The sequence below is a fragment of the Lycium ferocissimum genome, chromosome 8, assembly GCF_029784015.1.
Source record: "Lycium ferocissimum isolate CSIRO_LF1 chromosome 8, AGI_CSIRO_Lferr_CH_V1, whole genome shotgun sequence".
NCBI classification, from domain to species: Eukaryota; Viridiplantae; Streptophyta; class Magnoliopsida; order Solanales; family Solanaceae; genus Lycium; species Lycium ferocissimum.
In genome coordinates this window covers 14,322,208-14,394,296 of record NC_081349.1, presented here as the reverse complement: position 1 = coordinate 14,394,296, position 72,089 = coordinate 14,322,208, and the positions used below count along the sequence as shown (strand labels likewise).

Sequence of the window (72,089 nt, the reverse complement as noted above, 5' to 3'; positions counted from 1 at the left end):
AAAAAGAAAGTGAGAAACCTATTTGAGAACAAAAATTTGCTTACAATTCACATGGGTATGTACCATTAACACATTGAACCTAGTGGAGACCCAAAATAAGATTTAGAATTTGCCCTTGTTTTTTGATTTATTTATACAAATACCCTTCATCGTTCCTATGACTCATACCTAGTATATTCTATGTTACAGCAGTACAGTGATGGATTCAGAATTTTAAGCTCATGGGTGTTTAATTGATAATCGTTCTTTATGTAGGTCTTCCCTGGCTATGAATTGCGATAAGTCTAGTTGGGTCATTTCATTTGCACAACTAGTGTTCCACCCCCGCCCCCCTCCTTCCCCCCCTCCCCCGGTATTGTCACTGTTGGTACTCGACCTTGTCGACCTGCTAGAGAGGAAAGCTACAACTTTTCAAGTGAAAGGGTCGTCACTTTGCTTTTTGAGAAAGAAGAAGCAATACTTCTGCACAAACAAATTAACTAACTAACCAAATTCCAAATAAGACTGTTATTTTACTGAGGATTCAATCCTCTGACATGATCTTTTAGCACCCACTCTGTCCAAGGTATAAGGAAAATGCACCAAAAAATCAATTAATATATGGGTGCTCAAGGAACAATTAGTATCAGACAACTTATATAAATCATAGACTCATTGGTAAACAATGGGTGCTTCAGCACCCGTACTTGTGTACGTCGGTCACCCCTGAAAAAGTTTGCAACGTTCTTCTTATTCTCTTTTTTCTTTGTATCCATGTAATCTTTAAAAATGTTACTGCCCTTGTTAGCTCTTATATTTCTCATGCTTAAGGCACACTGACCAATATAGAAAGGGAAGAAATACTAAAGGATGATTACCGGTTAAACTGGGAACATCCACACACCAATATATTACCAATAAATGCAATGCAATTTACACAAGTCTGTGTTTCATAAGTTGAAAAAATCATAAAATATGTAACTGTCATTGTTAATGCATTCCAGGAACGAAGCTAACTATTGGATCCTATTTTTATGAAGCATCTGAACATCTAGAAATTGTGAATAACAAAAGGACTAATAAATTCATAACATTCTGCTTGTATGCAATTTCTTCGTGACTTCAAAGCATTTTTCTGCTTAAACTACTACTATCACTCCCGGTCCCAATTCATATGACACTCTTTTCTCTTTAGTTAATCCAAAAAAGAATGACATCTTTTTATATTTAGTAACGAATTCAACTCTAAATTTATCTTTTTACTCTTAATGAAATGTTTTATAGCCACACAAATTTATATGATTTATTTTAGACCACAAGTTTAAAAAACGTTTCTATGTTTCTTAAATTTCGTGTTCAGTCAAACACCCTCGTACAAAATGAAACGGAGAGAATATATATATTTTGTTTGGCTGATTCAATAGGAAAGATTCATGTGACAGAGTGAAATGTGAATTGAGAAATAAAGATTTCTAAGGGAAAAGAGTAATAGGTTGATTTGTGGAAATAGTCCCGAGAGAAATTTAAAAGGAAAACAAAAAACATACTTCCTCTGTCCCAATTTATTTGGCCACTTTTCATTTTACACTCTTATTAAGAATACTCTTATCTCTCTTTAATTAATGACACTCTAATCAATATTGATTAGTTAAAAGAACAACTAATGTTAAGGTACAATGAGAATGATTTAATTAATTCTATCTTAATTTAGTAAATGGACAAGTAATTTGAGACAAATATTTTTAGCAATGTGACCAAGTTATATGGGACGGAGGGAGTATGACATAGAATATAAAGAAATCATAATTGAAAAAGAACAAACTGAAAAAAAAAAAAATAATAAAGGGAAGAGGAAGAAGAAGACAAGAGGGAGGAAAAGAGCAGCATAGACGAGTGGAAGAAGGAGGCCAAAAAGAGAGTGAGAAACTTAGATAAGAACAAAAATTTGTTTACAATTAACACGTAAGTTGTACCATTAACACGTGAAACCTAGTGAAGACCCAAAATAGGATTTAATTCGCCCTCACTTTTCGATTTATTTACACAAATACCTTCTTCGTCCCCATGGCTCATATATAGTTATTAAAAACGAGTTGAATTTGCATTTCATGACAAAATAACATGATGAAATAAACAGAAATAGAAAAAAATCGATTTTATGTTAGTTTGATCTGGTGCACATGTTTACCTAGTCAACATAGTTGGTTTTATAAATTATTTTAGGTTACTTAAAATACCAGTACAAATCTAACAGTAAAGAAACCTATCATTGTTCACTTTTTGAGTTAAAAAACATTTCAAATGAGACCGCAAATAATACCTAGTCACATTACCCTTTTGCACGTTTTCTAAGGAATCATAAATAAAAAGGGTATATTTATTACTTTTTTCGTCTCATATTAGTTGTTCACATTAATATAAATATTCATTCTAAAATACTTGTCCATTTATAAAATCAAGATAGAGTTAATTAAGTTTTTCCTACTTTGCCCTTAATATTAATTGTGTTTTAAAGTAATCAATATTGATTAGAGTGTAATTATTTGGAGAGGGATAACGGTAATGTAGTAACAATAAATTTTTATTTATGAATTATTAAAGAGCGTGTAAAGGGAAAAGTGGACAAGTAATATGAGACGGAGGGAGTATCTTACCTTTGTTTCTCTCAAATAAATTGCACTCTAATTAAGATTGGTTATTTTCAAAAAACACTTAATATTAAGGGTAAAATAGAATAAAAATAATTAATGTTTATAAAATGATAAGTATTTTGAGATAAATATTTTTAGAAACATTGACAATTAATATGGGATGGAAAGAGTAAATGAAAAGTAGACCAAATTGAGAATTGCTTTGACCTTTCTACTTCGACTTGTCTCATGTGTAGGGGTGTACGAAGCAAATCGACAAACCGCATCAAATCGATAATCCGAACCAAACTGAGAAAAAAACCCGACTAATGGTTTGGTTTGACTTGATTTGATTTTAAAAAGAAAAAACTGAACACCATTGGTTTGGTTTGGTTTTAACTAAAAAAAAAGTCAAACTGAATCAACCCAACCTGACATTACATTTATAAAATCTCAAATATATTTTATACATAAAAATATTTATTTATAATGTAATTTATAAATGTTTCTTTAACTTTTTCATAGTTTTTTTTATCTTTTAACGTATTATTTCAAGTTTGGAATTAAAATTTTTAATGGTCCAATAAGTTTTTATAGCCCAATGATATTAGTAACTCAAATAAAACTCAACAAAAATCAAATCAATACTAATGTTAACAAAAGTAATTCATATCTAACACTGGAATGACAATAATGTTGATATCTATTCTTTAGTTTTATATTAGTTTAGAAAGTGAAAATGCATAACTTTATTTTATTTTTTATTTAATATCTAGTCATGTAATTAATACTTATTAGTTGTACTTATTTTAGCATGACTTACTACTTTTAGATTATGATCATTTTCTTCATGCCTTATAAATTGGCCGTATTTATTGTAACATGACTTAGTACTTTTAGATTATGATCATTTTATTTATGCAATTTCATTAATTTTTTTCATTGAATATTTTAGTACAATGTCATCTCTCATCTCACGTTTTGTGTTATTTTCTTAATAAATATCTTAATTAAATAGTCGTATCTTACTAGGACTAAAGAAATATTTGAAGTACAAGTTATATGTTTTGTATGAAGACTTTACCGGGGAAAAACCCGAAAAACCCAAGCAATCCGAAAAAACCGAGAAAACCCGAGGTTGAAAAACCCGACTTTTGTTGGTTTGGTTTGGTTTATAAATTTAAAAACCCGATGCAATTGGTTTGATTTGATCTTTAAAAAACCTGAACCAACCCGGTTTATGTACACCCCTACTCATGTGTATGTTTCGCTATTCATGCTTTGGCCTTTCTAATTTGACCATTGCTGGGCAATTTTTATCTTCTTTTCCTTTTCCTTGTTTGGAGTGCAACTTTGTTTGTCCTAATTGGGGTTAAACAGTAGTATGGCTGTGAAAGTGGTCTGCTCTAAACTTGAAATTGCTGGTATCTTTAGAAAGAAATTGTCCTTTCCTATTTGTTCCACCAAACACAACCCAACGTGCAAATGCTCAAAAAAAGAAGGCCAAAGTCATAAGCGATCCCCTAAACTTGTCCACATATTCCTCATGGCCACCTAAACTGACGTTTGTACCTATTGAACACCTAAATAACTATAAATTTAAACCACTTAGACACCTTTTTAACAATCAGTGAAAAATATAAGTGTGTTTAGTTCACTCGCGTATGATGTGGCAAAATTGACAAATTTAATTATGACTCGTGGCATCTGGCCTCAAAATAATTATTAGAAAATGTTAACTAATTAAAAAAAATAGTTAAACAAAGAAAGGACTGGACCCACACGCCAACCCAAACAATCACCCCCTTTATTCTCCTTCCTCGTCAATCCACCACCACAATCCGCCGTTCCCCCACCCCCAGCAGCCATCCCCTACCCCCGCCAACAATTATTCCCCTTTTCTTCCCTCGTTTAGGTCCACCAATGCTTTTTCAAGACCCACCCCTCTTTTCTTATCCCTTTCTTTCCCCTCTCCTTAGGATCCCTTTTTTCTTTCTTCACTGTCGAACTCCGCCGGCGGCCACCGCGTACCACCACTAAAATTTTGGCCCTACAATCTTTAAAGTTCTTGCTAAATATAAGTCAATCAATGAAAGGTGAGAATGCACACTTAACAAAAAAGAGAGTGGTAGCAGTGGTGAGCATTTTTCCGGTAGACAAGATGGTGATGGTGCTTTTCGGATTTAGAAAAGATAAAGAAAATGGTGATTAAAAGAAACATCTAATTCACAAATTATTTTTATATAAAGAAACAAAAACAAAAGAACAAAAAAAGAAATAATTGAAGAACATAAGCTAAAGTGGAGAAGATGAAGAGGTTTGGGGTTGGGGGGGGGGGGGAGGTGACTGATGCAGGGGTTAACTAAAAAGTCATATTTTAAAAGAGGTAAGTTTTTAACCAAAAAAAAAAGAAAATTAGTATTTAAGAGTAGTTAACGCGCCCACGGAAAGTGTGCTTCACTTTTTTTGCCATGTCAGCAAAAAGTATTTATGTAGTACAAATTCGAAGTGATTTAGGTGTTCAGTAGGTATAAGGTGTGGTTCATGTGTCTATGCGGAATCTGTTGACAAGTTTAGGGAGCTGTCTATGACTTTGGCCAAAAAAGAATATCATTAGTACTTTGCTCATCTTGATTTGGTAACCGTAAGTTAAACAACCAGATTGATCTTTGTACATTTAAAAGCAACAAACCATCTACTTGATAGTACATTTCATGCATTATATATTCTTTATAGTATTATGTCACGTCCTTAGTCTTCAACTAAGCGCACGTGCGACACTTGACAACTCGCTCACGTTCTTGCACAACTTGCTCACGATCTTGCTATGCCAAGTCAGCCTAGTTTACTACACTCAAGATCGCTAAGGGAATAGTAATTGAGAAAGACAAGAGAAATTTGCTAGAAGGAAGCTTTTTATTATAGAAGACTTAATTGATTTTGCTTGATGGTTTTTTTACAAATGAATGACCCTCTATTTATACTACTCACCTAGGGACTAGTATGCAAATAATAATTAATGTATAAGTCCCTACTTATTTACAAAGAAGTCCCTACTCTAGAATTATCCATTAGGCTAGAATGTTCTAAGGTCTTCCTAAGAAATCTTCTAGGAAGTCCATAAATATCTAGAGCATCTCCACATGAATCTCCATGGCTCTAGAATAATCCAACACATGCTAGATTTTTTTTTTCCATGTAAGCATCCACATGGCAAAAATAGCTCCAAATGGCACTTAGGTGGCATGATGACGTGGCGGGTCATCACACTCTCCCCCACCTGATGTTGCGACGACCGCGGCGCATTGCTGCAACATAAACTCTCGAATCTTGTCTTTAAATTGCCACAAGTCTTCATAACGCTCCCATGTGGCCTCTTCCGGTGGTTACCCCTTCCAGTGGACGAGGAACATGGCGGTGGCTTTCTGCCCTTGTCTTCGGCTGGCCTGGTAATCAATGATAGCTTCAATCTCCCCATCGTGTGAGGTGGTGACGGTAATCGGTGCATGACTTGACCCTTTCCCGGTTCATGCTCCAACTCAATCTTGTGATCCAGCTTACGCCCAAGAGGCAAGCTCTTGGGTAGCTCTTCGGAAATACCATCTTTGTTTTCTTCGAGCAAATTATCTGTCCAAGGCGGCGGTGTCTCTTGGGTACCATTATTTTCCTTCAAACTTGTAATGGTTGCCATGAATGTTGCTCCTCTTTCTTGAGCCCTCGACCCCGCATAGCCGAAAGTTGTGCATGGCACGTTCATGCGACATAGTTATTGTAGGCACTATGCAAGCGCCTTCTCGCTCCATGACCAAGAGACGTTGGAGGTAGGGATCGATCATCGCGTGGCAATGTCTAAAGAATTCTTGCCCCAGAACAATGTCAAAGATATCCATAGTAGTGGCGGTAAAATTTGTCGTACCTTTCCAGTCGCCCAATTTGACACTAACGCCATTAGCTACACCACGAGCATTTTCTGGCTTAGCATTCACGGTCTTGACGAGGGCGTTAATTGGAGCAAGCTTCAACTCTAGTCTCTTCGCTGCAGCCTCGGTCACAAAATTGTGAGTCGCTCCAGTGTCCACTAATGCACGAGCGAGCTTGTTGTTTATGGTGAGATCCACGTATTGATTTTTATTCTCGTCGGGTTGGATAGGTTGCTTCTTGACAGCGCCACATATGCTTATCATACCTAACTGTGCGGTGCCTGAACCCTCTCCTTGCGTACGTTCCTTTCGTTCACGGACCATTGCGTTGAGGCTCTTCAAGTCGGGGCGATTTACGGCCGTGTGGTCCTCCATATATGTAGCATCCCTTCTTCTCGATCTGCGCCTTCTTCTCGGCATAGCCCTGACGACCACTTGACTTTTTGTCGTCGAACTTGTTGGCATTTTGAGTCCTAGAGTAGTGTTGTTGAGAGTCCTTGTTCTTACCACGGTCTCCCCCACCTTTGGTATTGCCACCCCTTGACTCATTACCTTTGCCTTTGTCGTGTTTGTCATGCTTGAAATCCATTAAAGACTCGGCCTCCACTATGGCTTGGTCTATATCCCTGACTTGCCGGCGTTGCAACTCTTGCTTAGCCAGTTCTGCAACCCGTCCATGAAGTGAAATAACAAGTCATCGGTCGTGAGGTTGGGAATTTGAAGCATAAGGGTGGTGAACTCCTTGACATAGTCGCGAATGCTCCCCGTCCGCTTCAACTCTCTAAGTTTGCGCCTTGCCTCGTACAAGACATTATTTGGGAAGAAGCGTCGCTTGAACTCATTCTTGAACCGATCCCACGTGTTGATTGTGCATAGACCTCTGTCAGCATCGACGACCTTTTTTCTCCACCAAAGCATGGCAGTCTCTGTTAGGTACAACACAGTGGTGTTGATCTTGGCCTCATCGTTCCTCACTTTGCCATGCCTGAAATAGTTCTCCAAGTGCCAAAGAAAGTTCTCCACCTCTTGTGCATCACGAACCCTTTCGAACAACGGTGGCTTGGGAGCCTCGATCTTAGCGTCCCTCGTCACAACAACATTGTTGGTCGCCTCGGTCACGCCAACATTGACTTTTCTTCGAGTGCCACTATCTTTGCCTTCATGGCATCGATAGTACTCAACGCCTCCACGAGTCCGCACTTTCTAAGGCGGTGATGGTTCGTTTTACCTCAATCTCGACCGCATACGCCCCTCCAAGTCATTTCGGATGTTTTCAATTTCTTCAAGAGTATGCCCCTCAAGAATGCTAAGAGTGCCCTCCACCTTGCCCAAACGTTGGCCAAATATGTCGATGGCGTCCATCCCCACATTAACCTTCATAACCCACTCTTTACCGAGCGAGACGTCCTCGGACGGGACCTCCACGTCATCCTCGCTCCCTCGGTGGTAGATGGTTCTTGGGATGTAAGCTCTTCTTTGGCACTGACCTGCGCGCACCTCCCGGCTCTTGTTGGCGTCATTCCTCTTTCGTTATGGCCCTTCTTGCCGGCGGCATCCGGATAACGTTGGCTTGGGTTTTAGCGAGCGTTGATTTCTCCGTCGTTTGCCATTCCCTCGGTCGTAACCTTCGCTCGATACCACGTTGTCACGTCCTTAGTCTTGACTAAGCGCGCGTGCGGCAACGACAACTCGCTCACGTTCTTTTGACTTGCTCACGATCTTGCTATGCCAAGTCGACTAGTTTACTACACTCAAGATCGCTAAGGGAATAGTAATTGAGAAAGACAAAGAGAATTTGCTAAAGAGCTTTTTATTATAGAAGACTTAATTGATTTTCTTTGATGTTTTTTTACAAATGAATGACCTCATTTATCTACTCACGCAGGGACTAGTATGCAAATAATAATTAATATATAAGTCCCTACTTATTTACAAAGAAGTCCTCTCTAGAATTATCCATTAGGTAGAATGTTCTAAGGTCTTTCTAAGAAATCTTACAGGAAGTCCATAAATATCTAGAGCATCTCCACATGAATCTCCATGGCTCTAGAATAATCCAACACATGCTAGACTTTTTTTTTTCCATGTAAGCATCCACATGGCAAAAATAGCTCCAAATGGCACTTAGATGGCATGATGACGTGGCGGGTCATCACAATTAAGTGCGTAATATTAAAGGCGTTAAATTGCAAATTTCGTACAAAAATTAAATTAAGCGACGTCTACTTTCTGCCCTTGAGAATTCTACTTTCTGTCCTTGAGAATTTTTCATTCTTTTTTCGGTATTTTTTTTTCACTTTATTTGAAAATTTGCATTTTGCCATGAAAATTCCAAATACAACTTAAAGTTGTAATTAAAACAACCAAATATTTTTTGCAAAAACTATAACTAAACACAACTCCAACTTCAGAAATTTCAAATAAAGTGAAAAATATTTGGTTTTTACGGCCAAACGCCTACTAAATGTCAGCAAACTTTTGGGAAATGGGAAAGTAGTTCATACATCATTTAGAAGGAAAAAAAGAATTGCTTCACCATATGCTGTTGCAACGGACAACATTACTCGACAATATTTATACTATTAACTACATAAGAATTGAGAAATGTTGAGGATCACAATAGCAAAAACTTAACCTGAACCAAAGAAAACTAGATGCTGTAACAAATCCTAAAATCAACTTGCATTAAACATAGTTTGGGACCAGAAAGCTGAATGCATGAATACTGAAAACCTTGATAAGAAGACAATGATTTTTCTCATTATTAGATTCTCAAAAGGCAAACTAACTGCTACATGAAAAACTTGTTACCAAGGGATATGGCATTGGTGCGATAAAAAAGACTAGTTCGAATAAATTTAATTAAAAAAAAAAAAAAGAGATTCCCCTCGTCTTCTGTTTCACTAACTTGTGTTTTCTAATTCTCATCTGCCTTGACAGTAAGCAACTTCATCTTGGTAGCAAATTCGGTCACGACATACTAAGCAAAAGAAGTTGTAAGGGTTTCCTTAAAGCAATAGCAAAGTCTAGAAATTAGTTTGTCTAAGCAAGATCACCCCATCTTACTTTATATCGTGCTGCAAGGTAATGTGCTCCAATAGGTCCTCGACTTCCATAAGGGTAGCTTTCGGGAACTATTTTCTTATGCTCAAGTTCTTTCAACACTGGTGTGAAAAGAGACCAAGCAGCATCCAGCTCATCACTGCGGATGAATAGCCTACGTTCACCTTCTATGGCATCAAGAAGTAACCGCTCATATGCATCAGGGATCTCCTTCGAGTATCTGCACATAAACAACAAATCAGTCTTCAGAGTTCAAGAAAATTAGGGTGACAAGAGCATATTGAGTCAAGAAGCAAAAATTTACACTAAAGCAATGCATCAGAATTTTCTGAAATAATCGGAAGATTTAAGCCTTAAAACATGAACCCAAAAAATGCATAGACTTCACCATAGTTTTGATCTCTGTCAATTACTTGCCAATTCACAAAAAAAATGCATTAATTCTCATGATGTGAGACATGGACGTGATGCAGTTGATTTATGTGATCCAAATTTAGATGTTTAAGGAAACTTTCATCTAGCTTGGAATTGAGGAGTAGTAGTTGTTGGTGTTGTTGTAATGTAGCTTCATCTAAATGAATAGCAGAAGCACCTGAAGGAAAACTTACAGAGTTTTTATAGTCATAGGCTTTTCTTCTTTAGGGTAACAAAAATTAGCTTGCATCTTGTATGTCAAACAACTCGATAAGAATTTTCTAATTGCCTCATTTTCTATATATTTAAATTATTCCCTAAATTAAAATAACAGTGACAGATATGAAATGACGCATCACATATTTGTCAACAGTACCTTGCGGAGTAAAGAAGATTAAGGTTACTGGCATCCAGTCTCATTCCTAGACCAGGAACTTTGTTATTGATCTTTAGGTATATAGCTTCATCTGGCTGAACACGGATAACAAGCTCGTTCGTCGCCTGGTCAAGATCCGAGCCAAAGTTCTTATTGTATAAATTTCCTGGCACATGCCTGAATTGTACTCTTATTTCCGCACTAGCAAAGGAAAAGCAAAGAGGAATGAAGGGGCAAGTAAAAAATAAGGAAAGAATAAGTAAAAGGAAATACGTATTTCTCTGATAGTTTCACTAACCTCCTGGTATGTAAAGCTTTCCCGGCTTTCATCAGGAAAGGCACCCCATCCCATCTTGCATTATCTATGAAAAGAGCAGCTGCAGCAAAAGTTGGGGTTAGACTGTCCTTTGGTACGGTCTTGTCGTCGGTATAACCGGGATAGGTTGTTCCTCCTTTTGAATGACTTTTGTACTGCCCAACGACAACATCGTGTAGTTGTAAAGGTCTCATAGAACGCAGAACTTTTACCTGGCATGTAATACGAATTAGATATGGAACTAGAAAACAACAAATTCCTTTAGGCAGAATACCTAAAGATCCCCCTAAACTCGACACTTTTTATTCAAATCCCCCTTAAACTATACCTGGTCCGAATTAACCCCCTGTACTTGGCTTTTTTATAATCGTTACCCCCTCAAACACTAACTGGTCCTAATTACCACCCCGTACTTGTCTTTTCTATAATCTAATAAGTGATTTCAAATGACGTTTGGAGCGTGAGAGTGTAAAATAAGAGTCACATCATATTAATCTGATGTGTAAAAAAAATATAAAATACCATTTCCTTATATTTTTAAGCATTCCAACAGCTGTTCCTTATCTCCTTCTGTATATCTTCTCTATTTCCGTTAAAATATAGCTACCAATTTTTCCTTCTTTTCCCATTTTTTTGAGGGGATAAAGATTAATGAAAAGCCAAGTATAGGGGGGTAATTACGACAAACAATTATAAAAAAGCCAAGTACAGGGGGTAACTAGGACCAGGTTTAGTTTAAGGGGGAACTGAACAAAACACACCAAATTTAGGGGGGTCTTTAGGTATTCTGTCATTCATTTATTTAAAATAACTCGGTCATAAAGGAATAAATAAAACCTTTTCATTTCTGATATCTTCTGCATCCAAACTGACAGGTGTTTCCATGGCAAAGAGAGCCAGAATTTGAAGCAGATGGTTTTGCATAATGTCTCTAATTATCCCATAATGATCAAAATAACTGGAGACACAAATAAAAGTAAACAAAATTGGTTCTGATATCTAGTTCTACACCACCTAAATTCCAACTTTCAGAAAGAGAATTACCCTCCCCGTCCTTCAGTGCCAAAATCTTCAGAGAAAATAAACTGCACGTTCCTTATATACTGCCTTGACCATAAGGGTTCAAATATCAGGTTGGAGAAACGAAGGACAGAAAGGTTTTCCACAAGCTCCTTCCCTAAATAGTGATCAATCCTGTTGATGCAAAACAGAAATGAGGATAAAACATACCAGTTAAATAATAGTGCTCTTCCTTCCGTGGGTCAAAAGCAATTCAACTTTAAATAACTGCACCTGAAAATTTGATCTTCATTCAGGTACTGCTTAAGCGCTCGTGTCAATGCAGCAGAGGATTCACAATCACGACCAAACGGCTTCTCTACGATGACTCTTGTCCAGCCTTGAGCAGATGAAGCAGAGAGGCTTGCACATCGTACAGCATTTATAAAAATATTTGGAGGAATGGATAAGTAGAATAGCCGATTTGAAAACCTTCCAGCCTACAAAAGTAATCATGGTCAACATTAAGAGAATAGCAAGTAAATAGAAAATTATATTAAACTTCATCACTCATTAGAATTATGGAAACTGCAACAGAGAGATGGATTTGGTTGAAGATCTTGACAGAAATTAACAATCACTAAGGGTGTTCGGTATGAAGGAAAATGTTTTCCATGGAAAAAGTTTTACTAGAAAATGTTCTCTGGGAAAACAAGTAGGTTTCTTATTTTCTAGTGTTTGGTAGGTAAGCAAAATATTATTATCCCAGGAGCATTTCTATGTAATCTAGCAAAGCACTATGTGGGTGGCATGGGGTGGGGACTGGGAGTTCGGGGGTGGCGGGGGGTGGGATGGTCAAGGGGTGGGGGTTGGGATGTTGGGTGGGTGGGGAGGAGACAATGTACTTGGAATATCACTTATAGAACGTGTTTTCCCTACTTCCGTTAGGGAAGTCATTTTCCTCATTTTTAAGGAACTTGTTTTCTAGAAAAAATGTTTTGCAAAACATTTTGACAGACCAAACATTAGAAAATTAGCAAAAAGTTCCTCCATACCAAACACACTCTAAGCTCTTGCATTTGCCAGGAAAGGGAGGAGAGACATGATAGGATGATATCATAACTTATAGCGACAAGCTCAACCAAGCAAAATCATAATGCTGACATATATACAGAGAGGATGATTTTTTATTGAATGGTAGCGCCCATTTTCTCAAGTTTAAAGTTCCCTCTTTGTCATATCTGCAGGGTTTTCACGAGTGGGGTAGGGTGTTTTAATATGAATTAGCAAGATGGATTCAGTTTGCAAGCTCTTATAATGCCAACCAAATAACAAAAAACTGCACATTGCCGTTATGAATAAGACCAGCAGAGGCTTTACTTTAAGAAAAACAAACTCAATTATCCGAAAAGATAAAGATCAGAAAACTCAGGAATATCAACCCTAATTACCTCATGTTCCTTCAGCTTTTTATCAAGCTCTGCAAAGTTTTCCTGGGAATCATATTGGCCACTATGGTAGAAACACCTTTCTAGAAACTGTTCCATCTTTTCACCACAATTTTCACTGAATAACAAAGTTAAGCACAATTATATCAATCCTAGTCACTTTGATTTAACTATTACTCGAAATAAAACAACTACGCCTCAATCCCAAACAAGTTGGGATTGGATCTAAGGCCAACATTACATTGCTCGAAAGAAAACATGATGAAAAAAGAAATGTCCTCTATGCAAAACAAAAAAAACTGGAATTATGTATGTTACTGATCAAAACGAATTGCACCTCTTATCTATCCTGCAAGTAAGGGTTTTGCTGACCATGTTCCTGAGTTCGGCATCAGTCATCTTACTCCGGGCATAGCCAAAAATAGTGAAATGCTGCATTAACAAAAGGTGTAGTTTTATTAGACCCATTCGACCAAAAGTAATGAAGGATATAAAACTTTTAAAATCAACAGTAACCTCAACGAAACTGGATAAATATGGGACACACCTCGGGTAGGCAACCCTCATAATAAAGTGCAAAAAGTGCAGGAAATATCTTTTTCTTGGCAAGATCTCCTGAAGCACCAACAACAGTAATACTGACAGTTGATTTATCTTTGTTGACATCAAAATCAAATGTATCTTTCTGCTCCTTTGGAGGTGTGACTGACAAAATTCCATCTTTTAATTTCTTCAAAGGAGTTTCACTTTCGATTTTGCTAGGCGGAGTTGCTACAGCACCTATAGAACATTAAAAACTCAACATAAGAAACCAACAGAGAGAAATATATATGTTCCATAGTAGTTCTTCTAAGAACAATAGTAGCATAAAAGGGTTTACAGTAACACACTTTCAAGAACAATAATAAGCAACAGAATTTTACTATTTCCAAAAAAAATGAAACAAACTCAAAATTTATGATGTGAACTCAATAATCAATCCTATAACTCTTTCTCTCTTTTTCCATTTTGTTTTAGAACAAGATTCCAACCACTCCACTAACAAGGAATAAATTGGGACAAATTTTAGCATGGTCAACTTATAAAATCCAGACAATTAATCAAATTTAGCATTTGTATAAATCAGGAAAAGAAGAAACATGAAAAAAGACTCAAACTTTATTATATAAACTCAATAAAGAATCCTAAAACTCTTCCATCTTTTTTACCCTTTTGTTTGAGAACAAAAAAATCATGCAACTTTACTAAAGAATGAATAAATTGAAAACAAAATTTAGCATTGGTCAACACATGAAATCAAAACAACTACTCAAATTTACCATTTGTTACCATCAGGAACAAAACAAAACAAATAACTTCCTCATCTTCTAGATAATTCAATTAAAGACTAGCTTAAATATAAACTAGTAACAAAGATAAGGGGGCCAAAAAAAAAAAAAAACGAACCATCTTGCATGCGAGCAGCATTACAAAAGGGTGTCTGATTAATTTGCAAAGCAATCTTCTGTGAACCAAACTTTCTTGAATTTATCGAAGAAATTCCTAACTTGTTATTACAATTGGAGTAACACTGTGCGGAAAGAGAAGAATAAAGGGTCACCATTTTCTTGAAAAATCTGTGTCTACAAATATTTGTATATGTATCTAGTCTAGATATAAAATTGAGAAATGGGGGTTTGGTAGGGAAAAAAAGAAGAAGATAGATATAAAAAAGGGGGTTATGGTGTAAGAAGATTTCGGATTTGTCGATGGGGGTTAGTCTCTTGAGATCTCCGAAAGGGTGTTTGGTTTTGCAAAACCAAATTTAGTTTAATTTTTTTGGTCAAGTGGAGAGGGAATGCTAGTATGGTGTCATTGATTAATCTACTAGTAGTATACCCTATTATTGTTTATTAAGATATTTTATTGCATTTATCATCCTGGATGTTTGTATGAAGTTTTCATCTAACCTCTAACTTTGGTTATGTTTACAATTTGTCACTCCTGTAGACTTGAGTCCTGTTTCCTTTTTTTCACATGCATTCTCTTAGACAATGTTCGATTCTGTTATAATTAAGGTCTTAACATAAAAGTATATAGAGAATGATACGCAATTTTGCAATACACGTTTCCACTGTGGACTATGGTTCTTAATTTTGTGCTTCAAAATATTTATATCGACTTTCTTTATGTTTTCTAATAAGAGGAAATACTAAAAGTTTATACTCATAGTAATATGCAATATCATTCTATTTTTCTCTTTAAAAGTTCTTTTTAATCCAGTTTGTTTGTTTGGAAGAGTAAAATGTAACATTAAATATATTTTCTCAAACTTAGTGGAAGCAAATGCTATTTTATTTGATTTGAACAATTAAACTGTGTATTTCTAACAAATTACAAATAAATTTTTATATTCAAATCTATTTTTAATAGTTACGCATAGATAAGTGTAACAAGTTCTTTTTTCAAACAAATGGGGTATATTTGAAATAGTCTGAAAATTTAGTCAAGGGTTTAACCACTAGAATAGATTCCAAAAGATTCAACCAAAAAGGCGCAAAGTGCATCATGTGAGGTCAATTGATGGGGACAAAGAAGTGAATTGACAATGGAAGAAGTATGTGGACTGTTTTAAGAAATTGCAAACATGAGGGGATGTTAATAAGTTATTTTCAAGATTAGATGGGCCAATAAAAACAAATTGTAATAAGTCAAGTTTGTATTACAAAATTGGCTCTTAGGGAAGTGACAAAGCTACCATAGAATCTTTGGCCTTTCCTGTAAGTTTATTCCTTCTCGGCTTTTTTTTGCCCTTGCCACTTGCCAGGCAGCAATGAACTCTTAGGGGCTGTTTGGTTTGGGTTAGAGGAGAAATAATTCCCACATAAAATTCAGCATTATATTATATCATGTACGGTTCGTTTTGAAGAAATTTAATCTCTACATAAAAATAGCATTAAGTTATACAATGTTTGGTTGTTACTTTTTATTTTTCTCATAAATAATATGACATGCATAAGTTATGCATGAATTTATGTATTATTTTATATGAGGCAGCATGTAGAATGAGAACATGAATAATAGCAATACATGTGTTAACATCCTAAAATGACAATAAGCCTCATAATACTAAGATACTTTTAAAATTTATTTAAAGAAAAATAAATATCTAAAATCATTATACATTAGTTTGTAATATATCAATTATTCAACAAAACATATTTATGGTTAACTAATCCCTATATTACTAATTTCTGTATTACTAATTTTTTCATAACAAACATACATTTTTAATCCCTGCATTCCCAATTTTTACATAACTTGTCTCCGAACTAAACGAGCCCTTAGACTTATACCTTGAAGGCAAAGATGCTTTCTCGAAATTGGTATGTTGAATTAAATAATTTGATTGCAAGGATTAAAATTTGGGGAGCTCAGACTATATCATGAATCAAATAATTTAATTCATACATTACTAATCACCGCATTACCAACTCGTGCATCACTTGTCTACTTCAAATCTCCCAATTTAAAAAATAGACTAAAACTTGTATAAAATTGGATAATATTAATTAAGTAGATTACAGTTTATATACGAATACTATAGTATGCCAAAACTATTTTATAAAACTATTTTCAAAATACTCTTTTGTTTTTAAAAAACCTTTTTGGGTGGATTTACATAGAGTTTTACCTAGGCTAAGAGCCTTCGGGTATTAGTCTAGATGTTCAAGTCCGACACTCATGCTCAATTTTGAGCAAAACTATACTTCGACGATTTCTTAAAAAATGTATTTTTTGCATGTAAATGACACCCCCTTATTGCGGAAATCCAAACTTAAGCAATTTTTGTCAAAAAATAATTTGTAATCATAAGGCACACTATTCGAACCCGTAGGTAAACCGCGATTGAGCGGATCTTTAATACCGAGGTGCCTAACACTTTCCCCGGGGAATCACCAGAACCCTTACCCAGACTTTGGTAGATTAGGTTTTTTTTTTTAAATAATTATTTTAAATGAACCCTTTTCCAACTGGTTTTCCTAATTTCCAAAAAATTAGGTGGCGAGTCTAAAATGTATCCTTTAAAGCACCATTAAGTGGTTGGCGGGTTTTTCCGACTTTCCCGGTACAATTCACAATCGTACTTCCCCAGGACACCTCCCTCCTTTTATAAGGTATGTGCGAGCCGGTTAAACTTAGAATTCCCAACGCCCTAAGAATTTCTTCGATTTAGTGGATAGGCAGTTTGGTAAATAAGTGAAGATAGTTAGAAGTGATAACGGAACTGAGTTCACTTGTATGAAGAATTACTTCTTCGAACATGAAATTCTTTTCCAAATGTCTTGCATTGGAACACCTCAACAAAATGGAAAAGTCGAAAGAACACACTGTCACATTCTCAATGTAGCATGAGCATTGCGATTTCAGGGTCACCGTCCGATCAAATTTTGAGAGAATGTATTTTGACTATGAGATATTTGATCAATAGAACACCGTCTTTGATTTTGAACAGGAAAACCCCTTACGAAATTTTATATGGGAAGGCGCCTTGGTATGATCACTTAAGGGTGATAGGGTCTTTGTGCTATGCGCACACTAAGGGAAGAACAAAGGACAATTTTGAGAGCCGAAAATGTAGGTATGTTTTCTTAGAATACCCCTACGGAAAGAAAGGTCGGAGATTCTTTGACTTGGAGAAAAACAGATATTTGGTGAACTTCTATGAGACTAAGTTCCCGTTTGTTGTAGGAACGAGTAACCTGGTAGCCAGCATAGAAGTAATCCCAAACAAATGAGAGTCTACGAAAAAAAGTCTTCGAAACGTAGACGAAACAATATTAAAAGAAACTACCTTACCATAGAAGAAGACCGGATAAACAAGGTAGGTACGGACAAAATCCGGAGAAACAAAGTCAGGCCACTGGTTACCGGACCTACGAACCATCCAGATTTAGACTGGACATAAACCGATCTAGATAGAGAAAATATAGGGGAATTGCAGACAGAAAGGATCTGGATAGCTGAAATACACCCAGAGGAGCAATGGGTCAGGGTAAACGTCAGAAGCATGAATCGATTCGGTTACGTGACTATGTCACTGAAACATTCCGGAAACAAACTCCATCAGCTCGTCCACCTGATCCTCAGCAACCCTCAAGTGCGTCTTATTCTCTAGCTCACTTTATATCCCGTGATAATTTTTCTTCGAAACACCAAAGGTTTCTTGCAACAGTTACCACCGAAAATGATGCAAAAACCTTCTCAGAGGCAATGAAAAAGGAACATTGATGGAAAGCCATACAATAAGAGATCCAAGCATTGGAGGATAATGGAACATGGACTCTACAATTTTTCCACCGGATAAGAAAGCACCAGGCTGTAGATGGGTGTACAAGATCAAGTATAACTCTGACGGTACCATCGAGCGATATAAAGCTCGTTTGGTCATCTTCGAAAATAAACAGGAAGAAGGAATTGACTATAATAAAACTTTTGCTCCGCTTGCTAAGGTAGTAACGGTTCGGACCTTCCTAGCAGTTGCGGTACGCCCGAAATTGGTAGTTGCATCAGATGAATGTTCATAATGCTTTCTTACACAGTGACCTTATGGAGGAAGTATATATGAAATTACCACCAGACTTTCATATTCCTAGTCAGGGAAAAGTGTGTCGACTTCGAAAATCTTTGTATGGATTGAAGCAAGCTCCACGGTGCTGGTTTACGAAATTGTTAAGCCCTTCACTGAAATATAGGTTTAAACAGTCATATTCGGACTACTCTCTGTTCACTAAGCACCAGGGAAGTATGCAGCTCAACACCTTAGTCTATGTGGATGATTTGATTATCTCCAGAAATGACCATAATGCCATTTAACTGTTCAAAGTCTATCTCCGCACATGTTTTCACATGAAGGATTTGGGCCCCTTGGAGTTGAAGTTGCACGCGGGCCGACTAGGTTTTTTCTCTGTCAATAGAAATATGCCTTGGATAAAATTTCTAAGACTGGATTATTGGGAGCTAAACCCATCAACACTCCCATGGAATAGAATCATGGTTTGGCATTGGCCGGAGGAGCAAATTTGGGAGATCCAGAACAATATAGATGTTTGGTCGGAAGATTGATATACCTCAGCTTTACACAACTAGAGTTATCATATTGCATTTATGTTTTGTCCCAGTTCATGCAGCAACCGAAGGAAGAACACCAGAACACGAATCTTCGTGTGGTGCGTTATTTGAAGAAGAACCCAGGACAAGGCATAGTGATGAAAAAATATTGTGATCTCCGGTTGTATGGATGGTGTGATTCTGACTGGGCGGGATGTCTGTTGACCCAGAAATCACTCAACCGGATGGTTTATCTCACTCAGGAATTCACCTGCTTCTTGGAAAATCAAGAAGCAGAATATTGTTTGCCGCTCGTCAACGGAGGCTAAATATGGATCGATGGCAATAACCGTCTGTGAATTGAAATGGTTAAAGGGAATTTTGCAAGTTTGGGCATTGAACAAAAGTTTGCGGTGAAAATGTATTGTGATAGTCAAGCAGCTTCGAGATCCGGTGTTTCATGAACGAACTAAACACATTGAAGTGGACTGTCACTATGTCTGGGACACAATCCAATCCGGTTCAATATTCCCCAGTCATGTGTCAACCAGTGAGCAGTTGGCCGATGTGTTTATAAAGGTGTTTACAAAGGATTTGGAAAAATCGCTGCATGAATATTTACTTGGTAAGTTAGGCATTCGAGACCCTCATGCTCCAACTTGGGGGGGGGGGGGGGTATTGAGACCGGATATACGATGATGCGTGACCGGACCAATGAGTCCGGTCAAGTCGATTGACAAACGAAGACACGTGACAGAAGACCTTATTCTAGTTTAATTGTAATAGTTTAGTCTATTTATGGCACAATAATAATTATGGTAAATATAGGATTTGTAGTCCTATTAGGATAGGGTTACCTTATTAATTTAGGGTTTAAGGAGATGACTTACTTGTTTATAAGGAGGTCATTATGATTACAAGAAAATAGAAAGAATTCTCTCATTATTCTTATCTCTCATAATTCTCGTCCCTGCCTTGATTTTAACATATGTATTTAAAATTTTGTAGTTGCGTGGCCTTGTTTCTATTCTTTTTCCTCTTGGTTTGCTATCCATTGTGACTCTAAGTAAAATATACTAAATGGAAGCTTACTGATGCACAACTATCTTCCAAACTTATTTTACAGTTCAATTAAATCTAAACAATTTGTGTATCTCAAATTGTCAACATTGGAGTAGTTTGGTTTTAGTGTAGTTAGATCCCTAAATAATTTGTGTTACTATACTTGTATAGGAGATGTATGGTGGTAGCTAGACACAGCACATTTTAAGTGACAAAAAGGGTTTGCTTCGACTGAATATCGTGTTCTATAAATCAACAACTTAAACTATACAAGGTTACAAAGATTTCAAGAGCTAGCTAGGTTGCATACATTACAACAATCTTATTTTCTTCAAGCGAACATTTTCTATTCACTCTTGCTATAAAGTCTTCAACGCTTCAATAGGCAATAAAGCTCTTTCATCTCCACTCTTTCCTCCTTTGCCACATAAATCACATTATCCATTGTTTGGTTTGCTTCTTCCTTCCTTAATTATTCATGGATAAATGTGTTTTCCATAACTAATAGTAATATTCTCTCAATTTTCTTCTTCGTTGATGGTCCCTTTAGTTCTCCATTTAGGATGGTCCCTTTGTTATTGTTGTTGTTGCTACTTACTGTGAACAAGCACATAGGATTACTGAAAAGTGAACAAAATTTGAAAAAGAAAATAAACAAAAAGGCTCTTAAAAGATTGGAACCAAAGAAGAACGTTGTAGTAGCAAATTAGTAAACAATAAATCAAGGCTTTGAGAGAGATTAGGTTGTTAATAAGCTGAATCCTACTATAGCTTCTCATGGTTTCTAGCTAGATGAGAAGATAAAGAATCAAAACCTTATGAAACCACAATGATGGCTTAGCACGAAGATGGAGCGGGACTCTTATTTATAGTGTCACGACTCATCGAAATGAGAAACGCCAATAATTAAAGGATGCTCCTTTCTTTTCATTTTATATGAAATTATTTGACTGAACACGAAGTATAAGAAATATCAAAAAATCTTTTGAACTTGTGGCAGTAAATGTTGTACAATCTGTGCTCAAAGCAATAACAGTTGTTAGTAGAAGTAGAACAATGTTGAAAGCAGAAACTAATATCTCAATAAACTGAGAAAAGAAAGTGATGAAAATAGTAAACTAGAAACTAAAAACAAAAAAAATATTCAGAAAATAAATATCCGAGTCCACAGAATTCACTGTGTGTCCTTAAGGAATTTAATCCCCTCAAGTACCCGAGGTTAAGGATTACTTCCTCCGAGGATAAAACGGATAAACCTGTCAAAGATGTAGCGGTACCTCAAACGCCTTTGACTTCACGCAAACTCAAAGATGGCAATGAATCACACAAGACACAGACTCAGTTTTTGTTTTGTAAGAAATATGCAGATGGCAGAATTTCAAAAATTTCAGTGGTTGAAAAATGAGGCATTGCCTCCGTATTTATAGCTTGTGAAATACCTATTCACAACAGGTATGGTGTCTGCTCAGAAAGGCCACGGGAAAAAAATAACTATTTTTTAGCGCGGAAAAAATTCTAGAAATAGAAAATGAATAAAATAAATTTGGTCTAAAAAGATTATCAATCAATCAAATCATTTGACCGAATCCGAAGCCGAAGTCGAAGCCGGGCGATGATGACGGCCCGAGGGGAGTCCCTCTTCTCAACTCTTTAAGAGCTAGAAGAAGTGCTTCTATATATAAGCACACAAATGTTACTTTCTACCACCAATGTGGGAGAAAGAGCACTTAGAAAAGTTACTTCTCCAAATTTCAATTTTCCCTCCATTTCTCATTCACAGCCACTTAGCTAGCTTATTCATTAGCTAGCTTCAACAATCCCCCACATGAATCGGGAATGGCTATATGACGAAAAACATGCATGCATAAAAAACTGTGTGATCTGTAAGCAAGGATTAATTGCATCTCGATAAGTAGGTTTCCCTTTGAACTTTCCGTAGTGAACATATGTCGGATGTGCTCAGTCAATCGGTAGATTTGATATCCTTGAATCTTCGAACTTTGGTGTATACCTAGACAACCACATGTCACATAATTAACCCTTTAACCGTCTTTGGTTCTCCTTTGTTGTGTTCTTTTCAGCCATAAACACCGCCTGGTTTCATGAGTGCGTAGAGCATAGGCCTTTACCTAACATACTCCTTGAAGCGGCTTACACTTCACACTTACATAGGTGATTCCTAAACATGTTATTCCGTAGATACACTATCTGGTCATACCTGCCAAACTTAGAAACCATTAAAAAGCTTAAGCTTTATTACCTTGTTAAAAAGCCTTAATGCTTTATCCTTGTTTTTGAACATTGTCTTCATCATGAGAATAGGTTGAGTTATTTGACAATGTTGAACTGTCATTCATAACTTTATTTGATCTCTTTGAACCTAGCTCTTGGAATCTCCAGTCTACTAGGTAGAGTTACCATCATAATGATTTGTCCTAGGCCTTAAACCCATTCCCTTAGATGATGTTTCAACCGCCTCTCTAGTTAGGCCTTTTGTAAGTGGATCCGACACGTTATCTCTTGACTTTACATAGTCAATTGTGATAACTCCATTAGAGAGTAGTTGTCGAATGGTATTGTGTCTCCGTCGTATGTGACAAGATTTACTGATATACATAACGCTCCCTGCCCTTCCTATTGCTGCTTGGCTATCACAGTGTATGCATATATATGCCACAGGTTTGGGCCAAAAAAGAATATCTTCTAAGAAATTCCGGAGTCATTCAGCTTCTTCTCCGGCTTTGTCTAAAGCTATGAACTCAGACTCCATTGTTAAGCGAGCAATACATGTCAGTTTGGATGACTTCCAAGACACCACTCCTCCACCAATCGTGAATACATATCCACTAGTGGATTTGGATTCTGTTGATCCGGTGATCCAATTTGCAGCACTGTATCCTTCAATAACTGCGGGATATTTATTATAATACAAGGCAAAGTTTTGGGTATGTTTTAAATATCCAAGAACTCGTTTCATTGCCATCCAATGCGTTTGATTGGGATTACTCGTGTACCGACTTAGTTTACTTATAGCACAAGCTATATCTGGTCGCGTACAGTTCATGATGTACATTAAACTTCCCAATACCCTAGCATAGTCCAATTGACACTCACTTTCACCTTTGTTCTTTGCAAGAGCAAGGTTTACATCAATTGGAGTTTTTGCAGTTTTGAAATCTAAATACTTGAACTTCTCAAGTAATCTTTCAATGTAATGAGACTGACACTGAGCTAGACCTTGAGGAGTCTTGTGGATCTTAATTCCTAAATTTAAATCGGCAACTCCTAAGTCTTTCATATCAGATTTGCCAGCTAGCATACGCTTGGTAGCATTTATGTCGGTAATGTCTTTACTCATTATCAACATGTCATCAACATACAAACAAACAATGACTATATGATTCGGAGTGTCCTTAATATAAACACATTTATCACACTCATTAATCTTGAATCAATTGGCCAACACTGTTTGATCAAATTTTGCATGCCATTGTTTGTGTTGACACCCAATTTTGTCCTACTTTTCCTCTAATCGATTTTCTTGTGCTTCCTAGTAATTAATAATCTATTTGTTTACCCATCATTGTAATTGTTACCGTTTTTACTACTGCTATTTATATTGGTAGTACCATTATTATTACTCTTATTATTATATGCGCACCCGCGAAATTCTTTCAATTTACCCAAGTTAGGAGAGTTGGCATATGCGGGGGGTGTCCAAATTTTCGTGTGACCGCGTAGCCTTCTCACTCAAGTAGTCCGTTCGGGAACCTTATGTCTAGTGAGCCCACTCTTAATCTACCTAGCGTAGAGCGAAAACCAAAACCTTGTAAGGACATGCATCATTTTAAACCTAGGAGGCTTAATACCCTTGGTGTATTGAGTTCATTAGTTAACCTTACCAAATGTCCAAATGAGTCTATGACTCTAAGTGACACTATTCACAATTTATGTGCATTATTTGACGGACAAATGTAAAGAATATGTGGACCTAGTATTCTATAGCTAAATATTTTAGGAAAACTAACATTTTGTTGCAAGTTATTGTCACACCCTAATTTCTGTTAGGGCGTGATGGGCACCCGACCCTTATTTAGGGCCGAGCGAACCCGCTGACTCACATAATACTCATAATCACGCTGGCTTTCAAATCATGACACAAACACATAACGAAAGTTTTTGGAAGAATAATATGTTTTTTTTTTATCTTTCTCGAATCAAGGAAAATCTGTAACATATAGAAACATATAGAACTTATAATACAATGCGTAATAACACATCGGCTTACATAGCCGCTTACATAACCGACATCTTATACCCACGACACTGTCTGCAAAGTCTCTAACAGAACTCCAGATACCATAACATAATGTCCTGACTCGGCAGCACTCCGGAGAAAATGGAGCTCGCCAATCCCGCTGGAACATCTTCTACTAATATCTTCAGCTCATCTGGGTGTACCTGCGCGGCATGAAACGCAGCCCCCGAAGAAAGGGGGTCAGTACGGAATATGTACTGAGTATGTAAAGCATGAAATACAGTAAGCGGGATCATACTGAAGTAAAGAGTACAGAAAAACATAAGACTTGCCTTTGAAAACATATACCATGCATGTCAATGTCATAAAATCATCGGAAAAACATATAGCGTGTCCCGGCCCTCTAACGAGGGACTCAGTGAGTAAAATCATGATATACATATATAAAGTATACATATAACGTGCCCCGGCCCTCTAAAAAGGGACGCGGTAAAGAAAATCATATCATCATCATGCATGCACACACACACACACACACACACACACACACACATATATATATATATATATATACCGTACCCGGCCCTCTAGTGAGGGACTCTGTGAATAGCGTGTCCCGACCCTCTAGTGAGGGACTCGGTGAATAATGCAGTGGAGTTGCACGAATGCGTGTCCCGGCCGGTCTCGCTGAAAGACATATTGAGCTTCGCACGAGCGAGTAGTGAGAAACCATATGCACATAAATCATCATAACAGACTCAATGGATAAGTAGGTAGTCGACGCTTGAGAGCTAAAACGATAATCATGTTAAGTTCTTTTCAAAAAGAGATTGTATCAAATCCATTCTAACTACTTTGTCGTTAAAGCTGCATTAAAGTAAATTTAAGGAATCGCAAGCACATATCAAGTCGATCCGAGCCCGCTCGTAAAATTTACGGGCCTTACCTATCATGGAACCTCATACGAACATATCGAAGCGATCCGAGCCTTTCGGTAGAGTTACGATCGTTCGTAGTTACGGAATCATTTAAGAACAAAACTCTTTTGAAAGCAAAACTTTTATGCAACTTTTGAAACTTAATCATATAAAAGACATAACGACCATAATTCAACTATATTAAGAATACGAATGTCAGGAAACAGTACAAACTATAAACATGCTCGGACCGCAAGAATAGAGTTACCTCAGGGCTCGTGTCATAACTTACTTTCAACTAAGACCTGCCAAAGAAAGAAAAGTTGAGCTTTACATACCTTGTTCGCTTCCTAAGCTAATCCGAACTTACGTCTCGACTTCTCAAAGTCTACAACAACATCATTAGGCATCGAACATTAGTCATAAGCATCGAAGAATCCAATTCTAAGTTAGCACTTGATCTACGAAATTTGGAAAGATTTCCCCTATAAATACGACATCCCCGAGAATTCAACTCGGCCAAATCTTCAACAACAATACCAACAACCATATAAACAACATCAATCATTAATTCAAAACGCATTCTAGCATTAATAACTCCTTTCTACATAATTCGACGACATTCTTTTATATTCATTTCAACTACATACTTTCAAGCTAACATGAACAGTCTTAAGTTCAAGTACCAATCCAAGATCATTCAATTAAGATTCAAGAACATTTCAAACAATCCGCTCAATGATCAAACAAGCCAATCCAATACATGTTTCTCACCCGAAACCATTCCAATTTAACAAGAACATTACCAACCCCGTTCCTTCTTCCACATTCATAAATTATGTCAACAATACATACATTTACAACTTCATTTTCATAAATTCAAGAAACCATATGAAGATCACATTATCTTCCAATTCAGCCCACACAATTATAACCTTAACTTGGATCATTAAAACTTCATTTTACATCATAGAATTCATAACGACGACAACCAAAATACTACATCACATTAGTCCCACATGCCTACACCAAATCAGCCCATTTTCGGCCACAACAACAACATACAAATTCCATGGTTTTCATCTATTTCTACACATTACAACAACACCCAAACATGCTAAATACAATTAGTGCATCTCTCCTACACAACAACACACACACACGGCCAAGTCCAACACATGCACGGCTCATCTTCAACACACATAATTTCATGAATTCCATTCATTTCTACATATCACAACATGCACAACCACCTATTAAACATGTAAAGATGATTAAATCTTACCTTCTCCATTCATGTTCTTCACACGGCCAAGGTTGGTGAATTGCGACAACGAGCGGTTTCCTTGTTCCAACAACTACTCCACGTTAACGAGGGTCTTCCAATTGGTAGAAAAACTAGAAGAAAAGAATTTTCCATGATCAAAATTGAGGGGCAAGTTTCGGCCAGCCCTTGGCCGTTTTCTCCTTCTTCTTTTTTTCCATGTTTCTTGAAATTTCTAGGAGATGAAATGGTGAAGATGACTTAATAAGTCATCTAATATTACCTATATACCTCATACATGTGGCCTATGGCCCACAAGTCATGTGGATGGCCACATGGTCATTTTTTTCATGAATTAAAATTTCCAAAACTTCACTTTTGGCCCCAAATTTTCATGAAATGTCTAACTTTTCATAATTCATCTTTTGGTCCCAAATTTTCCTTAATATTCCATGCCAATAAATCATAGGCAACTTATGCCTTAAAACAATATCGAGGGTTAAGGATCTCTACCTCGTATCCCGAAATCGTCTTGTCCTTAACTTGTCCTAGTTAGCTCGGATTATCCCGACGTACGAAATACGGGATATAACAGTTATTGTGGAGAATCCAATTAATGACGAAGGTTTGAAGACAACCAAAGGAAATTAGTGGAGATGAAGTATTAGATATCTTAGATTAACTCTGAATTGTATTATTAAATGGCATGTAATAAATTTTTATTATTCTTGTAAATTAGTTTTAGGAAGAGTTATGGAATGATACATAAAAGACATGTTTGTCCTTCAAATGTTCGTTAGGCCTACCTCTGGCATAAAGAGGTCCCTTGCATTATAGAACGCGATGTATTATGTGCAATAATGTGTTTATGTGCAATAACATGTCCTTACCGTATAATGACTCATTTTCTTTTTCTTTTCTTATTTTATCTTTTTTCTTTTAAACTTATTTTCAAAACAAAAGGTTGACTTGTGCTAAATGGGAACTGGCGGAGCATCCATATTTCACACGATCTAAATCCAAGAAATCAGACTCTGCCTCATCACTAATCACCTAGTTAACTAAAAAGACTCATTCTAAAATGGAGCAAAGTTTGATCAATGCAACCACTTCATCTGAGCCATCTCTTAGTTTACCGATCACGAGTGATCCCACCTCCTCTAGTGAACCAGAAACACATTTGGAGACCATTGCTCATCTGGAGCAACGAGTTGCTGAACTAAGTCGCATGGTACTTCAAAACCGACCATTTTCTCAAACTCCACCACATATGACTCCATCTCCTGGGCTTCGTCAGACTTTGCCTATGCGACCTCCATTCCAAAATTTGGATGAACTTAACCAAGCAAACTATTTTACCACTTCTCAACCAGTTCATTCCGAACCCCTCGCCCACCCAGTTACTCAAAATGCTCCTCTTTTGTTTACAGCCGCTTCTTCAAAGGCTCAGTACATACCGCTGGCACATGATGTTACCAATGCGCATCAAGTTCCGCCGGTATATACTTATGCCACAGCTCCACCCATGACACAAACCCAAGGACTATGTCGCCCAGATGTTGATCATTATGTCGAGGTCGAAAAGGAGGAAAGGGCAGTTAATGATGAAATGATAAATAGGAAGTTCAAAAGTTTGGAAGATGCTATGAGAAGTCTGTACGGACTCGACACTAACCAGAGTGTGAGATATGAAGAGTTATGTGCATTTCCTGAGGTAGAGTTGCCACTTGGCTACAATATTCCAAAATTTGAAAAGTTTGATGGGTCGGGAAACCCTTTCTTCCATTTGAAAGTCTATTGTGAAAAGTTAATTGGTGTGGGGAAGAATGAAGGGATAAGAATCAAATTGTTCAATCAGAGTTTGAGTGGGAAAGCTTTGGAGTGGTACTCTAAGCAAGACACAACCAAATGGCGTACTTGGGATGACTTGGCAAATGCTTTTGTGGATCATTACAAGTTTCATGTTGAGATCGCTCTTGACAGAATCTCAATTACAAAATTAAAGAAGAAGTCAACCGAATCATTCCAAGAATATGCTATACGGTGGAGGGAAGAAGCATCTAGGGTACACCCGCCCATGGAGGAAACATAAATGGTTACTTTCTTCATTCAGGCACTAGAATCGCAGTACTATGAACGTTTAGTGACAATGGGCGGAAAAACTTTTGCAGAAGTGATCAAAGCTGGAGACATGATTGAAGATGACATTAAGACAGGGAGAATAACAAGTCTAGTGGCATTGCAGTCTACTAGTAAGGCCATACAAACTGGTGCTCTCAGAAATGAAAAGAAAAAGGAAAAGGAAGCGGCAACGGTAATAGCTCTGGGAAGCACCTCATACCATCGTCAACAACCTCCGCGGTACCAGTCTAACACTCTCCACTCACAATATTTCCAATATTCGTCACATCCATACAACCAAGCTTTGCTATATTACCAACCTCAATCACCACAAATTTCATACCCCATCTACAACACACAATCAACATATCGAGCTCCACGACCACCGACATACCAAGCTCCACCACCACAATTCCATCATCCAAACAATGCACCCGTACCTCGTCCAAGTAGACCTTTTCGTAATTTTACACCGTTAGGAGAGCCATTGAGCGTTGTTTTTGAAAGACTGCAAGCTTCAGGCTTATTGTATCCTGTGGAGGGTAGAATTCCAGATCCACTACCTAGAAGTTTTGATCCCACTAAAACATGTGCATATCATTCGGGGGTAAAAGGCCATTCCACTGATCGTTGTTACGCATTGAAACACAAGGTTGAAGATCTTATTGAAGCAAAACAGATCATGGTCAAACAACCGGCACCAAACGTGGACAACAATCCACTCCCGACCCATGATGGAGCCTTGATAAATATGATTAGAGTAGATGAAAGTGATGACGATCCGGCCAAATTTATAGTGCCTGTAGATAGTGTGGAAGATCATGGTCTTGTAGCCATTGCTTATTCGGCTATAGTGGTAAGAGGTTTTGTACCTGTCGAGATATTAGGAGCTTCATCAACACCTGTGGAAGTAGTTCAAGCACCAAATCAGTTGCCAGTGCTCGATACCAAAGCCGTACCATGGAATTATCAACAAGCTGTGATGGAATGTCGAGGAAATGAAACGATCATTGACAAGACTAAGACGTTAAGAATGACAAGGTACGGAAGGTGCTATACCCTGGAAGAGCTAGCTAGATCGAGGCAAACTAAAGAAAGCAATGTGCCTCCAAAAAGGGCTATGACAAAAGCCGAGGCAGAAGAATTTTGGAGAAAAATTAAGGCCAGTGAATACTCTATTGTGGATCAGTTGAAAAAGACCAATGCCCAGATTTCTATCCTTTCTTTACTTTTGAGTTCGGATGTACACAAAAATGCACTTTTGAAGATTTTGAGTGAAGCATGTGTTCCGATTGGAACAACTGGTGAGACATTAGCTGGAATGGTTGGGCGCGTGCTTGACAGTCATCGAATCAGCTTTGATAATAAAGAACTGCCACCAGAGGGATGTAGTCACAACAAAGCACTCCATATAACTATCAAGTGTCGCAACATGTTTGTGTCTAAAGTGTTGATTGATGGAGGCTCTGGACTTAACATTTGTCCACTAACAAGTCTGAGAAAGATCGGATATAATATTAGCGAGCTTAAGACAAGTGATATGAATATTTGAGCATTTGATGGGGCTCAAAGGCATCCTATTGGATAAATAGAGTTGAACGTGCTTGTTATATCCCGTATTTCGTACGTCGGGATAATCCGAGTCAATCTCGATAAGTTAAGGACAAGACCGTTCCGAGATACGAAGTAGAGACTTTTGTATGTTTTAAAAGTATAAGTGTGTATGATTTTATTGGCATGGAAATATTAAGGAAACATTTGGGGTCAAAAGCTATTTTTAGAAAGGAAATTAGTTCATGAAAAATGAAAAAAAAAAGAAAAAGAGAGGCATGTGGCCGGCCACATGGGATGTGGGCCATGGCCACATGGAAGTTTAATATATGTAGTGAAAGATGATTAATTGGTCACATTTTTCATCTCCAACCCATAGAAATTTCAAGAAACTTTGAGAGAGAGACATAAGGGGCCATTCGGCCATTGATGAGCCGAAAAAGAGCAAGGAGAAAAGGTGATCAAAAATATTTTTTCTCAAGCATTTCAAATCATTAGAAGGTGGAGAACAACATGGAGTGGTTGTTGGAGTAGTAAGAACAAGAATTAGTTAAAAAACAAGCCCTAGCTAAGTTGAAGAACCAAGTGAAGAAGGTATGCTTCAATCTTCCTTTTTATATGTTATGAATGGTTTGTGGATGTTGTGGTATGTAGAAATGAATGAAATTCATGAAATATGGATGTTAAGAGTGAAGCCGTGCATATGTGGGTGTTGGCCGTGTGTGTGTGTGGTGTGTAGGAGCAAAGGATTAATGGTATTTAGCATGTTTGCAGGTTGTTGTAGTGTGTGGAAATGGATGGAAATCATGAAAATGGCATGTTGATGTTGTAGCCGTGTGGAGGGTGTTGGAACCGTGCATATATTATGTATGCCAAGAATGAATTAATTTTATTTAGCGTTTTGTTTGTTGTTGTCGTGTGGATTCCATGTTGATAGTGAAAGTTTAATGAATCAATTTGAAGTTGTGATGGTTGTGGGCTGAATTGGAAGCCAATGTAGCTTTTATGTAAATTTACATTTAGGATGATAACATTGTTAAAATGAAGATGGTTGGTATAGTTCATGAGTTTTGAAAGAAAGAAATGCGTTCGTGTTGTTTATGTCGAGTTGGGGAGATTTTGGGTAAGATGGTGGTATGGTTGGGTTGTTTGAAATATTGTGTTAATTGCTTAAAATGTCCTTGAATATTGTTTGAATGATTTCGGATTAGTAATTGAACGTATGAGTATTGGCGTTAGTTTGATTCTATGTGGTTGAATTGAATATAAGCGAATGTCGTCGCATTATGTGAAAGAAGATGGCTGATGTTAAAATGTGTTTTGAATTAATGATTGATGTTGTTAGAATGTTTGTTGGTATTGTGGTTGATGAAATTGGCGAGTTGAATTCTCGGGGTGTCGCATTTACGGGGAAATGTCGCCCAAGTTTCAGAGAGAATAAGTGTTAGTTGAAATTGAACTCCTAAGTGCCTTTGGTTAATATTTGGCATTTAATGGCATATTGTAGATCTGGGGAGTTCGCGACGTAAGTTTGGATTATCTTGGAGAATAGACGAGGTATGTAAAGCTACTTTTTCTTTCTCTTGGCATGTCTTAGAGTAAATAAGCTATGACACGATTCTCGAGGTAACTCTACTCTGGTGATCCGAGCATGTCCATGATTCTTAGCTCTCTTGATATTCGTATTCTTAATGTAGTCGGATTATAGTTCTTATGTCTTTCGTATGACCATATTTTAAAAGTTGCATAAAAGTTTTGTCTCCAAAAGAATTTTGTTCTTAAACGAATCTGAAACTACGAACGTCCGTAACTTTCACAAACCGGCTCGGATCGCTCCGAAACGCTCATAGGAGGTTCCATAATGTATAACATCCCCGACCTTCATAGGCGGGCTCGGATTTGGGTTGACACCATCCGTGGGCCCGCGAGACTTTCCTTTGTATACTTCGATGTCTTTTGGAAAGAACTTAAAATGACTACCACCCCGACCCCGAGTATGATCACTTACTTATCCGTTAAACCGTAATGAGGAATTGCAGTATATATGATTTTGATACGTAACTATGATGGCTAAAGTTCTATTTTGATATGTTCCCGAGAAACATTCGGAGAAACTAGATTTGACTATTGGTTAGCTTTTAAATGAAGGTTCGTTTTGATTATTCCGTTGAATTGGTAATGATGATTATGTGTGTGTGACCTCTTACTACTCGCTCGTGCATATGATTATGATCTCTATTCACCGAGTCCGGGCCGGTGCATGTTTTCGTGCGCGCCATATATATTACTATTTATCGAGGCCCCTCGATAGAGGGCGGGGACACGCTATGTATATGATGATATGATGATGACATGACTCTATTTACCGAGTCCCTCCTTAGAGGGCCGGGACACGCTATCCACCGAGTCCCTCATTAGAGGGCCGGGACACGCTATTCACCGAGTCCCTCAGTAGAGGGCCGGGACACGCTATATGGATATGTATATGATGATATGATCTTATCTACCGAGTCCCTCACTAGAGGGCCGGGACACGCTATATGTATACGGATGCGCATAATGATTGTCTGATTGTGTCACTAAGCCCATGACAGGTTGGATATGATATTGTTAGGCCTGGTTTGTGTTTAAGGGTAAGCAGGTCTGATAATCTGATTATTGCCCTCACTTTTGTACTTTTACTTCAGTTATGTTCACATATCGTATTTCATGCTTTACATACTCGTACATATTCGTATCGATCCCCTTTCTTCGGGGTCGCGTTTCGTGCCCGCAGTACGTACGATCATTTCGGCGCGCGCCGACTTAGGACTTCCGTTCCGTCGTTGGAGTGCTCCCTTGTCCAGGAGCCCGTATTTGGTACAGACTTCTCCGTTATATATGTATATGCTTATTCAGGGGTACGGCGGGGCCCTGTCCCGTCATATGATTCTGTTATTACTCTTAGAGGTCTGTAGACATAAATGTGGGTTGTGGGTAGCGATGTTTAGTGGTGTTCGCGTTTTGTATATTTTCGGGTTGTATATATGATATATGTAAATATGTGTGTGCGATGTGGTGCTTGTATGTGCGAATAAGTTCTTATTATGTTGATTATGATCTGATTATAGCTGATAGGTGGGTACGAGTGCCCAGCTCGGGCACTAGTCACGGCCTACGAGGTTGGGTCGTGACAGTGCTGATTGGACCTGTTGAGTTCATTATGGATTTTCAAGTACTTGATATCTCCACGACATACAATATGTTGTTAGGAAGACCGTGGATCCATCTGGCTGGAGCTGTGCCATCTACTTTGCACTAGACTGTCAAATTTGAGTGGGATCAACAACAAATATGCATACAAGGAGAAGGTGACGTATCCATCTATCGAGGGCAATCTATCCCATTCATTGAGGCAACAGGAGCGTTCGATGGAACTACTTACCATGCTTGGGAGGTTGTGAATGTTACTATAGTGGGTGAAGGGAGTCAAACTCAAGAATCGAAAATGTCATGCGCCGCAATCATGGTTGCAAAGGAAATGCTGAAAAATGGGTACCAACCCGGATTTGGGTTAGGGAAGACATTAATTGGGCGGGGTTGAGCCCCGTAGTCTACGCTGTAGATGCACAACGCCACATTTGGTTTGGGATATGAACCAACTGAAGAAGAAGTGAAGGAAGCACGAGAGAAAAAGGGAAAGGATATTTTCTTACCAAATCCCATTCCTACTTTAGATCAAACTTTCTCAAAACCTGCCATCTCCAAAACTTGCATTTGAATATTGAAGTGGCCTATGATGATATTGTGGAAGGGGTCAAGAACATGTTCGTGGAAGATGAAGATGATCATGTTGTGGTAATTGAAGACATTGCTGAAACACCGAACTTATGGGCTGCCAAACCAGGATCTGAGTTGAAGAATTGGATTTGCATCTCAGCCTCGGTTCGTCGGGAGTTTCAGTAGTTTAACTTTAAATTTCCTTTAGTAACAGGCCGGAGGCATAAGCTAGAACCTTTTGTTTTTTTTGCATGTCGCCTCTATGTTTTGTTATGGCCTTTCTAAATTAGTATTTTTCATTTCTTGTAATGAACTACGTTTGGCCTGACTTCCTTTTGGATACGTAGGCAGGCCATATCGGGTGCGGCCACTTTTTTCGAAATATTTCGGTGTCTTTGTTTTGTAGGTTTGAACTACGTGTGGCCTGATTTCTTTTGGATACCTAGGCAACCCACATCGGGTTCGGCCCTCCTTTTATTTAAAAAAAAAAAAAAAAAAAAAAAACTCAAAAGTTCTTATTTTTATTCACGAACTACGTCTGGCCTGATTCCTTTGGGATACATAGGCAACCCAATGGGTTCGGGCCCTTCTATTTAAAAATTTCAATGTCTTTGGTTTGTCCAACCATTTTAGTCCCTATAAGATACATAAGGATTTTGTAAAAAGTTTTGGTCTTCCATTGTTTAAATTCATGTGTCCTAATATCTTAAAATCGGGACAAATTTTTGAAATCGGTCAAATCGTGTCCAAAAATTTTCATTATAACTTCTCACTTTTCAACTGTTTAGAACCAAGCGCCTTCAGGACTGGAAACTGGGGCAATTTTTTTTAGAAGTAGCACAAAAGTGGTCTTAAATGTTCAACAATTTTAATTTTAAATAAAGTTCGTCCATGTCTTTCTAAAATGTTGATAAGTTTGAATTCGAGTCTTTATAATCATTTTATCTATTAGAGCCACTAAGTATCCCCTTTCGAAGTCATCCAAATCTCATTCCTCTTAATTTCAAAAGACGTTCTTTATTACTTATTACTGAAACTCCTTGGCAAAGCAAAATATCTGGTGGGGCCTCGAAGAACGTGGTCACGACCGAGACAAGAATCAATTCAAGGACCAAGTTCCCCGATATGCACAAGTCAACCAATTTTCTTTTAAACTCATAATTTTTCTTTGAAGAGACAGGGTTCAATTAACATGGATGTGGCGCATATTTGACTCCTCTTCAAATTTTAATTATGGACGTGATCAAAGATTTAGCTTTCTTCAAAAGGCAAATATTCTTCAATGTGGATGTAAATTTAGCTTGTGCTAAACGGTGGACGTTGTTCCACTCTTCATGAAATTTTGATCACAACAGTGGACATGAATTTATCTTCTCAACCAAGGGCTGTGAGCGTAAATTCTTTCAAACCCAGCTATTTACATATTCTTACCACTAACAGTTGTTTTAGCTCGTGGCATTTCTCGATGGATCAAGGGCACATGATCGTGGATTTAACCTTCTTCAAAGTGGATACGGACATGGTCACCTGTTATTGGTTTAAATTCCTCAATTTTGTCATCACTTTGTACATATTTATTTATTTCAAGTCGCTAACAAGTTCTTTTTAGAATGTGGTATTTAATGAGATGACAGGATCGAAATCTTGCATCATATGTCAAATCGTGGGGACAATTGTAGATTTAACTTCCGTCACAACGGGACATGGATTAGGATGTGGAATTATATCTCTTCACGAATGGTTTTGTGGATGTGGACATAAACGTGGATATACATTTCTACATTACAAATTGTGAGAGAGGACATGGATTTATATTTCAATATCGTGGATTGTGTGGACGTGGATTTATTTTCTGCATTGTGGATATTGTGGACGTGGTCATAGATATATCTTTCTGCATTATGAGCATTGTGGACGTGGACGTGTATTTATCTTTCTTGCATCATAAATTTTGTGAAAGTAGACGTGGATTTACATTTTTGCACTAATGACTTCGTGGATGTGGATGTCGATATGGACGTGGATTTATATTTCCACATTATAAAGTTCGTGGAATTGGACGTGGATTTATGTTTTGCATTGTGGATTTTGGCCATAGACGTGGATTTAAATTTCAGCACAGTGAATTTCGTGGCCGTGGATTTATTTTTTACATTATAGATCTTGTGGACGTGGAAGTAGATTTATCTCTTTGCACTTAAAGATTGTGAAAGTGGATGTGGATTTATATTTTTGTACCGTGGAATGTGGACGTGGATGTGGATTTATATTTGTGCATAGTGGATTTTTGTGGATGTGGACATGAATTCATTTTTCTATATCATGAGTTTTATGATGTGGGCATGGATTTCGTGGATAAGGACGTGGATTAATATTTACTCACAGTGGATTTTGTATATATGGGCTTGAATATGGTCATAAATTAGCTCCCTTAAAATGGGCGTCATCATGGTTTTAGCTTTCCTTAAAAAAAAAACAAACGTGGACGTGGATTTAGCTTTCGTTAAGGTGGATATCGACTTAATTCTTCTTCAAGTTGAAGCATAAATTTAATTCATCTCCGGAGTATGAAGTATATTCAACTTTCGAAACACGGGTTACGGGCCTAAACTTCCTCAACCCTGTCTTATTTACATATCTATTTCTTTATTGCTAACTATTATTTTTAGCTTGTGTCTTTTTGAAAATGGCAAGATTAAAATGACATCGCACATCAACTCGTGGATCATAATCTTAAGCAGTGAACTGGGGCAATTCTTTGAAAGTTGAGTCAAGCTCGTCAGCAAGAGGTCAAAGATCTACTCCCTCACTACATTTCTACAAATTCGTGGATATGTTGGTACTTCAAATTCTTTCAAGTTCGGTCATGTCCTTTTCTCTGAATTCTTAATCGCCGAACCCAGTCTCTCCATAATTTGACACTGGGACAATTTTTGAAATCGACAACGCCATATCAACTTGATCCTTATAGAACCCGAATTAATATAGGCGACTTGAAAACGAAGTTTGATCATTACTTTTTCCAACTTCCTCTTTACTCCATAATTCTTCTAGAACCTTCTGTTGCTTAACCTTTGCAACATTTATATCACTCCAATTATTTCAAGGCCGTATACGTTGGTCGAGACAAAATTGGCTATTACGTCAACTTCTTTGCCCGAAAACTCTTTCATCATTTCCGGTCAAAGAGGGACAAGCTGTTGGCACCCAATTTTGTCCCACTTTTCCTCTAATCGATTTCCTTGTGCTTCCTAGTAATTAATAATCTATTTATTTACCCATCATTGTAATTGTTACCGTTTTTACTACTGCTATTTATATTGGTAGTACCATTATTATTACTCTTATTATTAATATTAGCATTAGTATTATTATAATTACATCTCATTATCATTTTTAGTATTACTAAGACAGTTATTGTCGTTACGCGAATAGTACATTTAGAGTTTATATTACTACTATTATTAATTCATTAGTATTTTTATATGTAAATTTTCTAGTTTATATTTTTATTTTTAAATATATATATATATATATATATATATATATATATATATATTTGGGCTGCGAAAATAGTGCTCTTTCCCTACCTTAAACATTTTCTTGGGCTTCCTTATCTTAATAATTTATTTATACATGTTATACTTATAACATATAATACTATTTACTAATATACCCTAAAACCTAATCTTATTCTCAGCTGCATTCACCCCAAGCCTCTTCTTTTCTCATTTTAGGCAAATATTTGACCTTCCTCTCTCTGATGCAGAAAATAGCTTCACCATTTTAGTGCAAAATTTGTCCCTCTCTCTCATATTTTCGAATTCTCCCACCTAAACGTCAAAAACTTCGGTATTATGTTGACCAAAGTGCTGCAATTATGAAGAGAAAGAACTATTCGTTTCAGCCTTTTCTGCCATATTTTGGATCATTCTTGAGCAAATTTTGATATTCAAATGGCCATATCTCAAATCCCGCCCAAAAAGAAAAAATTGATTGAGAGTTGAAACCCTAGTTCTTCATCTATAAATACTATCCTTAAGATCTCAGCCAACCATCTTTTCATCCCTGTGGTTCTAGACAGCTTAGACATTATAATATTTCTATTATCTTTGTCCAAATACTCTAAAAAGAAACTTAACTCTCTGTAATCTTTCAATCTCGGTTTAACTCAAGCTAGTTCGGATTTCTATCTCGTTCGTAAAGGAGTAGACCTGAAATCTCAAAGCTCAGTTCACTGCACCCAAAACAGGTAAATCTGACTCCACTCTGTTCGTTGTTTTTTTTTGTTGTTAAGACACTATGTTTTAGAAATCATGCTTATTTTTGCACTACTGAATGTTCCTTACGTTTGTTGGTTTATTTTGTTGTAAATCTCGAATAGCATCCATAAAATAAACATTTTGGATTCCTCTATTTTTTAAAAAAAAATGTTACTGGAAGTTAGTTTTTTTTTTCTTAAACAAACCGTGTTAATGAAAATAGTTAGAATGTAGTAGTAGTTATACGTTGTGGAAAATTCTGACTTTTATACCTTCTAGCTTCTACGACCTATAGTGTTGCCTAAATATATTTTAAGCTAATATCTTGTTCATCTAAAAAGCATGCCACCGTTAGTCTTAATTTAGAGGTTCTTCACTGTTCTAGTTAAAAAATATGTGTATGTGTTTAAAAAAGAAATGCTTCCTTTTTCTCTGAATCATGCTATTTTCATGTATTGGAAGAAATTCTACTTTTGTGGAAAATATGGATGTGGAAAGTACTATCAGTTAAAATCTTATTTTTGAATTTGCCCAGATTTATTTATGCTAAAAAGGAATAACTTAAAAGTATTCATTACATACATGCACTTCATTAGCACCTATCTACACGTTAGTAGGCACGATTAAGAGAATCTTTTATTTTTTTTAATTTTTTGGCTCACTGTGCTATCTTAAATGCTCGAATTCCGAAGTCCCGTTGCTTTGTGTTGCATTGCTGTGCATGACGATAGGACTAAGTAGACTCCAGGAACTTTTAAGAGTAGTATGTGTTAATTAAATGCTCAAATGCTCATAATGTTTGCTGTTTCTCACATCTGTACTCACAGTTAATGTATGTATGTGGTACTTGAAATTCATATTAGTTCAATTTTGCCTTAGTCTACAGTTCTCTTATGTTTGGGAATTAAATTATTTTTCTAATTCCTTTTCTTTTCTTATCTTTGTTTACATGTACACATGGGAGCAAACATGGAGTCTTAACACAAGACTCTCCTCAACCCGACGATAGAGTCAATCACTACCGCTACATATCTCCGTTTAGGATTTTTTCTCGATCTCTTGCACTGTAAAAAACAGTGTGAGAATAGGAGTCTTCAATTTTGGCTATCCACTTAACTATTTTCTTTGACATTTTATGATTGTTCGTCTTTGTTTGCTTTAAGATTTTTATCGCTTTCGGTTCATCTCACTTAGGATTAGTCGTAGCTTATTTCCATGACCAAGTCCTAGCTAAGAGATTTTTAAGATAGTGTTTTAATATAAACTTTTGACTAATTTTGGATAGTATCTCAGCTCAAAAAAAAAAAATCGATAACGAATTATAGGGATTAGCAATGCTGAAATAACCATGAAAAAAGGGAACTTTTGCAGTACGTGAGCTCATTTTGTCATTTCAAAACATTGAACTAGTTCTTATAATTTAGATGTGGTAATCCTTTTTCCACCAACTTTGAGTCAAGAATATTTGGAAATAAGTTGTGTATTCCTTTTGTTAGAAGGTTTAAAAGTCTAGCTTTCTCTGAAAAGTGTTGTTTTCTTTGCCCACTTTGTTTCAAGTGTACTTTTAAAGTCAAGTTTTTTTAATTCGATGGTAAAATCTTCCTTCAGAATGTAACTTACATTTTAGCATATAAAGTTTTCATGACTTTACTAGCCTTATTTTAATTACTCTAAGCTCAGTCGGTTAACCATTTTAATACGGATCTCAATGGGTGCTTAACACCTTCCATTTAGATTAATTGAATCCTTATCTAGAATCTTAGGTTTAGTAGACTTTAAATGGAGTTAAATTTAAATAATTAATACTTGTCCTAATTCACCTTTACATTAATAGGTGGCGACTCCTTAAATTAGTTAATTAATTTAGGAATCACCAATATGTTGTACTCTAATTTAACCCGGTTGAAAAGGGGTATAATAGTTTGGGTGCTTGTTTTAGTCCGTACAGAGACATAACAAGTCAACATACTTTCTTTTCTTTCCCGGGAACTTCAAACCCTTCGGTTGTTCCATGTAGATTTCTTCATCTAAATCTCCATTTAAGAAAGCTGTCTTAACGTCCATTTGATGGATTTCAAGTCCAGACACAACGGCTAAAGATATTAACACCCGAATAGATGTTATTCTTGTTACCGGTGAGTATGTGTCAAAATAATCAAGACCTTCTCGTTGTCTGAATCCTTTGACAACAAGTCTTGCCTTATATTTGTCAATAGTACCATCATCTTTCATCTTCCTTTTGAATATCCATTTGGAACCTAAAGGTTTGTTCCCGAGTGGAAGATCAACCAACTCCCATGTATGGTTGTTTAATATGGATTCAATTTCACTATTGACTGCCTCTTTCCAATATTGAGCTTCCGAAGAAATCATAGCTTCTTTAAAATTTTGAGGCTCATCTTCTAACACAAAATGTTAGAAAATCTGATCCAAAAGATGTAGATATCCTTTGACGTTTACTGCACCTTGGATTTTCATTACTTGATGTATTTTCCTTTGATTCTTCCCGTGGTCCTTTAGATCCTTCCCCAGATGATTCACATTCACCTTTATACGGATAAATAGTTTCAAAAAATTCAGCATTATCTGATTCTATTATCGTATTAGTATGAATATCAGGACTCTCTGATTTGTACACCATAAATCGATATGCTTTACTATTTGTGGCATATCCAATGAAAACACAGTCAACTGTTTTGGGTCCTATTTTTACCCTCTTGGGTTTGGGAACCTGCACCTTTGCCAAACACCCCTACACTTTAAAGTATTTCAAGTTGGGTTTTTTTCCTTTTCATACTTCATATGGAATGGACTGTGTTTTGCTATGGGGTACTCGGTTAAGTATTCGGTTAGCTGTAAGTAAAGCTTCCTCCCAAAAGTTCTGTGGTAATCTAGAACTTATTAATAAAGCATTCATCATCTCCTTTAAAGTTCGATTCTTTCTTTCCGCAATCCCATTGGATTGTGGCGTGTAGGAAGCAGTTGTTTGATGAATGATGCCATATTCCAAACAAACTTCTTCGAAAGGAAATTCATATTCACCACCCCTATCACTTCGTATCATTTTGATCTTCTTGTCGAGTTGTGTTTCAACCTCATTTTTATATTGCTTAAATGCATCTATTGCTTCATCTTTACTATTAAGTAAGTAAACATAGCAATATCGCGTACAATCGTCAATAAAAGTTATGAAATACTTCTTTCCACCGCGAGATGGTATTGACTTCATATCACAAATGTCCGTATGAATTAAGTCTAACGGATTAGTATTCCTTTCAACAGAGTTGTAAGGATGCTTAGAATATTTAGACTCGACACGAATTTGACATTTTGATTTGTTGCATTCAAACTTAGGCAATACTTCCAAGTTGATCATTTTCCGCAAAGTTTTAAAATTAACAGGTCCCAAATGTTCATGCCGTAAAGAATTTGACTCAAGCAAGTAAGATGAAACCTCAACTTTATTATTAGTGATAGCAATTACATTAAGTTTGAAAAGGCCCTCGGTGAGGTAACCTTTTCCCACGTACATATCGTTTTTACTTATAACAACTTTGTAAGATACATAAACACATTAAAACCATTCTTCGCTAGAAGTCCGGTAGAAACTAAGTTCTTTTTGATTTCTAGAACATGAAGAACATTCTTCAAAGTCAATGTCTTGCCCGAAGTCATTTTGAGAGTAATATTCCCAACGCCTTCAACCTTAGCTGTTGCAGAATTTCCCATAAAGATTGTTTCTTCGGGCCCTGCTGGAGCATATGAGATAAACATCTCTTTGTTGGAGCAGACATGGCATGTAGCACCAGAATCAATCCACCAATCTGTTGGATTTCCAACCAAACTGCATTTGGAGAACATTGCACACAATGTTCTTCACAATGTTCTTCTTCTTCTTCATTCTTCTCAATTATGTTTGCTTGATTTTTTTCTTCTGGTTCTTGGGGCACGACACCCAGATTTATGTCCAATTTCGCCACAATTGTCCTTGAAGCCTCCTTTGAACTTTTTCTTATTAGAATTGTTCGTCGGCCGGATGATTTCTTCCTCTTGCTGGACTTCGGTTGAGCAGTCTCAACAATATTTGCACCTGATATTGTTGAATTACTGCGAACCTTCCTCTCTGCAGCTTTGTTATCTTCCTCGATCTTTAAACGAATCACAAGATCTTCAAGAGTCATTTCCTTGCGTTTGTGTTTCAGGCAGTTTTTAAAATCTCTCCACGAAGGAGGCAAAATTTTCAATCATAGCAGCCACTTGAAACGCCTCATTAATTATCATTCCTTCAATATTAAACTTGTAAGTAATGGTATAGTTAATACTTGCAATAAACGTATTAGCACGAATTATACCTTCAGTAAGGAGATCATGGATAAGGACTTGAAGCTCTTGGACTTGAGTTCTAACAGATTTATTGTCCATCATTTTATAGTCCAAAAATTTTGCAACTACAAACTTTTTCAAACATGCGTCTTCAGTTTTATACTTCTTCTCAAGAGCATCCCATAACTCCTTTGAAGTTTTTGCAGTACTGTAGATATTGTACAAATCATTCTCTAAACCACTAAGGATGTAGTTCTTGCACAAAAATCTGAATGCTTCCAAGCCTCGATAACCACGAAGCGCTCGTTGTCCGGTATTCCTTCTTCAGGAACTGGAGCATTTTCCCTTATGAACCTTTGCAAACTCAGGGTGGTCAAATAGAAAAACATTCTCTGTTGCCATCCTTTAAAATTAATTCCAGCAAATTTTCCGGGCTTCTCCGACGGTTGCGGTCTTGTTACGGAGCAGAACGACTAGAACTAGTAACATTGCTCATAGAGCCAATGACAGGGGTTGTTGTTCCAGTACCAGTAGTAGTCACATTTGCAGTTTGGTCTCCCATATCTATTTGAAAAAACATAACCAGGATTAAAAAATCGGGGAAGTTTTTATATCTTCAAACCGTATATATATATATATACTTGATGAAGTTTTTATATCTTCAAATCAAGTAACCAATTTAGTATAAAGTTATGAAAACTTTAATCTCAATACCAGAGTAGAAAATCCAAAGATTTTAGTCTCCAAATGAGTAGAAAGTTACGAAAACTTTAATCTCAAACTGGAGTAGAAAATCTGATGATTTTAGTCTCCAAAAAGTAACTTTTTTTTTTTCGTTTTATATCGAAAAGTGCCTTTTATTTATGAAAAGAGTAACTTTTTTATTTCTGGAAAAATGCTTTTATTTCTTAGAAACAATGAAAATCAGCGAAGATTTTATTTGTTCAAACCAACACCATTTACTAACTTCGGCAAAGTTTTGATATTCTTTAGATCGAATTTACTAACTCGATAAAGTTTTTATATTCTTTAAATCGAGTAGTAACTTAGAAGTAGAAATGAACATAGTATATATACATATATATATATATATATATATATATATATATATATATATATATATATATATATATATATATTAAATTCTTAATATTGTTGTCCAAACGTGCTCAAAACAATAAACGTTGTTAGTAAAACAATATTGAAAGCAGAAACTAATATCTCAATAAGCTGAGAAAAGAAAGTGACGAAAATAGTAAACCCGAAACTAAAAACGAAAAAATTATATTTAGAAAATAAATATCCGAGTCCATAGAATTCATTGTGTGTCCTTAAAGAATTTAATCCCCTCAAGTACCCGAGGTTAAGGATTACTTCCTTCTAGGATAAAACGGATAAACCTGTCAAAGATGTAGCGGTACCTCAAACGCCTTTGACTTCATGCGAACTCAAAGATGGCAACGAATCACACAAGACACAAACTCAGTTTTTGTTTTGTAAGAATTATGCAGAATGCAGATGGCAGAATTTTGAAAATTTCAGTGGTTGAAAAATGAAGCATTGCCTCAGTATTTATAACCTGTGAAATACCTGTTCACAACAGGTATGGTGTCTGTTCAGAAAGGCCACGGGAAAAAAAGAACTATTTTTTAGTGACAAAAAAAATTCCAGAAATGGAAAATGAATAAAATAAATTTAGTCTAAAAATATTATCAATCAATCATTTGACCGAAGCCGAAGCCGAGCGACGACGATGGTGCGAGGGGAGACCCTCTTCTCAACTCTTTAAGAGCTAGAAGAAGTGTTTCTATATATAAGCACACAAATGTTACTTTCTACCACCAGTGTGGGAGAAAGAGCACTTATAAAAATTACTTCTCCAAATGTCCATTTTCCCTCTATTTCTCATTCACACCTACTTAGCTAGCTTATTCATTAGCTAGCTTCACCAAGAATATATCATGACATTTGTGTGGCTAATTACCATAAAAGCATATCATAAAAAGTGATGAAAAAACGAAAATTAAATTATTTCCACATATATTAAAAGGTATCGTTCTTTTTAAGAAGATTTAAGAAAATAATATCACGTAAATTAAAATGGACAAAGTATAAGGGAAAAGCTAGCCCCACGCTCTAGTATCAAATCAATTTTTTGTGATGAGACCTTACTTTTGTAAAGGAATGACCTATGTTATTTGGTGCGTGCTTTGCCACCTCAAGGCTTTAACAAAGCCACCTCTCAACCTTCACAACAGATAGTTTTGATTTTTCATCTGAAATTCAAAGAGTCCGGAACTTTTTTAACCCAAAAAATAACTTTTGAAATCAAACTAACCCTTTAAAAAAAAAAAACCAAACTAGCCTTCACGCATAGAATTTGTGCGTGAAATTCTCTTTCCCCCGATCCCAACCTTTATTCTTTTGAAATCAAACTCAAAATTAAGCTTTTTTCCGTACTTTGACTGAAGATTAGTCAAGTTTCAAAACACCGGAATGTAAATATTTTATATAGAACTTAATATTTTTTTAGCGTAAAATAATGTCGGCTCATTACATCAAGTATACATATATGTTTGGATCGTCGTTTTAGGGGTTGTAAAGTGTCTCGAAGTAAGTTTGGAAACTTGTTATCTTTAAGTTTTTTTTCGTACTTTGACCGAATATTAGTCATGTTTCAAAACGTCGGAATACAAATATTTTATATAGAACTTAATATTTTTTTTTAGCGTACAATAATATCGGTTCATTGCATCAAGTATACATATACATTTGGATCGTCGTTTTAGGGGTTGTAAAGAGCTCCGAAATAAGTTTGAAAACTTGTTATATTTAGGTTTAAGTGTCATATTTTATAGGGTTTTCATTAATCTCTATTGTTTTACTCCCAAAGCTATGAAAGTACTTTTCTGGTTCAAGAAAGATATAAAAGAAAAAATTACTCTGCTTTGTATTAGGTTGTTTTTTTCTTTTATGTCTTTTTTATTTTGTTAATGTATTGTGTAATCCGCACCTTTTGAATATGCAAAAATAAATATAATATTTAAAAATAATTCATTCAATACGAGAGGTTCATAATAATTGAAAAATACTTCATTCCATTAGCAATGAAATACATCATTAAATTACAATATACTTTAAAAAAAATCAAGTTCTAGACACTATTCTACTTCTAGATGTGCTGCCATCACGGGAGTTTTGCCCACATGAACGCTTATCATACCTAAATTGCTTACATGTCGAGCACTTGCGAGAGTAAGGTATTTCTCTAACATCCATTTGATTGGGATAACGGGTTTTCTTGTTTTTTCCCAATTTACATATATGCTCCTTGTTCGCAACCATAGAAAACGGTGCGGCTGGCCAATAAGCTTGATTACCAAGGGGATGGAAGTGGCCGGAATATGCTTTAAGGTAATTTACGACCTTATATTCTCCCGCCACATAATCAGTTATATTTCTGGCCATTCTCACAAAGCACTTGACTGCATGAGAACATGGCATGTGGTACGTTTGCCACTTACCACAAGTGCATGATCTTGTACGCTCAGTAACGATATGTTTGTTTCCTCCTTTACCGTCGTAATAACCCGTTTTAACTTTATACACTCGTTGAACGACGTCATACTCGGTCATGCGGTGACCCTCTACCTTTCTTCTATGGTGCTCCATCTTTTTGTAGGGCTTTGGCATCCATGTTCCGTCCTCCATGAATATGGCTCTGGCCTGCCTTCTCCTATCCACAAATTGCTCCACGACCTGCTTGAAAGTTAGTCTTATCGTTGCGGTGACAGGTTGTCCCCCAGCATATTTGAGGAGTCCATGAAAAGACTCCGAGATGTTTGTTATGAGCATGCCCCATCTCCTTCCTCCATCAGCATAAAGCGTCCATTTTTCAACTTCTAATTTCGTCAACCAAACATATGCCTCTTCACTCACTTCCCTTAGCAGCTCCATTTTTGTAGCCCATATTCCTCGTTGATGCTGCATCGCAGGCCCCCACATCAATTTGTTTACAGTGCCATTTCCAAACTTTGTTTGCAAATTAGCCTTTAAGTACCTTAAACAATATCGATGGTAAGCATGTGGAGGTTGCTATCCTTCTAGAGTACGCATATTGTGCAATATGCCTTTATGACGATCCGATAGGACACATATGCCCTGACGACCCCTAATAATATGAGTCTTCAGATGAGTCAAAAACATCCCCCATGTCTTGTTTCTCTCGTTGGCAGCAATTGCAAAAGCAAGAGGAAATATTGACCCATTGGCATCCATACCTACTGCAATTAGGAGCTTGTCATATCGACCATATACATGCATCCCATCTATCGATGTCACATTCCGGTAGTGAGCAAAACCATCAATACTTGGTTTGAATGCCCAAAAGATGAAGTCGAAAATTCTGCCCTCTAAAAGCCGCCACTGTACAACAGTGCCAAGATTAGCATGTTGTACAGCCTCCATATACCCTGGCAACGCCCGAAAAGAGGATTCCGAAGTTCCAAAGATCATCTCAAAAGCACATCTACGCCCGAGCTATGCCCGAGAAATCCCTTTCTCTTGCTTATGGTTTTACCATATTTGGAGTGGATCATGCTAATACAAGTTTTGATGGGCATCCTACATAAGTTTAAACAAACAACATTTAGCAATGATATTTTAATTGCTATAAGATATATAATATACTAGGTCAGATAAGTTACCTTGGAGTTTCCTCAATGTCTTTAAGTAACACATGAGCAATCAAATTTATATCTAAAATAAAATGATTTGCTCGACTTTGTCCCATATCACAAGTGTGCTTTGGGTGGAATTTTGTGATTTCCCACGGACCATCAGGCTTAACAATTCCCCGAAACAACCACCGACAGCCTTGAGTCTTTCGCTTACAAACTAGCCTCCATACCGATTTGTTTGAGTCATCAACCTTAAACTCCCCCATATCCTTTATAAAATAAATTTTGACAGCCCGTTGCAACGCCTTTTTTGATGCGAACATCATTCCTTTTGCAAGGACGCATTCATCAGTCATGAGATTTTTGGTTCAATCCACTTTTTTTGGCGACTTTGATCATCATCTCTTGTGAAGACAAATGCATCCTCACGACCTTGTAGACTGTCAAGATATGGAATATAGTCGTGAACGCCACCGCATTGGGTGTCAAGAATCGAGTTTTCCGCCATCGAGGTGGTACGTGGTGGTGAGCTGGTTCTGGTTGGTTCGGGGGACTAAAATGTGTATCTTCTTCATCCCCTTCGCTATCTTCATCATCGGTTACCTCCGCATTATTAGCTGGTTCGTCGCCATCACTCTCTGATGTATCCACATAACTTGGACAATCGGTGCCATCTAAGAAAGGTCTCCTCCTACACGATAAAAAGCATATGTTAAATTTCAAATTCAAATATATATATATATATATATATATATATATATATATATATATATATATATATATATATATATATATATTAATTATTTAACATCAAGGTGATGAACCTACACATATTGAGAATGAGCATGGTGTGGAGAATGATCAACTCCACCAAACTGAGAGGACTGCCCAACATCCACAGTTGGTACCACTGGCGAGTTTTGATAATAATCAGCTGCACCGAACTGAGAATTATTATAATAATCAGCTCCACTGAACTGAGAGTTTTGATAATAATGAGCTGCTCCACTAAATTGAGATGATTGCCCAATATTACTCGTATCAGGTCTATAACCCCTACAAAGATTTTGAAATGATTATTTACAAATACATACAATAAACACGTGCTACTACACATAATAATAATAATATAAGAATGCATATTTACCAAGTTTGATTAAATTGTTGGGTTAGATTTTCCAGCGGCACCTAGCCACTCAAAATGTCCCCGTAAGAACTAATATCCCCATAAGTGTTAACTTGACTAGGCTGTTTTTAAGGGACCTCTCGGGGTATCTTTTTAACATACATCTCAAGAACATTAATGGCGACTAAATGTTTATATTCTTTTGGCGCATTCAAATAATTCCTTAAAGAATCATCATCATTGATATAGTGTATATCATAAAGCACTATCCCATGAGAAACTGATTGTGGATATCTGCCTGTTATAGAGATTTCATACTCATCTGGACTAATGTTCGTTTTTTCATGTATGTAAGTGACTAGTGATTCATAAGACATTTCAAGTGGACATTTAACATGAACTTTTGGTCTTTTATTGTAACGAACTGTACTATTGTCATCAAGGATAATACCATCCCAATATAGTGAAACCCTAACTGATGAAATATCTAGAGCCATTTTTTGTATGAAGTTTGATTTTTTTTTTTTTGAATGATTTAAGAGAGGTTTTTTTGAATGACTTAAGAGACTTAAACTTATGAAATGGATGAGTTTTTACCTCATCCAAAATTCTTCTTAAATAGATTCATATTGACCCCTATTGTGCATTGAAATGTTGCGCAATAATTACTATTTTCGTCATTTCGTGCATTGTATTGTCAAATCAGTCCCTTATGTGTGATAAAAAAGCTGAAATTGACATGCATAACGTGTAGTCAAATCAAGCATGAGGTATAAATACACTTGTATTGTGCATTGAAATGTTGCGCAATATGAATTAATGTCTATTAAAACGGTCAAATAATGCATCATTGTATTGTCAAATCGGTCCTTTATGTGTCATAAAAAATCTGAAATTGGCATGCATGATGTATTGCCAAATCGGTTCTTTATGTGTCATAAAAAAACTGAAATTGGCGTGCATGAATGTATTGTCAAATCGGTCCATTATGTGTCATTAAAAAGCTAAAATTGGCATGCATGATGTATTGTCGAATCGGTCCTTTATGTGAGATAAAAAAGCTGAAATTGGCATGCATGGCGTGTAGTCAAATCAAGCATAAGATGTAAATACAAGTTTACAACCCCTAAAACTTAAAGATAACAAGTTTCCAAATTTACTTCGAGGCACTTTACAACTCCTAAACGACGATCCAAACATACATGTATACTTGATGTAATGAGCCGACATTATTTTACGCTAAAAAAATTTTAAGTTCTATATAAAATATTTATATTCCGGTGTTTTGAAACGTGACTAATCTTCGGTCAAAGTACGAAAAAAAGCTTAATTTTGAGTTTGATTTCCAAAGAATAAAGGTTGGGGTTGGGGGAAAGAGGATTTCACACACAGATTCTATGCGTGAAAGGACCGAAGTGTAAATGTACATTTTGGCCCTTTCACGCACAGATTCTGTGCGTGAAATGTAGTTTGGTTCTTCTTTTTTTTTTTTTTCAAAAGAGTTAGTTTGGTTTCAAAAGTTATTTTTTGGGTTAAAAAAGTTCCGAACTCGAAATTCAAACCACATATACTTACTTTTCATGTTAACAGTGATATAACATTTGTATTGGGGTCTCACTAAATTTCTACTTTTCAGTTCCAAAAATTTAAAGGTGGCTCTAGTTCATTAGCTTGTTATCAACTTTATCGATCGTTGATTGCTACTTTTGCTTTAGTTTTTAATTATGACCTTCTCTTCATATAATATATTCAGGTTAAAGCTGACACGTGCAGTAAAATGCTTCTCTGTGGTGCTTTTAGACAAGCATATCTGAACAATGATCTGCCAAAATTTCTTTCTTACAAATGTCCTCCTTGTTGAATGTATTTATGGATAGTACAACGTTTTTAAGTACTTTCTTCGATGAAAACAAAGCATGTTATTTTCATTGGGACTTTTAGATGCTTGATGAGACAAAGGAGTTTTAAGTAGATCAAATTATATCAAACTCTCACTATAAAGAAAGTATAGAAATGATAACAAAAAATTTAATATTTGACAATAACTTAGTTTTATTGTTGGCAAATGAACTTTTTTGTTGCCAAAAAATTTAATTTTATTGCCATAATATTGATTATTGTTGCAAAAAGTACTTTTGTCAACAAAAAAAAAAAAGTTGTTGCGTTGTTAACATGACGGTAGTTAAGAAAAATTTATACAACAAAAAAAATTGTTGTCAAAGTAATTTTTGCAACAATAATCAATCTATGATAACAAAAATAATACTGTTGCCAAATATTTTTTTTTCTTGTAGTGTCTTTGTCATGTCTCCTTCACTTAGTTGCAACAACACCTTAGGCAGTACTTTAGATTTGTAATTAACGTAGATAAAGGTAAGAAATCTACAGAGCTCCACACGATGATTAATTAACATGATTTAATAAGTTAATGTATAAAACAAAAAAGAAGTGATTTATCTTTATGTTAATATAATTAAAAGTAGAATAAAGGGTCAAAATAAACAAGCAATATTTTAAAAATATAATTTCTCTCGAATATCAAACCAAATACGAACAGAACGCCACATAACCTCGTGCAATAATTATAGACACCTAATTAAGATATTTTTCCAAGAGATATAATTGGAGTATTTGCAAATATTGGTCTAAATCCCACGCAGATTGTGAACACATAAGCAACGTCCATATAAACAATATATTGTATATCCCATGCAATAATCCCCTCAATCCCTCCAATTATCGTTGCATGGTCGTCACTGACATGCTCCTTCAATATAATTTCCACACTCTGCGACCTCATAAAAAATCAAAACAAATTTAGTTACAAAGCATAAAAATGGTTAGAAAAAATGTTTTAAGATTTAGGTAGTCAAATTAGTTGGTATTGGTTGAAAAATAAAATCAGCTAGCTTATAGTATATCCTGAAAAATAAAATTATTAGTTGGTATTCATCATCACTTAGAGATGTAGTGGGATGGAAGAGATCTTTTCACTCTTAATCAGAAGTCTGAGGTTTGCGAGGCCTAATGGGAAAAATTTCTGACAGGGAGTACCTCCCCCTTTTGATAGGCCTTATGCAACACAATATAGATTAGTCGGATCAGTGACTTCCAAATATCAGATAGATTATTATGATAATAAGCTTTTAGTGTAACAGGTTTCTTGGAATTAGTAGTTCTTTGAAAAGGCATTAGTCTAAACATATATTTATATGTCAAAATTCCAAATGTTAATTTATTCGAATAACAAAATATATAGTTTCTGGTTAAGATTTCAAATTAGGTGTTACGCATGTATAGAGAGGCATGTTCCCAACTAAGAACGTCAATTTTCAACGCGAGGAATAGTGGAGAGAGATGTCAGTTTGTGATGAGAATCAAACAAATAAAGAAAATCAAAGTAAAGTAGGCCTTCGTCATTGCTAATTATCTAAATAGATCTATAACGAGTTGTAGCACTTGTACAAATACATGTTCCATTTGTTGAACTATCTAAAATTTTGAGGATTATTCTGTATTGGTAATTTAAAGTAATGCAATCTGAAAAATGAATTTGAGAATATTAGTAAGTGATTTATTCGTGATGGTTTGATAAAAAGAATCAGTTTGATTTTTTTGTCTTAGAAAATCACTTTCCTAATAGTGATGTAATAGAATTTAATTACATGATCCATCGTAATCAATAGTATAGAAACTCACTGAAATAAGGAAAATTATTTGGTATGCTAATCATGATTATGCTTTGTCTTTTTGGTAGAAGTTTAAATATGAAATGAGAAGGGTTACATGATAATGAAATCTTCTCCGGCACAAACATGCATGGTAGTTATTCTTTTGTGAACAACGTGCAACAATTTTATTTATGCCTTTGAGAAATTTTGAAAGTGTTTTGGGCTAGGTTTTTTGTCCCACACCAAAATAGGACGAGTTGTGACCGACACCCGATGTCTATAGCCCACACCTAGCGAATCATAACTTAGAAATTAAAGAGAAAAATGAAGAGACATAACATAATGATACGACTCGAAAGATAAATCAGAAACGTTTATTAACTGATAAAGTAGGCAATACAACCGATATAGCATTTAATGCTACCAATTGATATATGTTGATGGCTACGCAGTGTGAAATAATTTATAAAGTCTACCGGATGTTATTACTTTTGTTCCAATTGCATATTTGCAAAAAATATCCAACAAAAACAACAATCAATCAGCGACCTAGGTTGGGCTTGGTTTGCGCTAGTAGTACTGTTATACATTTACCTTGGAAATAATGCAATTTTGTAATACGACAACCAACTTTTTGAAAATCAAATTGATATTTTCACGACTTTCCACCACTAAAAACTCTAATTTCGAGTGCAACATCTCAGAAATACAATTGCTATGTTGCATGTATGTACTAGTTAATAGTACCGTCAGACCTCTCTCTATAAGAGCTACCTTCTATGAGAATATTTCATCATTAATGACAAATTTTTTTGGAAGTCGATTTTTTATTTACCCTTCTATAACAGATTTTTAACCTATAAAATTAATAATCATCATTATACCGATACCTTCTTTGTAATCTATAAAAGCGTTCCTCAAATATATATCAGGTAACGCGAATGGAAAACAAAATTGCTAGTTGAGATTTTATGTTTTAAATAATACTGTTGATCTTTTACAACATGAATATGTAAAAAAAAAAAAAAAAAGATTTTGTAAAGTAATTTCCGTCCATAAAAATAGAATAAGGCCAAAATATTGACAGATGTTATAGGCGTATGTCATCATTAGAGGAAAAAAGTGACCCAGACGACCAAAGCTCTTAAAAAAGGGTTCGACTGTATATGAAAATCAAACTTTACTTTGTCGATACCTTAATACTCACCCGGTTCTAATTTACGTGCCAGTGCTTGACTTGGGACGAAGTATAAAAAAAAAAAATCTAAAATTTATAATAAAACACGTCAGACATTTATATGGTTGCAATCATTTCATTATGAATAAAAGAAAGTTCTTAGTTAATTAAACTTTCTTCTAAACAAAAAAATATCATTCTTATAGTCGTATGTCTGCTTTACTTGAACCAAGGGTCTATCGGAAATAACCTCTCTACCTACTAAGGTAGAGTTAAGTCTGCATACACTCTACCCTCCCTGACTCCACTTATAGGATTACATTGGGTATATTGTTGTTGTTATAAAAATGTCATTCTTTTTTAGATAGATTAAAAAGCGAGGTATCCTACATAACTTGGAACAGAGGGAGCACGAATTCGGATTCAGTAGCACAATAGCATACATTCTAGCCGACATTTTATCTTACGGTCCATAAAAGATCACAGAGGAGAAAACTCTGATAAAACTCTGCGCTTAATTAAGAGTTGACAAAGTTCGGAATGCTCTCTTAAATAACGCTTTACATGTTAATCCATCAAGACGAGTAATGCAAGTATATGAAAGTAAAGTAGTAAAGCAAGTAGCCAAGTCAAAGACCGTGTCGAGTCTATTGCAGCCTTTAATGGCTTTTAAAATGCCCTTCAACCTTCACTGTAGATGGCTTTGATTTTTCATCTGAAACTCAAACCTCAAATATTTTTTCATGTTAACAGTGTCTCACTCAATTTGACACTTCATCAAGTTTCTACTAATATTATATGCCAAATGTACTTTCTTACAAATGTTTCCCTTGTTAAATGTATTTTGAGATAGTACTACGTTATAAGTAATTTTCTTTGACGAAAACAAAGCATGTTATTTTCAGTAGGACAGGCTTGATGAGAAACCAATGACTTTCAGGTATGTCTCACGACTCATTCACATAGTGCTACGTTATAAGTACTTTTCTTTGACGAAAACAAAACATGTAATTTTCAGCGGGTCATGCTTGATGAGAAACCAAGGAGTTTAGTGTCTCACAACTCATAACGGTAACAAATCACAGCTATAGTTTTTCACTTTCAATACAACGATGGTATATATATATATAGGGAAAAGGGTCAAAAATACCCCTCTACTTTAGAAAAAGGGCTAAAAATATCCTCCAAACTTATTTTGGGTCAAAAATACCCCTCTCGTCCTTAAAGTTTTCAAATATACTTTGCCTTGACGGAAATTATCCGCTAAAATAACCCAAATTCATTATTTAAACCCAGCTCCATCATTTAAACCCGACCCAACCAAATAATAACCCATAAGATCCCCCTTATTCCCCCAACTCTCTCAAGCTTCATACCTACGTATTGGGGGAATAAGGAGATCTTATGGGTTATTAGTTATTCGGTCGGGTTTAAATGATTAATGTATTAAAGAATGATTTCGGGTTATTTTAATAATAATTTCCGTCAAGGCAGGGGTATATTTAAAAACTTTAAGGACGGGAGGGGTATTTTTGACCCAAAATAAGTTCGGAGGATATTTTTAGCCCTTTTTCCAAAGTAGAGGGGTATTTTTGACCCTTTTCCCATATATATATATATATATATAGAGAGAGAGAGAGAGAGAGAGAGAGCGCAAAGCAAAGGAAAAACAAGACGCAAGTAACCGTTCAGTAAGATACTTAACGGTGCTCAAATCAAATTTAACAAAACTAAAAGAGAAAAAGAAAGAAAAGTAACAAAGAACCAACTGGCTGGGAAATTTGCACTTGCAATGAATCCAGAGAAGACATTTCCTTCTTGAGATAGGAATTCAGCATGAGTTACAACAAAACAAGTGTACTATTCCAGTTCTTAAAAGAATAGTACCCAGCAGCAAACTACAACTAGCCTCAAAAAATGCACAACAAAAGGAGCCGGCAACATAACTAACTATAACCAAACTAAAGGCGCCTGAAATACAGCACCTGCCTGATGGACTTCAAATAGACCAAATCCTACATACCCTCTTTCGACAAAAAAATGATGTCCCAATTGGACACCTGCCTCCTTTACCCTAGAAAAGAATCAGGAACATCTTTCCAATGAAAAAACAAAGAGTCCGGGGGAGAAATAGTTCTCTTTGAATGACTGCGACTACCTCTCTAACCACAAGAATACCCCCCAACTAATGAACTATAGTACCAACGCTACCTTCTCCTGGGAAACATAAGGTGACGGAGTAGCAATAAGAGGCTCATAATGATCAGCCCCAGCACCACACCAACCTGCAATTACCAAAGTATTTCCGTTCACAATCTCAGACATGGAAGTAAATAAACATAAAACCTTAGCAGTATGAAAGCAGTCGGATCTTTCATTTACCTGTTCCTTTCATGAAAAGGAAGAAAGGGGGTTCGCATATTTCACATCTTGGACGATGCGGGAGAAAGAAGACACAATTTTCTTCATCAACCATTGCATCAGATCCATGAGCTTGCACCTATAAATTTTATACCAATACGAAAACTTAGGAAAAGAATTGTTTGATTAACACTTCAATATCACACAAATTGAGAAATGTGAGCAACAAAGAGAATCATGACAAGGACAAACCAATGCAAAAATACGGAACATAGGAGTTGAGAAATGAACTTGCATAATCTATCAACCTTGTGGGATCTTTCCCTATTTATCGCACACACAAAAACAAAAAAAAAAAAAAAAAAAAAAACAAAAACAAAAAACCTATGAAAACAAACCCGCTTTTCTCGATAGACACATTTTTGTCATCCCAAATTGAAATAGGAATGGGGACGTCCACTAGAAAAATTATCTTCTTGAAATATCCTACTTTAATTTAGCATTGTTCTTATGGACTATCTTCACTTATTGCTCTCATTACACAGTCCTTGGAAAATTTAACTATGCAGCTTCATAGAGGAAAAGCCCGACAAACATAGCACCATTCGGAAATAGAAACAAAACTAATACATAGCATACTGTTGCACCTTCAGAGTGATTGTGAAACCTTATCATTGCAATTATTCAAGAGAAAGCAATTGTCATGCTAAAGAGGATGATTTTCTTACCACAAAGATCTCTCTTTTAAACTCAGTTGCAAGGCACTCAATAGCTATATCGTCTCCAAATGCAGCCGCATGACCATCAATATTCTCATCTACAGTTAATAAACCTTCCTCAGTATACTGCAAAGTGATGATATCATATTCGTCATCAGGTGAACCAGAGATCGACATGTACTTGGCCCAACTTGGCCCATCATCCACAGCTATGCACCTCTCTTTGTATATAGACTCAGCAGCCAATTCTCTTCAATGTCAACCACAAAAGTAAAATCAAAAAACAAAAAATACTAGTAAAAGCAACTCAATCAATTTGTACAATTGATAGCATCTTCACGGCTTCACCCATACAAGAAAAAGAAAAGGCAGATACAGAGAGCGCTGAAAACCTAGCAAACAGAGTTTTGACTTCTTTTTTGACTCCTAATTATCAAATGAGTTGCAGATAAAAGAAATTCTCACTTCAAAAAAAACAAGAAAATGGAAGAAAACCATTCTCTATGGCGAAATGCATGATAAAAATCTCAATTCAAGTTAAAATAAGGATTCACATAACAATAACTGATTTAGGGAATAAGACATAGTTGATTGATTAAAAGAAAAATACTCCCTTTGTGCCAATTCGGATTTCGAGAGTCAAACTTTTTATTTTGACCGTTAATTCATACATACACTCTTTAAGTTTTTTTGAAAAATAATTTTACATATTTAGAAACTGCATAAAAATTACTATAAGACACAATAATTAACAATTTAAAATATTTAAAGGGCACACGAATCAATCGCGGTCAAAGATTTGTTTTTTGTTTAACTCTCAAAATCCGAACTATATCACCTAAATTGTACCAGTGGGAGAAAGAAAAATGAAAGAAATTGCAACTATATGTTTTCCCACAATCTTCCCTACTGTAACCTAAACAGACTATCCAAATTGAGTGATATTAAAGGAAATAAATACAATCACATATTTCCTGGATGTCAAAAACTAACCACAGGAGGCGAAATCACATAACAATAACTCATTTGCACGTATATGTTTTCCTACAATCTTCACTACTATACTGTAACCTTAACAAATTATCCGGATTGAGTGATATAGTAGGAAACAAGGAATTAGCGACAGACAAAATTCCGTAGCGAAACAGCCAAAATCCCATGGCTGATCCCATATTCCCATTTAGCGACGAATTAGAAGAAAATCCATTTAGCTAGGATTACCGACAAATTCTGTAGCTAATTCCATGTTTTCCCATCCTTCTTAGATAACATCTTCTATTCAAAAACAACTCCAAATTTGTATTCATGGCCAAACACAACTCCAATTTCCAAATACCACTTTTCACTTTGAAAATAAAAGCTACTTTTTTCAAATACTCACAATGCTCATGGCCAAACTGGCCCTAAGTAAAGGAAAGAAATTCATAGGAAAGAAATGCATGACAAAAATCTCACTTGAAGGTAAATAAATATTCACATAAAATAACAGATTTTGGGGAATGAAACATAGTTGATTAATTAAAAAAAAAAAAAAAAATTAAATTAATTGCACCTAATCACATAGAATCAATCAGATCTAAACTTTATTACCCAGATCTAACAAAAATAATTAGGAAATTACCTTTGCATCCCTAGCTGAACAAGTTCATTAATAGCCAAATCAAGATTCTCTCTATCATCTTTCTTAGCTAACATTTTCATTTCTTGAACAACATGTATACCCCAACCACATTTCATATCTGGACAATACATATTCTTAATTGCATTTTCTATCATTTCTTTCTCTTCATTACTAACACATCCAAGATCTTCCAAGAATCTCTTTACACTCCTTTTCCTCAAATCTTTAGCATACGACACCGTTTTTGTTAACCCAATTGATTTACCACATGCAGTAAATAAACAGTTACCGTCTGATTCCACTTCACCACCGTGACTTAAACGGAAAACTAATGAACGGTTCTGATCTAATGGGTGTTTCCATAACACACCTTTGGATTGGATTTTTATTAAGTGTTTTTTTTGTTGGTCTTCTAAAGATGACACGTTTTCCCATGAGGTGGAGTCAACGGTTGTGGTGGTGGTCAACGGTGAAGATGAATGGTCAACGGTGGAATCAAGGGTTGGATCTCGCCATGGAATCACTGGTGATGATGTTGTTGAGTCACAGATGAGTTTTCCCATTTTTTGCAGAGAATTTTTTATTTTTTTTTTGATTTTTGTTTTTGGAAACAGAAAGTGAGGGGAAAAGGAGAGAGCTTAGGGCAAACGGCTAGATTTTACGGATGTTGAAAGTGTTGGGACACGTGGACCAATGAGCGTGTGCATTTAGTATTGACTGGTGCTAGTGTGCGCTGGGTGGAATAAATATGGGAAATGTTTCCATTTGCTACTTAATAGTTGCCTTCAATTATTTATCGTTTTAGAAATTTAAAGTATAATTAGTTATTTTTTATTTTATATTTAGAAAAATTTTATCATTAATTTAGATGATACAAATAGAGTAAATATTTAAAGAAGAGTTTATAACTTAGATATAAATAAAGATAAAGTTAATCAAATATCTCTCCTAATTAATACTCCTCCCGTCTCATTTATGTGGCACTATTTAACAACGCACGGAGTTTTTTAAAAAAAAGAAGCCTTTTGAAATTTATGATACAAAATAAGTCTTAAATGTGTATGAGGCTGAAAATTATTTTATAAAGTTAAATTATTTTTAAATTATTTTACTACTATATAGAAGCATGGGTTTTAACCCATGCTTCGTCGTCCGTTAGGAAATAAAAAATAAAAAAAAAGTGTGGTCCTCATATTAACACCAATCAATATTAAAAAAAAAAAAAAAAACACCAATCAATATTAAAAAAAAAAAAGCACCAACCAATATTAAAAAAAAAAAAAAAGGTGGAACCCACCATCTCCAAACTCACGGAAAAAAAAAAGTGGATCCCGTATTAACAAAATCAAGCAATATACTACTATATAGAAGCATGGGTTTTAACCCATGCTTCGTCGTCCGTTAGGCAACAAAAAAAAAAAAAAAAAAAAAAAAAAAAAAAGTCACGGTCCTCATATTAACACCAATCAATATTAAAAAAAAAAAAAAACACCAATCAATATTAAAAAAAAAAAGCACCAACCAATATTAAAAAAAAAAAAGTAAAAAAAAAGTGGAACCCACCATCTCCAAACTCACTAAAAAAAAAGTGGATCCCGTATTAACAAAATCAAGAATAAAAAAAAGTGAATCCCATATTAAAAAAACAAACAATGTAAAAAAAAAGTGTAAACTTTGTATTCGTAGAAACACTAATATAATAAAGTTTTAGATACGGAGCACAAACTACAATGTTATATTAATCGTGTTTTAATATATATAAGTGAATCCTATATTAAAAAAAAAACAAACAATGTAAAAAAAAAAAAGTGTAAACTTTGTATTCGTAAGAAACACTAATATAATAAAGTTTTAGATACGGAAAGACAAACTACAATGTTATATTAATCGTGTTTTGAATATATATATATATATATATATATATATATATATATATATATATATAAAAGTGGATCCCGTATTAACAAAATCAAGAATATAAAAAAAAAGTGAATCTCATATTAAAAAACAAACAATGTAAAAAAAAAAGGGTGTAAACTTTGTATTCGTAGCAAACACTAATATAATAAAGTTTTAGATACGGAAAGCACAAACTATAATGTTATATTAATCATGTTTTGAATATATATAAGTGAATCCCATATTAAAAAACAAACAATGTAAAAAAAAAAAAGTGTAAACTTTGTATTCGTAGTAAAACACTAATATAATAAAGTTTTAGATACGGAACACAAACTACAATGTTATATTAATCGTGTTTTGAATATATATATGCATAAAAATAGTGCAAACTAATAATGTCCAAAAGGGTGGGCCCCATACTAAACAACACCAAGCAATGTAAAAAAAAAAAAAAATCATATAAAGCATGGGTTTAGACCCATGCTTCGTCGTCCGTTGTCCCTTAAAAAAAAAAAAAGGGGTGTGGGCCCCATACTAAATAAAACCGAGCAATACAAAAAAAAAAAAAAAAAGGAAGAAAAAAAAGTGGACCCCATATTAACAAAATCAAGCAATATAAAAAAAAAGTGAACCCCATATTAAAAAAATATAATGTTAAAAAAAAAAAGTGCAGACTTTGTATTCGTAGCAAACACTAATATAATAAAGTTTTAGATATTGAAAGACAAACTACAATGTTATATTAATCGTGTTTTGAACATAGTGTGTGTGTATATATATATATATATATATGCATAAAAATAGTGCAAATTAATAATGTCAAAAAAAAAAAAAAGTGCATCCCATATTAAAAAATCAAACAATATTCATATAATTTCCAAAGTATCTCATTAACTCAATAATGATGGATTCATTGTCATTTCAGATCAATCCATTAGTGAGAAAGAAATAAATTGTTTTTCTTCAAAAGGTTAAGTAGTCAAACCATACAATTTTCTTTCTTTTTTTTTTTTTTTGCTATTTCGCCATGTCATTTATTTGTTATGTTTACTAAAATAAATATACTTAAAATATTTATATTTTAAAATAAAATAAAATTTAATTACTTTTTTATTTTTATTCTTACTCTAATAAATGTGAAAAGAGATTAATGTCGTAAAAAAAAAATCAAATGGAGATCAAATAATGAATAAGGTAAATGTCAAATTATAATTCTAATCGACGTTTTCTTAAAAAAATCATGCAAAAGACAACATGACAAGAATGAGCTAAACCGTAGAATATTTACCAAAAATTAAAAAATAGTATTTCTTCGTTTAAATAGAAAATCAATTTCTACATTGTTTCGTTTTAAACATGTAAAATTAATGTAATAATTTGAATTTGAATTATCCAAATCAAAATTTGATTAAAAATAATAAGTATTTTACACCTTTAAATTAATCGAATTAAAATTGAAAGATCAATCACGCTTTAAATATCGCTATTGCTTTATCTCAAAGAGAGGAAAATAGTTTCTTTTTAAACAAGTCTTCTTTTAAAAACTATTAATAAATTTGCCGATTTTGTATTCAGTATAAAACATTAATATAATAAAGTTTTAGATACAAGAAAGACAAACTACAATGTTATATTAAGGAGAAGTATTCAAAACACACTCAACTTTGGCCAAAATCGCTATAACACACTCCAACTTGGGAGTCCATGACCCCCCCGACTATTTTTTGTGTATTATGAGGGTATTATCAGCGACGTGGACAAAAAAGTGAAGTCCTTCAATATCGTATTATCAGTCCACGCCACCAATAATACCCTCAATAATACACAAAAAAATAGTCCAGGGGGGTCATAGGACTCCCGCAAAGTCGAGGTGTGTTATAGCAATTTCGCCAAAGTTAGAGTGTGTTTAACACTTTTCCCTTATATTAATCGTGTTTTAACATAATATATATATATATATATATATATATATATATATATATATATATATATATATATATATATATATAATCACTATTCAAACACAACTACATACACATGTACGCACTATAATCTAAAGTTATACAATACCATCTAGTTTATATATAAGGAGGTGATATTTTTCGGTATTGCATTAAAAGAAACGCGCACATAAATTGGACTGACGTGTAAAACAAAAAAATAAACACGTGATTTGACTGATGCTAATATACGCTGGGTGGAACAAATACGGGTTTGGTGAAGCTGGGTGACAGCTATGAAGGTAGCTACGTGGCGATTTATGAGTGGTTAATAAATTGTAACGTTATGGGTGATTCTCGAGGCGCGCGTCCTTTTCCCGCTAATGGGTTATTAAAGAGCATATAATAAATAAAGAATATTTTATATACATCACGAACGGTAATATTGTAGAATCAGGTTTAAAATATTGAAGGGTTCAACTTTTTTTATTTTGCTTGTCCTTGAAAATAGTGGATAATTCAGAGCGATAATAGGTCAAGTGTCCGAATAAATCAACGGGAAATGTTACCGTACTCTATTTGCTGCTTTAGATAAGAAATCAGTCTTATGTAATGTAATAAAGAATTTTAGAATTACCTAAGTTCTTTTGTCTCAAAATATTTTTTTTACATTATTAGCATAATTACTCGATTAAATGTATTACATTTCATTTTGTTTAAAATTATCAATTAATGTATATTATAAAAATTAATATATTTGTAGTTTAACTAAACTTGAAAAATATTGTCACCGGCTAAACTGTTTTACTTAATAAATTAAGCACCTACAACTTTTTATTTTAATATTAAAATTAGAATTTTCGAGTAAATTTTAAATAAAGAGGGAATGGAAGGAAAATGAGTAAAATACGAAGACCATCATTTAGAAGTATTAATCAATGGAATAAATAATGCAACAGCCACTCTCAGTAATATTTAGTTAGATACGACTGGTCGACTACTATTGTGATAATTAAGTAATGTCATCGAGGCCGATTTTACAATTTTTCAATGGCAAAGCTGTTACAATTTTATCAACTTTTCAATGGCAAAGCTTTTACAATTTATTTTGTGTTTGTGTGTGTCTTTTTTAAGGTCAACATTAAAAAAGGTGTTGCCACTTGGGTCACACGTTATTACATCTTATAACCAAAAATCCTTAGCGTCCCATGAAATCAATTTTAGAGGTGAGCATTTATTGTTATTATGAGAGTATTATATTTTAGGTGCATATTCATTTGAAGGATTCTGAAATAGGAATAGATTGAATGAAAAAAGAAAGCACGTTTTAAAACTTATTTGTCTTCATATTTTCCCTTTTTTTCATGTTACCAATCGACCAAAGTTTTCATTGTCGTCATTTGTAGGTGCAACGTACAGCCAAATGTATTAGGGTGAAATTAGAAGAAATTTATGTTCTTATTATTTTCCAACAGTTGACTCTTATTAGCATTCTTATCTACTAATCTTTTATTCATTTGTGACTACATGCATGTGTACGTGCACAGTATTTAGCTTAATATACATCTATTAATTAACCGGTTAAATTATTAATATTGGGGTCACCAGCAATGTAATTAATCCAAATCTTATTAATCCATTATTGATACAAATATAAAGTAAATAACGTAAAAATAATAAAGTGAAAAATTAAATTGAAATAATCAGAGATAGGAAAAAAAAAAAGTGAATCTCATTGAGTTTTTCAGCAACATCAAGAACATCAATGATATGAATTTTTAAGTAGAAAACAAGCACAGTAACATGTGTATTATGGTGTATTCAGATCCATAATGACTGTGAAGTGGGGGGAAGTTATAGGATAAGCTAGTGGTAACAACTTTCGTGATTTTCGTGCATTTCAATGGTTATATGGCGTCGTGGGTATTAAATGGAACTAAATGATTCCCGAATATCTCGAAAACACACACCCTAATTGCATTTTTAGGTCTTGGAGAACACAAACCCTTTTTTCATTTGCATTCTTAAGGAACAGTTGCCAACTTCATGTTGAACAAATTTTTATTAATGTAAATTAGAAAGGTTAATAGCTAAGAGATTCGAAGTGATTGTGATGGGATTTAACATCTGCCATTTATGTTTAGATTTTTCTTTCCTATTTGTTGATCTTATGCATTTACTTCCCCCCCCCCCCCCACCCTCCTTTATGCCTCTTTGTAATTTTTTTTTTTTTTGGGTTAATTAATCATTTATAAGTTATTTTGCTTTTTCATTATTTTTTCTAGTCTTTTTTCTTTTTTCTTTTTGCCTCTTTGTTTACCTATTTTCTTCGTTTTATCTTCACTTACTAATCAACATAAACCTCTACATATTTTCATTGATAACTACCGGATTATATTAATCACCAATAAAAAAGTTACAAAATTTTAGCTAAGTTATACAAACCTAAATATTATATTTTGGTTCTAGTGTAGCTAGCTACTAAATTATGAAACAAAGAATAGTTCAAGTGAACGGTTTTAAGTTGTTGCACCTTTTGTTGGGTAGAATAACAAGGCGTCATGTGAAAATTAATAATTTGTAAACCTTAAACGATGATAAATCAGACAACAATAAAAAACTACACTAAAGAGTAAAGAGGCATAATAAATTAAATAGGATTTCGTCAAAAGACCTACATATGAAAAACAAAAAACTAAAAGAGAATATAAAAACTATCAGAGAATAATCTGCCCTAATTAAACAAGACTCCTTTAATGACTACATATTGAATATTATTCTGTTGTTGTATGAAAGAAAGATCCTCGATTTATAAAAGTGCAAAACTTCTCAAAAGGATATATATGAAATAGTCATTTTTCACCAAGAAAACTTTTTGAAGTAAAATACAATTATAATAAAATTCAAATAAGGTAGGAAATTTAGAAAAAATCCTAACATCTTTTGGCCTGAGCATTCTGAACTGGAGTTGGTTCTTTCTTATTTCTCTCGCCTCAGTCAAGATTACGTAAGTCTAGTTACACTTCAAATTTGAAATGTGCAAATTTCACGAATTCACCATTTATATATTTTTGAATTGTTTAATATGTGCCAATATGAATGTGTTATGTAAGAGCTCATTGTATCTTAAATGAACTATGATTGTTTTCTTTTCACTATTTGTGTAAAACGTACTCAAACTAGTTTATTCGTTGGATTTCTTTCTATTGCATGATTTTCATTTGAGAATGACCCGATAAAAATATTAATTGATCAGTCGGCATTATAGAGTCATTTTATATTCCTTTGCCACTTAATATTAGGGGTGTACAGAGTAAACCGACAAACCCCACCAAACCAATAAATCGAGTCAAACCGAGAAAAAAACCTGACTAGTGGTATGGTGTTGACAAAAAAAACCCCGATCATACTTGGTTTGGTTTGGTTTTAGCTAAAAGAAGTCAAACCAAACCAAACCAACCCGACATTACATGTATTCAACTTTTAAAATATTTTATATAATTTATTTGTAATGTAATTTATAAATATTTTTTAGTTTTTTTTTATCTATTATCATATTATTCAAGCTTGAACTTAGAATTTTGAATGTCAATAAGTTTTATATCCTATAGATGTTAGTAACTCAAATAAAGTCCAAATCAAAACCAACTCAATACAAACTTAATTTACCACTAGGAATGACAATAATGTAGGATATCCATTCTTTAGTTTTGCATAATTGGTTTAGAGAGTGAAAATCCATAACCTTAAGTTTTTTTCTTTGTCATGTAATTAATACTTATTAGCCGTACTTATTCTAGCATGACTTAGTATTTTTATATTATGGTCATTTTCTTTATGGCTTATTAATTAGCAATATTTATTTTAACCGATTTTATTATCTTTTGTTGAATATTTTAATACAATGTCATCACTCTTCTCACATTTTGTGTTATTTTCTTAAGAAACACCTTAATTATATAGTTGTATCTTACTAGGACTAAAGAAATATTTGAAGTAAAAGTGTATATGTTTTGTATCAAGACTATTCCAAAAAAAGAAAAAAAAAAACCCGAAAAACCCGAGAAAACCGAATAACCTGAGAAAACCCGAGGTTGAAAAACCCGAATTTTATTGGTTTGGTTTAGTGTTTAAAAATCCGAACCAACCCGGTCCATGTACACCCCTACTTAATATCTCTACATTTTTTTTTATAACTAACAGATTCTATTAATTGCGAATTAAAGAATTAAAAAACTATAGTTCGCCTAAATATTATATTCTTTTGACTTTGTTTTGCTTCTTTTGTAGTTACTAACTTATCAAACAAAAAATTACTCATGGGAACATTTTTATTTGTTGCACCTTTTGGCCCCAGCATTCTGAACTGAAGTTGGTTCTTCCTTGTAACTCTAGTCGCGATTAAGATTATGTAAGTCTATTTACACTTCTAACATAAAATGTATAAATTTCATGAATTCTCATTTAATTTGAATTATTAGATAAATGTCATGAATGTGTTACGTAAGAGCCTCTGGTATTGTGAATGAATTGTGATTGTTTTCTTCTCATTGTCTGTATAAAGCGTATTCAAACTATTTTATTTGTTGAATTTTATTTTATTGCATGATTTTCAATTGAGAATGGCCAATAAAGTTAATTACTAAGTCGATATCATTAAGAGCCCATTCTATCTTCGCTTACTAATCAATATAAACCTCTACACTTTTTTGGGTAACTTACAAATTGTATTAATCACCAATGAATTACAAAACTTTAACTAAATCATACACAGTCAAACCTTTGTATAACAGCATCATCGGGTCCGAAATTTTTTAGCTGTTATAGAGAATAGTTGTTATACACCTATAACAGCATTGCCATTTAAATAATACTTCGCTGTTGTAGGCAAAAAAGATGCATAAAATCTAATTTTCAAATTTAGTTGTCAAATTCTAAGCTTAATCACACTTTGTATAACGAAGGAAGATAGTTTAATGATGAATATATATATATATATATATATATATAGATTCATATGATATTTTTGTCATAAATAGTGTATTAAATGATCAAATATTTGGTCAAAACCTCTACACTTATTGTTGGTAATCATAGGAGTTCTATTTGTATAAAGATGGTTAATTATTATATTACAAAAAAAAAAAAGATAGCTGTTATATGGGGGATAATTTTACAAAGAGCGTACTGTTATAAATTTGGCTGCAGTTGTTATAAGTGAAATCTTTGTTATAGAGAAGTAAAATATAATATAAAAAATCGGTTCCAAAAAAACTTATTTCGTTATAGAGAGTCTTTGTTATATCATAGGTGCACAGATTATAGAGAGGTCTGACTGTACACCTAAATACCATATTCTTTTGATTTTGTTTTGATTCTTGTGTAGTTACTAGTTACTAACTTATGAAACAAAACTTATTCAATTGAACGGTTTGTTGCAACTTTTGTCCTCAGTATTTTGATCTGAACTTGATTCTTCCTTGTTTATCTAGCCTCGATCAAGATTACGTAAGTCTAGTTACATTTCAAATGCAAAATGAGAATCCACCATTTATTTTGAATTGTTTGATAAAGGCCATGAATGTGTTATATAACAGCTCCTTGTATTTTGAATGAACTGTGATTTTTTATTTTTTTTTCTCATTGTTTGTGTCAAGCGTACTCAAATTTATTTATTTGTTGGATTTCATCCTAGTGCATGGGTTTCACTTGAGAATGCCCATATAGCTAATTATTAATTTGGTATTATTGAGAGCCCATTTTATCTTCTTTTACTAATTAGTAAAAATCTCTCCATATTTTTTGATAACTAATAGATTGTATTAATCACCAGTCAAAGAATTATGAAATTATAACTAAGTCATACACACCTAAATATTATATTCTTTTGATTTTGTTTTGATTCTACTATAGTTACTAACTTATAAGCGAAAAAGTTCAGGTGAATATTTTAATTTGTTGCACGTTTTGGCTGAGTTCTGATATATGAAGTTAGTCCGTCCTTATATCTCTAGCCTCGATCAAGATTACATAAATCTAGTTACACTTCAAACTTAACGTATGTAACTTTCATGAATTCGCCATTTATTTTGCAGTACTTGATAAATTTCATGAATATCTAATGTAAGAGCTTCTTGTATTTTGAATGAACTATAATTTATTTCTTCTCTCTTTTTGGTGTAAAGCGTACTTAATTTAGCTTATTTTTTTAATTTCATTTTTAGTACATGATTTCCATATGAGAATGGTCGTATATAAGGTTCATATCAACTGCTCGAGCTTCTAAGGCCAGTTATGGCTGTCTTAATGAGGATTCTGGTCGATCATTAATGTACTTGCTCCCTACTTGGTATCAGTAACGGCTGATACTTGCTTATATTTCTATACGCCGAGTTTAGTACTATATTAATAGTACACACCATTCACCATTTTTGGAGGTAACTCTCAGAGGATTTCCTTTAATTTTCTGGTAGCTTCTAAACTTCTTTCATTCAAGGTTTTTGCAAAGGCCAATGCAATCTAGTTGTTCGAAAACTCGAGTAGTAAAATTATCTCCTTCTAGAATCGGTCCATGTGTGAAATATTAAAGTTAATTTTTTGGAAGAATAAATATCATAGATATTTAGAAGATAATCTAGAAGGTTATATCGGAATATCTTAGATATTTAGTTTACTTAAGAAAAATCTAGATGATCTAGAATCTTAGATATTTGTAGAAGAGGATAGAATTGTCTAGATCTTTTTAAATAGGATCATGTCTAGAATCATCCCTACACAACTATAAATAGGGGTGACCCTTAGTCATTTGTAACCAACCCCAATTGTAAGCTAATACTACCAATACAAGCCAATTCAAGTAAACTTTTCCTTTCCATAGCTTCCTCTTCTTTAGTTGAATCTTCCAATCTTAGTAACGATCTTGGGCTAGCAGAAGGTTTCTCCGATTTACTTTTCTTCTGCTATATTTCTCTACATGGTATCAGAGCCATAGCCATATACGTTGGCTTCTGGATATATTTTCAAGATCGGGTTAGTGGTCGATTCAATTGTTTTTTTCTAAATGGATGTGTGTGGTCGTGCTAATGGACTGGGGATGGAATTATTGAACCAGTCCAACTACAAGGTATGGAAAACCTGTTTGGAGTCCTACCTTGTTGGCGAGAATTTGTGGGAAGTTGTCAATGGGAGTAACACAAATCCTATCGACGCACCGGAAAATAATGATGCACGTAAGAAGGGAACGATTAATGCCAAGGCGGAGTTCATCCGAAGAGGTCCATCTCTCCCGGCTTATTTGATCATATTATAAGGTGTAAATCGGCTCACGAAATATGGAGGACCCTTGATCGTTTGTTCAACAAAAAGGATGAAGCTCGGCCTGATTTTGGAGAACGAATTGGCGAACACCATTCAAGGTAATCTTTCTATTCCGAGTACTTCTTGAAGATTAAAAACTTATGTTCGAAATATCTCTATTAAATCCGACGAGGCTATTTCGAAGCACGAATGAGAAGAATTATCATTCGTGGTTTGAAGTCAGAATATATTCCTTTTGTTACATCAATTCAAGGATGGGCTCAACAACCATCCTTGGAGGAGTTTGAGAATTTGTTGTCATCATAGGAGCTACTAGCCAAACAGATGGCTGGTGTATCGATCAAAGAAGGGGAAGGAAATGCTCTTGCAGCTAACCGAAGGAATCTTAAAGTAAGGCAAAAGCAAAGTGGCTCAAGAGAGATGGCGTATTCTCAATTCCAAGAGGGTTCAAGCTCTCCAAGACAGAAGGAGGAGTCTTCTAATTATGGTAAGAAGTCTATTAAATGTTACCGATGTGGTAAAATAGGACACATAAAAAGATATTGCCGAACAAAAGAGAGCAACATGGCTCAAGTTGTTGAGAAAACTGCTGAAGAAGAAGAGGACTGGGGAAGGTGCTTCGTAGCTGAGGCTCGAGTAGTAGATGCCCTGGCTTCCTTCAATTTCGAAAGAGACTGGATCATGGATTCAAGAGATAATACGGTCCATCACGTGGAGAAGGAAGACACTGGTGTCATCAACAAGAAGCAAGAAAATTCTGAAGATGTTCAGACTGGTGACGTGGTAGCTGCTACCGAGGAAATCAACGAAGCAGATCCTGAAATTCATAATAAAAGCCTAGACGTGGAGGATGTTGAAGTAGATCTTGAGCATGAAGTTTCTGAAACTATATATGACAATGGTGACCATTCCGAAGAAAGCATTAAGGGAATTGTAGTAGAAGTTGAAGTCTCTGGTCAATCATCTGCCGTATCAAAGTCAATCACTAGCTCAAATCAAATACTGGAAGCCGATGGAGAAGCCGACGATCAAATAAAGGAAGAGGTTGACATTGAAGGCTCAATTTCCTATGGAGACACAAACAGTATGATTTTTGGAAGCTCTGAAGCTGCCAAACAATTTATTGAGGAGCTGGAAAAGGAATCTAGTGGTGGATCCTATGCTGGTATTGACGCTTTGACGGAAATTCATGGTCAGATTGTCACCGACTCTGGTGCTTCTCCAGATAACACAATTGTTAAGGAGCTAAGACAAAGGGGGAGTCTGAAAACTCAAGAATGTGAAATTCAGCATGAAGATGATTCACGTGGTTTGCAAAGGCCAAAAAGAAATAGTGGCAAGTCTGCCCGCTACAGAGATGAAAATTTTATCAAGACGTATTCATGTTTCTTTGGAGGCCCAATTATCAGCGGAAAACCATCATCATTTGAAGAAGGAAGAAGTGCCGGGAAAACATTGCCGAGATCTTCACCAAGGCACGTCCAAAAGCTTCGTCTTAGTTCTTCCACGACAAGTTCAGGATAGCTTCCAAAAAATTACTTTAAGGGGGAGTGTGAAATATTAAAGTTAATTTTTTGGAAGAATAACTATCATAGATATTTAGAAGATAATCTAGAAGGTTATATCGGAATATCTTAGATATTTAGTTTACTTAAGAAAAATCTAGATGCTCTAGAATCTTAGATATTTGTAGAAGAGGATAGAATTGTCTAGATCTTTTTAAATAGGATCATGTCTAGAATCATCCCTACACAACTATAAATAGGGGTGACCTTAGTCATTTGTAACCAACCCCAATTGTAAGCTAATACTACCAATACAAGCCAATTCAAGTAAACTTTTCCTTTCCATAGCTTCCTCTTCTTTAGTTGAATCTTCCAATCTTAGTAACGATCTTGGGCTAGCAGAAGGTTTCTCCGATTTACTTTTCTTCTGCTATATTTCTCTACACCATGATGTCCTGAAGCAACTGTTTAACTTCTTGTTGTACTTTGAAAATGTCCCATCCGCTTCTCTACCTTTTGAGTCCCAGTATGAGCCTTAATGAAGGCATATGCTGATCAACAAATGATCCTATAAATCTTTTGGGTAAAGTGAGTATCAGGTTAATGCTCTTTTTGTGAGTGTTTCTCTGAACTTCTTGACTAGCATTGATTATATCTGCGAATTTATAAGATCGTTGCCTTTAATCCCCGTTATGTATAGGTTGTTCATATCCGAAACTTTTTTGGTATAAATAGGGAGCAACGCTTTGCATCCATAGATGTTGGGAACCTCTGCATATCGATACCTTTGAGCACGGTAGATCCCTTGAGATCTGATCAATTTGGTCATATTTCTCTTTAATCTGTCCCAAAAGATTTTTCAGGATTGGATAATATGGCTCAAGAGCAACAATATCTTGAGCTATTACTCCAGTTCCGAGCCTCCGATTCTTGATTTGCTGAGAAGTCCCCTGACACCGGAGCTTCTTGGTGTGGTATTAGGAATATTCATGTCTGATCACGTTGTCAGTTGCACGGGTGATTCCGTATTTGCATTCCCGACTGAGGCCAATAACACACCACCAAGCCGTCTGTTCCAATCTTGTTATTGGGCCGTGAAGTCTTCTCAAGTAAGTTGCACCTTAAATTTTTCTTTATTTGGACATCCATGAGGTGAAGTTTCCTCGAACTGACATGTCGAACTCCTACGAGAATGGGTTGGAGTCGATTGTGACGTTTGTGACCGGCCTTGTTCTTCTGGCAAGTTTCACACATCATCCCACATTTTGTATGTCGTCTACATTCGGACTTCAGTCAAATGTTTTTATCCTGCCATTACA

General features: G+C 35.1%; 3 protein-coding genes across 4 annotated transcripts; 1 reads left to right on the top strand and 2 right to left on the bottom strand.

The window, feature by feature from the left end:
• Positions 1-9,267: 9,267 nt before the first annotated feature.
• Positions 9,268-14,999, bottom strand: LOC132067316 (glucose-6-phosphate 1-dehydrogenase, chloroplastic). 2 transcript variants are annotated; one of them, XR_009417124.1, is made up of 11 exons: positions 14,592-14,999; positions 13,693-13,925; positions 13,483-13,577; positions 13,149-13,263; positions 11,992-12,197; positions 11,743-11,892; positions 11,536-11,656; positions 10,681-10,910; positions 10,383-10,583; positions 9,518-9,812; positions 9,268-9,476 (listed from the first exon to the last, which is right to left on the bottom strand). XR_009417124.1 is itself a non-coding variant. In XM_059460512.1 (10 exons), exons 1-10 carry the CDS (start codon positions 14,746-14,748, stop codon positions 9,572-9,574), a joined length of 1,749 nt encoding a protein of 582 aa, XP_059316495.1. In that variant the 5' UTR covers positions 14,749-14,999; the 3' UTR covers positions 9,268-9,571. The 2 variants fall into 2 exon arrangements, 1 of the variants encoding a protein (XP_059316495.1); XM_059460512.1 differs by having other exon boundaries at positions 9,268-9,812.
• A 13,829-nt stretch (positions 15,000-28,828) lies between these two features.
• On the top strand, positions 28,829-30,409 carry LOC132066054 (uncharacterized). The gene has a single exon (XM_059459449.1). The coding sequence runs from the start codon at positions 28,829-28,831 to the stop codon at positions 30,407-30,409; it is 1,581 nt and encodes a 526-aa protein (XP_059315432.1).
• Positions 30,410-55,198: 24,789 nt separating this feature from the next.
• On the bottom strand, positions 55,199-58,786 carry LOC132067315 (uncharacterized). Its single transcript, XM_059460511.1, has 4 exons — positions 58,107-58,786; positions 56,495-56,735; positions 55,788-55,905; positions 55,199-55,690 (listed from the first exon to the last, which is right to left on the bottom strand). Exons 1-4 carry the CDS (start codon positions 58,667-58,669, stop codon positions 55,599-55,601), a joined length of 1,014 nt encoding a protein of 337 aa, XP_059316494.1. The 5' UTR covers positions 58,670-58,786; the 3' UTR covers positions 55,199-55,598.
• Between the last annotated feature and the right edge of the window lie 13,303 nt (positions 58,787-72,089).

Bases quoted from the DNA above. Each gene is read 5' to 3' on its own strand.
- LOC132067316 (XM_059460512.1), bottom strand. From the start codon at position 14,748: ATGGTGACCCTTTATTCTTCTCTTTCCGCACAGTGTTACTCCAATTGT. The intron at 11,657-11,742 runs GTAATTCTCTTT...TTGTGTCTCCAG, and splicing joins GGCACTGAAGGACGGGGAGG to TTATTTTGATCATTATGGGA. The intron at 9,813-10,382 runs GTACTGTTGACA...GTTTATGTGCAG, and splicing joins AATCTTCTTTACTCCGCAAG to ATACTCGAAGGAGATCCCTG.
- LOC132066054 (XM_059459449.1), top strand. From the start codon at position 28,829: ATGGTTACTTTCTTCATTCAGGCACTAGAATCGCAGTACTATGAACGT.
- LOC132067315 (XM_059460511.1), bottom strand. From the start codon at position 58,669: ATGGGAAAACTCATCTGTGACTCAACAACATCATCACCAGTGATTCCA. The intron at 55,906-56,494 runs GTAAGAAAATCA...TAAAATTTATAG, and splicing joins TTAAAAGAGAGATCTTTGTG to GTGCAAGCTCATGGATCTGA. The intron at 55,691-55,787 runs GTAAATGAAAGA...TGGTAATTGCAG, and splicing joins CCTTTTCATGAAAGGAACAG to GTTGGTGTGGTGCTGGGGCT.